General features: G+C 55.3%; 7 protein-coding genes and 1 long non-coding RNA gene across 23 annotated transcripts; 5 read left to right on the forward strand and 3 right to left on the reverse strand.

Moving 5' to 3' along the window:
• The first annotated feature begins 1,980 nt into the window (after positions 1-1,980).
• Positions 1,981-9,492, forward strand: ICAM3 (intercellular adhesion molecule 3). Of its 2 annotated transcripts, XM_006068336.3 has the most exons (7): positions 1,981-2,445; positions 3,047-3,313; positions 7,041-7,349; positions 7,677-7,958; positions 8,512-8,766; positions 8,884-9,132; positions 9,222-9,492. In XM_006068336.3, exons 1-7 carry the CDS (start codon positions 2,364-2,366, stop codon positions 9,410-9,412), a joined length of 1,635 nt encoding a protein of 544 aa, XP_006068398.2. In that variant the 5' UTR covers positions 1,981-2,363; the 3' UTR covers positions 9,413-9,492. The 2 variants fall into 2 exon arrangements, with proteins under 2 accessions (XP_006068398.2, XP_025149325.2); XM_025293540.2 differs by lacking the exon at positions 3,047-3,313.
• A 241-nt stretch (positions 9,493-9,733) lies between these two features.
• Positions 9,734-23,394, forward strand: RAVER1 (ribonucleoprotein, PTB binding 1). Of its 7 annotated transcripts, none has more exons than XM_044948629.1 (14): positions 9,734-9,961; positions 11,480-11,546; positions 13,143-13,612; positions 17,232-17,423; positions 17,524-17,653; positions 17,980-18,074; positions 19,018-19,105; positions 19,412-19,623; positions 19,721-19,814; positions 19,890-20,026; positions 20,764-20,838; positions 21,310-21,450; positions 21,795-21,920; positions 22,010-23,394. In XM_044948629.1, the coding sequence occupies exons 1-14, from the start codon at positions 9,743-9,745 to the stop codon at positions 22,154-22,156; spliced, it is 2,193 nt and encodes a 730-aa protein (XP_044804564.1). In that variant the 5' UTR covers positions 9,734-9,742; the 3' UTR covers positions 22,157-23,394. The 7 variants fall into 7 exon arrangements, with proteins under 7 accessions (XP_044804564.1, XP_006068400.2, XP_044804563.1 ...); XM_006068338.3 differs by having other exon boundaries at positions 21,837-21,920; XM_044948628.1 differs by having other exon boundaries at positions 19,721-20,026.
• An 85-nt stretch (positions 23,395-23,479) lies between these two features.
• FDX2 (ferredoxin 2) lies at positions 23,480-27,903 on the forward strand. 5 transcript variants are annotated; one of them, XM_025293543.2, is made up of 7 exons: positions 23,480-23,786; positions 23,874-23,928; positions 24,140-24,182; positions 24,986-25,031; positions 26,499-26,652; positions 27,192-27,279; positions 27,471-27,523. In XM_025293543.2, exons 1-6 carry the CDS (start codon positions 23,633-23,635, stop codon positions 27,241-27,243), a joined length of 504 nt encoding a protein of 167 aa, XP_025149328.1. In that variant the 5' UTR covers positions 23,480-23,632; the 3' UTR covers positions 27,244-27,279; positions 27,471-27,523. The 5 variants fall into 5 exon arrangements, 4 of the variants coding, with proteins under 4 accessions (XP_025149328.1, XP_006068397.1, XP_025149327.1 ...); XR_003111526.2 differs by having other exon boundaries at positions 24,140-24,246; XM_006068335.3 differs by lacking the exon at positions 26,499-26,652 and having other exon boundaries at positions 27,471-27,903.
• A 434-nt stretch (positions 27,904-28,337) lies between these two features.
• Positions 28,338-32,911, forward strand: ZGLP1 (zinc finger GATA like protein 1). 3 transcript variants are annotated; one of them, XM_044948634.1, is made up of 6 exons: positions 28,338-28,539; positions 28,787-29,158; positions 30,331-30,419; positions 30,794-30,887; positions 31,053-31,178; positions 31,255-31,492. In XM_044948634.1, the coding sequence occupies exons 1-6, from the start codon at positions 28,403-28,405 to the stop codon at positions 31,412-31,414; spliced, it is 978 nt and encodes a 325-aa protein (XP_044804569.1). In that variant the 5' UTR covers positions 28,338-28,402; the 3' UTR covers positions 31,415-31,492. The 3 variants fall into 3 exon arrangements, with proteins under 3 accessions (XP_044804569.1, XP_044804570.1, XP_025149326.1); XM_044948635.2 differs by lacking the exon at positions 31,255-31,492 and adding an exon at positions 32,857-32,911 and having other exon boundaries at positions 28,341-28,539; XM_025293541.2 differs by having other exon boundaries at positions 28,353-28,539; positions 31,053-31,492.
• A 2,283-nt stretch (positions 32,912-35,194) lies between these two features.
• On the reverse strand, positions 35,195-42,548 carry ICAM5 (intercellular adhesion molecule 5). Its single transcript, XM_025293544.2, has 11 exons — positions 41,862-42,548; positions 40,649-40,918; positions 40,133-40,453; positions 39,623-39,910; positions 38,917-39,171; positions 38,539-38,787; positions 37,877-38,119; positions 37,517-37,795; positions 37,173-37,412; positions 36,523-36,789; positions 35,195-35,616 (listed from the first exon to the last, which is right to left on the reverse strand). The coding sequence occupies exons 1-11, from the start codon at positions 41,941-41,943 to the stop codon at positions 35,342-35,344; spliced, it is 2,769 nt and encodes a 922-aa protein (XP_025149329.1). The 5' UTR covers positions 41,944-42,548; the 3' UTR covers positions 35,195-35,341.
• A 949-nt stretch (positions 42,549-43,497) lies between these two features.
• ICAM4 (intercellular adhesion molecule 4 (Landsteiner-Wiener blood group)) lies at positions 43,498-44,778 on the reverse strand. Its single transcript, XM_006044445.3, has 3 exons — positions 44,271-44,778; positions 43,848-44,153; positions 43,498-43,708 (listed from the first exon to the last, which is right to left on the reverse strand). The coding sequence occupies exons 1-3, from the start codon at positions 44,644-44,646 to the stop codon at positions 43,590-43,592; spliced, it is 801 nt and encodes a 266-aa protein (XP_006044507.2). The 5' UTR covers positions 44,647-44,778; the 3' UTR covers positions 43,498-43,589.
• Positions 44,779-44,857: 79 nt separating this feature from the next.
• Positions 44,858-55,634, reverse strand: ICAM1 (intercellular adhesion molecule 1). 3 transcript variants are annotated; one of them, XM_044948636.1, is made up of 8 exons: positions 55,477-55,604; positions 54,952-55,063; positions 53,220-53,480; positions 47,877-48,185; positions 47,227-47,508; positions 46,889-47,146; positions 46,513-46,761; positions 44,858-46,430 (listed from the first exon to the last, which is right to left on the reverse strand). In XM_044948636.1, the coding sequence occupies exons 3-8, from the start codon at positions 53,236-53,238 to the stop codon at positions 46,246-46,248; spliced, it is 1,302 nt and encodes a 433-aa protein (XP_044804571.1). In that variant the 5' UTR covers positions 53,239-53,480; positions 54,952-55,063; positions 55,477-55,604; the 3' UTR covers positions 44,858-46,245. The 3 variants fall into 3 exon arrangements, with proteins under 3 accessions (XP_044804571.1, XP_006044506.3, XP_044804572.1); XM_006044444.3 differs by lacking the exon at positions 54,952-55,063 and having other exon boundaries at positions 55,477-55,634; XM_044948637.1 differs by lacking the exon at positions 54,952-55,063 and having other exon boundaries at positions 55,364-55,604.
• A 94-nt stretch (positions 55,635-55,728) lies between these two features.
• On the forward strand, positions 55,729-58,304 carry LOC112586985. Its single transcript, XR_003111527.2, has 2 exons — positions 55,729-55,944; positions 57,559-58,304. It is a non-coding gene; the product is annotated as an uncharacterized LOC112586985 (long non-coding RNA).
• Positions 58,305-60,084: the final 1,780 nt, after the last annotated feature.

The following is a 60,084-nucleotide window of genomic DNA, read 5'->3' on the forward strand; positions in this document are numbered from 1 at the left end:
TAGTCAAGGCTATGGTTTTTCCTGTGGTCATGTATGGATGTGAGAGTTGGACTGTGAAGAAGGCTGAGCGCCGAAGAATTGATGCTTTTGAATTGTGGTGTTGGAGAAGACTCTTGAGAGTCCCTTGGACTGCAAGGAGATCCAACCAGTCCTTTCTGAAGGAGATCAGCCCTGGGATTTCTTTGGAAGGAATGATGCTAAAGCTGAAACTCCAGTACTTTGGCCACCTCATGCAAAGAGTTGACTCATTGGAAAAGACTCTGATGCTGGGAGGGATTGGGGGCAGGAGGAGAAGGGGACGACAGAGGATGAGATGACTGGATGGCATCACTGACTCGATGGATGTGAGTCTGAGTGAACTCCGGGAGTTGGTGATGGACAGGGAGGCCTGGCGTGCTGCGATTCATGGGGTCACAAAGAGTCGGACATGACTGAGCGACTGATCTGATCTGATCTGATTGGTCATTTATATAGCTTCTTTGGAGATCTACTTGAGTCCTTTGCCCATTTTTTATTTTTTAAAGAATATTTATTTATTTGGCTGCACCGGATTTTAGCTGTGACATGCAGGGTCTTTTCATTGGAGCATGTGGGATGTAGTTCCCTGACCAGCGATAGAACCTGGACTCCTGCATTGGGAGCATGGAGTCTCAACTACTGGACCAACAGGGAAGTCCCCTTTGCCCATTTTTGAATTGAGTTTGTCATGGTTGAGTTGTAGGAATTCCTTACAATCTAGATGTTAATCCCTTATCAGATATATGATTTGCAAATACTTTTGATTTGGGTTTTAGTTTCTCTCTTGGCACCATGTGGGAAGTGGACTTTTGCAGAGGCAGGGCAAGCGAGGAAAGATTTAACTGGGGCAGGAACTCCAGGTGAGAAGTGGGCGTGGCCTCAAGGATGGGGCAAGTGGATGAACCCTGAGTGCTATCAAGGTCCTCAAGAAGGTCCCTCTCTGGAGCTCAGATCAGGCAGATCAGAGGCCTGAGAGATGGAGCTGATGGAGTAGGAGTGCCCACCTCTCTCTCTCTCTCACACACACACACACACACACACACGTGTCCCTTCTCTTGGGATGAGGAGACCAGCTACCTGGAGGAAAAGGGCAAGAGGGATGAAGACAGGGTAAGAACTCAGTTAAAAGTATCACCCTTGGCAGACGATGGCTCAAGATTTAGCTGTCCCTCAAACGCTCCACCTCAGCACTGCACACAGGCAATGGGAGAGCACCCAGAGATCTTCAAAGATTTGTTGTTGTTCAGTCGCTCAGTCGTGCCTGACTCTGTGGCTGCTTGGACTGCAGCATGCCAGGCTCCTCCGTCCTTCCCTGTCTCCCAGAGTTTGCTCAAATTCATGTTCATTGAGTTGGTGATGCTGTCTAACCACCTCATCCTCTGCCGCCCCCTTCTCCTGCCTTCAATCTTGCCCAGCATCGAGGTCTTTTCCAATGACCTTGGAAAAGACCTTAGGTGGCCAAAGTATTGGTGCTTCAGCATCATTCCTTCCAATGAATATTCAGGGTTGATTTCCTTTAGATTGACTGGTTTGATCTCCTTGCAGTCCATGGGACTCTCAAGAGTCTTCTCCAACACCACAATTTGAAAGCATCAATTCTTCTGCACTCAGCCTCCTTTATGGTCCAATCCTCACATCTGTACATGACAATTGGAAAGATAAGGAGCCCTATAGAAGTCACCCTGGCAGCCAGCATACAGCTTGGCACAAGTCCCCGGTAAATGTGGGCTCTGTTCATTGTCACAGTTTTACTCATCATAGGGGAGTCTTCATTGTCACCCCCGAAATCTTTTTTTTTGCCTCCCAGGAACGTTGAGATCTCATGCTAACTCTCTGAAGCCCTGCCCAGAAGTCTGCCCATTGTTCCCTCCTTGAAACGTCACCTCGAAATCCCACCCCTTTTCCTTCAAGGCCAGTGTCCAGATATCCTTATTAACTTCCTCTCTGGGAACAAAACAGCCTTCTTCACCTAAGTTCAACAGGAAGGAGATGTCTTACCACCTTCACCCCTGCCCCCCTCCAGGCTTTCCAGTACTGAGAAAAAAGGAAGCCAATTGCGCTAGCACTTCCTGTGGGTTGATCTGGGCACAAGGAGTGTAACTGAGCTCTCTCTGAGACTCCCCGGAGACTCGCCAGCACTCTCCATTTCCCTGAGACCCTCACTGTGGACTCCCAGGGGGTGGCACAAAATATTCCCCTGCCCCTCCCTCATCCGGGGCAAGATGTAGCCCCTGGGCTTCTGCATTCTTAGCTGCAGTCACAGTTCTTCCTTCCCCTGGAGGTCCTGCCTGTTCGCCGGTGCCCAGCGCTTCATTAAGAGAACGTCCTCCTCCAGGCTGGTCACCATGATGCCCTCAGGGCCACCGCCCAGGGTCTTCTGGACTTCGCTCATCTTTCTGCTTCTTGCCTGCTGTCTGTTGCCCACAGGTAAGGCCCAGTGAGCTGGGGAGGGCTGGAGATGGGGGGTTGCTGGGGAGGGGAAGGAGAACAGTGCACTCACACCCTGCTGCCCAGGGCTGTGGCAACACTTCTTTGACTCAGATCTGTCAGGGGCTTCCCAGTATCCTTGGGGGAAAGTGGTGGCTCCTTAACTCAGCCTTCAGGGCTCCCTGAGGCCAGGTCCCTGCTTTTCACTTGTTCCCTGCCCCCTTCACAGCACAGACACTTACCCACCCAAACACTCATGCCTGCACATATTCGCTCCCTGCTTCATCCGGACCCTTGATCTCTGCCTGTGTTCTTCAGTCTGCCAGGATCACTCTTGCCTTTCACTTGGTGAAATCCTCCTTGACCCTTTAAAACTGACTGTAGCGGTTCCCTCCAGGAAGGCTTTCCTGACTCACTTCCTCCTGGCCTCCTTCTCAACTCTCCTTGGTTCGTGATCCATCATCTGTCTTTCCCACTAAACTGAAACACCGCCGAAGGCAGAGACCTTCATATCTTGGCTAGGGGGTTGTTGAAGGATGGAACCTGCAGTTGGGTGGGCTGGGGGACACTGGAGCCCCCAGCAGAGACTCTGTTCATGCAGGTGCCCAGGGACAGACCTACCAGGTACGAGTGGAGCCGAAGGACCCAGTGGTGCCTTTTGGAGAGCCCCTCGTGGTAAACTGCAGCTTAGATTGCCCCAGGCCTGGATTAATCTCCCTGGAGACAGCCCTCTCCAAGGAGCTCCACAGCAGGGGCCTGGGCTGGGCAGCCTTCCGTCTCACCAACGTGACTGGTGACATGGAAATTCTCTGCTCTGGCCTCTGCAATAAGTCCCAGGTGGTGGGTTTCTCTAACATCACAGTGTATGGTGAGTAGCCGTGGCTGGAGGTGGGATGGCCTTGGGCAGTGGTGGAGGTAGATGACCAGTGGTGCAGGGGAGCAAGGTGGGGCTGGGGCCCTGAATTTGCACAAATGGACCTGGACACTCAGTCAGAGCTCAGACCTGGGGGTGTGTGTGTGTGTGAGAGAGAGAGAGAGAGACAGAGTCAGAGATAGAGGGGTACATCTCAACCGCATGCCAAAGCAGCAGCTGTGAAATCAACTTATTTGGTTCTCAATAAGCATTTTGTGTGTGTGCATGCGTGCTGTTGCCTCAGTCATGTCCGACTCTTTGTGACCCCATGGACTGTAGCCCGCCAGGCTCCTCTGTCCGTGGGACTCTCCAGACAAGAGTACTGGAGTGGGTTGCCGTGCTCTCCTCCAGGGGAATCTTCCTGACCCAGGGATCCAACCTGCATTTCTGGAGTCTCTTGCATTGGCAGGCGGGTTCTTTACCACTAGTGCCACCTGGGAAGCCCAATAAGCATTTTAAAAATGATATTTCAGGAATTCCTTGGTGGTCCAGTGGTTAGGACTCCAGGCTTTCACTGCCAATGGGCTGGGTTCAATCTCTAGTCAAGGGACTAAAACCGTGGAACGCTCTCAGTATGGCCAAAAAAAAGGACATGTCTTTTACTCAATTTTTAACATTTCTTTTAATATAGTTATTTATTTAGTTAGTTTGGCTGCGTTAGGTCTTAGTTGCAGCCCACAGGATCTTTCTTCGTGGTGCATAGACTCTAGTTGTGCCACATGGGCTTCAGTAGTTGTGACATGCGGGCTGTCAAGTGCATGTGGCTCTGGGGCTTCATTGCTCTGTGGCATAGGAAATTTTAGTTCCCCAACCAGGGATTGACCTCGTGTCCCCTGAATTGCAAGGCAGATTCTTAACCACTGGACTCCCAAGGAAGTCCCTACTTTTTCTTTTTTTGTATTTACTTATTTATTTGGCTTCCCTGAGTCTTAGTTGTGGCAGGCAGGAGGTAGGATCTAGTTCCCTGACCAGGGATTGAACCCCTGTGCATTGGGAGCGTGGAGTCTTAGCCACTGGACCACCAGGGAAGTCTCCTGTTGCTGTTATTTTTATGACAGGTAATAAATTCATGTGGTTCCCAAATTTAAAAGTATTAAAAAAAAAGGGGGAGTCAGTGTCAAGTCTCCATTTACCTAGTGTAGGCTGTGAGTGGCTGTTGTTTTTAGTGCAGATGCATAGGTGCTCACCCAAAAGCACTTATGAAAGCCTGGGCTGGGGAGGTACACTTATGAGCCTCATTTCACAGATGAGGAAACTGAGGCTCAGCGGGGGTAAAGTCACTTGCCAGGGTCCATGAGCAGAGATGCCTGGAGTCCAGGTCTCAAATCCCTGCTCTTCACAGCTGAAGTCTTCCTCTCCGGACCTGATATCTCCGTTACCAGTTTCTTATGAATCCTTCCAGTTTCTCTGAATTTAAAAGAAGACAGGGAATTCCCCAGCTGTCCAGTGGTTAGAACTCAGCGCTTTCACTGCTAAAGGTCCAAGGTTCAGTCCCTGGTCGGGGAACTAAGATCCCACAAGCCACGTGGTGCAGCCAAAAACAAACAAACAAAACAACCCAATAGACTAGGAAATAGCTGAGTACATCACTCAGGGTGCCGACGGTTTTGTGAGGCCTCAGAAAAGTGTAGTGTACATCTGTAGCTGTGTGTATGCTCTTCCTGTGCGTGCACTAGTGTCTGTATTCATGGTTGTGTACCTATATGTCTGTGAGCATGTGGATCTGAGTGTCCTTATCTTTGTGTGAGTGTACTTGTATGCCTACAAATGTGTTTGCTGTGTGTGCCTGCCTGTGTCTCTGGACTTGTACCTTTTAAAAATAACTTTAAAATTTTTATGTATTTGTTTTTGGCTGGGCTGGGTCTGCATTGCTTCAAAAGCTTTTCTCTCATTGTGGCGAGCGGGCCTACTCTGTTGTTGCAGTGCTCGGGCTTCTCATGGCTTCTCTTGTTGCAGAACCCGGGCTCTAGGATGCACGGGCTTCAGTAGTTGTAGCTCTTGGGCTCTGGAACACAGACTCAGTAGTTGTGGTACACAGGCTCAGCTGCTCCTTGGCATGTGGGATCTTCCCGGATCAGGGATCGAACCCATGTCTCCTGTATTGGCAGGTGGATTCTTTACCACGGAGCCGCCAAGGAAGCCCCTGGATTTGTATCTGTGTGTGCCTGCATATGTGTATGTGTCAGTATCTGTGCCCGCGTGTATATCTATGTGAGTGTGTCTGTTTCTGAGCATGTGTGGATGTCTGGGCCAGTATGTGTCTATATGTGTCTTTGTGTGTATTTCTGCACGTTTGCCTACGTGTGTATCTGGGTATCCCCGTCTGTGTGACTGTGAGATGCCTCTGTCCAGTGCTGTGCAGGAGCCTATTTGTCCTGGCTCACAAGAGCCCAGTGGGCTCATCTCTTCCCAACTCTGTGTCACATTGAGTGGTTTTAAATCAGCCTAAAGTGGGAGTATTTACACCACAGAAATTGGCAAATACTCCACATGGGGGCTCCCTCATCCACCATAGACAGCTCAGGCATAATCAGCATTGGCTACCATACAACTAGCCCTTGAGTGGAGGTTAAGATGGAGGCCACCTTGTTAAATAGTCTAAAATTGTACATTTGTTGTTGTTCAGTTGCTAAGTCATGGCTGACTCTTTGCGACCCTGTGGACTGTAGCCCACCAGGCTCCTCTCTCCATGGGGATTCTCCAGGCAAGAATACGGGAGTGGGTTGCCATTTCCTTCTCCAGGGGATCTTTCTGGACCAGGAATCAAACCTGAATCTCTTGCATTGGCAGGCAGGTTCTTTACCACTGAGCCACCAGAGAAGCCCTGTAAATGTTTAGACATTAAAAGTTTTCCATGGAAGCCAGTCTGCAGGCCTGTGGCAGCTTCAGAGGCAGGCTTGAGAGCTGCCCCCAGGGGAGGGCCAGGCTTTGGAATGCGTGCCTTTGGGAGCCACTGCAGCCGCAGCTGGGATTGCACCCAGCCTGCATCTGTTGAGCACCCCCAGGACTGTACAGAGCACCCTCAAGAGGCTGCCCTAGGCCCTGAGCACTTGGGACAGACTGGAGAGGACTGGACCAAGCTCTGGGAAAGGCCAAGATCAGAGGCTGAAGGAGGGGTCAGGGGACTTCCTAGATCTAATGTCATGGAGGTAGGTGGGCACACAGATCTGGAGTTTGGGAAACCCACTATCTAAGCCTGGCTCTGCCCCTTCCTGGCTGCACATCCTTGGTGAGGACTACCTCACCTCGCCGGGCCTGTTTCTCTGTCCATAAAAGGGAAGAATAATAGAGGAGATTTCACTTGGTTGGTGTGTGAATGAAGGTAGATGACATTTGGAAAGAGGAAGGAAAACTCAAGATAAACAGGAAGTGTTATGATTACTATTAACATCATAAATGGCCATAAACTTTAGTTCTCTTCCTTGCTTCCCCCCCTCCCTTAACTGTGAACAGAAAAACTGATTCATTTCAGTGCCTGCCAAGGAGTCCAACAAAACAGGAAATAATAATCATGCTGTTAATGATAATGGCAAACACATATACTAGCACACTTGTAAGTCCAGCAGGTTTATTAACTTGAAGTTCACAGTCCTGCACTGGCCCACCCTGGGCTCCTCTCCACGGTGGTGTTTGCCGGGCTGGCTGGTAAGTTCTACTCTCCCCTTCACACGCCTCCATTCAGGGTTCCCAAAGCGTGTGGAGCTGGCACCCCTGCCCCTCTGGCAGCCGTTAGGTGAACAACTCAACCTGAGCTGTCTGGTGTTTGGCGGGGCCCCCCGGGACCACCTCACCGTGGTGCTTCTCCGCCGGGAGGAGGAGCTGGGCCGGCAGCCCGTGGGAAAGGAGGAGTCCGCCAAGGTAACGTTCATGGTGCAGCCGAGAAGAGAGGACCATGGCACCAATTTCTCCTGCCGCTCTGAACTGGACCTGCGGTCCCAAGGACTGGAACTCTTCCAGAACACCTCGGCCCCCAGGAAGCTCCAAACCTTCGGTGAGGGAAAGAACTGCAGACGGTGGGTGATGAGTGGAGCCAGAGTAAGCGTTCCCTGGCCACGGGAATTCCTGAGAATGGGGTGGCCTGGCCCTCAGGGCTTTAAGGAACACATGCCCTTGGCCATTGGGCAGGGTAGCCTCAGATGGGAGGCTCACCGCCTTGGAACTTCTGAAGGCGGCTGTGTGTGTTCTGGAAAGGGAGTGATGCAGGCCGCAAGGTATCCTGGGAAAGAAGGACCCTGGTTTAGGGGGATGAATGTCATGGGGAAAAGGGATCTCCACAGCTGTGAGACCTCCACCTGCTCACTTCTATCCTTCTTTCAAGCCATGCCCAAGACCGCCCCGCGCCTCGTTTTCCCTCGGTTCTGGGAGATGGAAACCTCCTGGCCTGTTAAGTGCAGCCTGGATGGGCTGTTCCCAGCGTCGGAGGCCCATATTCAACTGGCGCTGGGGAACCAGAAGCTGAATGCCACAGTAGCGAGCCACGCGGACACGCTCACGGCCACAGCCACAGCGAAAACCGAACAGGAGGGCACCCAAGAGATTGTCTGCAACGTAACCTTGGGGGTCGAGAACCGAGAGACCCGGGAGAGCTTGGTTGCCTATAGTAAGAGGGGGCAGAGCCAAAACTGCTCAGGAGGCGAGGGGTGGGGCTGACCCGGGAACGTGACTACATGTAGTAAGAGGAAAAGTGAAAGTGTCCGACTTTTTGTGACATGGACTGTATAATCCATGGAATCCTCCAGGCCAGAATGCTGGAGTGGGTATCCTACCCCTTCTCCAGCGGATCTTCCCGACCCAGGAATCGAACCGGGGTCTCCTGCATTGCAGGCGGATTCTTTACCAACTGAGCTATCAGGGATGTCCCATAGGGGGCGGAGACAAAATAGCTCCGGAAACGAGGGGCGGGGCTGACCCAAGAGACCGTGAAGGCCTCCAGCCCAAGGGGGCGTGGCACACAGGCAAAGACTAAACCTGAGACAGGAGGGGCCTAAGTAACCCGAGAGGAGCCTGAGTGCCCGAAACTGGGTCGGGTGAGGGCTGCAGAGTAGACGAAGGGGTAGCCTGGATACCCCGAGGGGAAGGACGCAGGTGGGGGCAGGGCTTCACCCAAGGGAGGTATGTGGTCAGCAAACTCCTGGGCAATGCCCCGCCTTTAGGCTTCCAGGGGCCCAACCTGAACCTGAGTGAGTCTAACGCCACCGAGGGGACCCCAGTGACTGTCACTTGCGCGGCCGGACCCCGAGTCCAGGTCATGCTGGACGGATTTCCAGCCGCGGTACCAGGACAGCCTGCCCAGCTTCTGCTAAAGGCCACCGAGATGGACGACAAGCGCACCTTCGTCTGCAATGCCACCCTCAAGGTGCATGGGGTGACGTTGCACCGTAATAGGAGCGTCCAGCTGCGTGTCCTGTGTGAGTAGGTCACGCTGACCTTTAATCCCTTGCTTCCTTGATTTGAGACTTGTCTCTCCCTTGCCCCATTGTGCCTCGGGTGTGTTGGGTGTGTCTGATCATTTGGCGGTCCCACAGACGGCCCCACGATTGACAGAGCTAAATGTCCCCAACGCTTGATGTGGAAAGAAAAGACTATGCATATCCTGCAGTGCCAGGCCCGAGGCAACCCGAAGCCCCAGCTACAGTGTCTGCAGGAAGGCTCCAAGTTTAAGGTGCCCGTCGGGATTCCATTCCTTGTCTTGTTAAACCACAGTGGTACCTACAGCTGCCAGGCGGCCAGTTCACGGGGCACGGACAAAATGTTAGTGATGATGGACGTTCAAGGTGAGCCTCGGCAAGGCGTTATTTATCCTAGACGGGCAAGTTTAGGAGGGGCTGAGACGAGCGTATTTATTCTCCGCTTTTCCGCACAGGTCGGAACCCGGTCACTATCAACATCGTCCTGGGAGTGTTAGCGATCTTGGGCTTGGTGACTCTCGCTGCAGCCTCAGTGTACGTCTTTTGGGTGCAGAGGCAACGTGACATTTACCACCTGACGCCAAGGAGCACCCGGTGGCGCCTCACGTCTACACAGCAAGTGACTGTGGCAGAGGAGTTATCCTGAGCTCAGTGATACTGAGCAAAGACGACGGGGGCTTGGCTGTATCTATCTTCGAATTCTGAATAAAGGCTTTAAAATCCTTACACTGTAGCTTGATTCCATCTCGCAGTTTCGCGAGTCTATTGAGTGACATCGCGATAGCGGAAAAGGGCGGAACCTGTAGTGCCCAGACAGGGCTTGAACACCGAGAGGCGGGCCGAGCCTTACCCAATGGACTGAAGGAGTCAAGGGGAGGCGGGGCTCCTCTTGGCCAATCGGCGGTCGCGTCCTCGTTGCCGCTCTATGCCGCTCCGCCCCGGCTCGCTGGTCCCAGAAGGCGCCGGGTTTCCCAAGATGGCGGCCGACGTGTCCGTTACTCACCGGCCGCCGCTGAGCCCAGAGGCTGGGGCCGAGGTTGAGGCTGGTGATGCCGCGGAGCGCCGGGCGCCTGAAGAAGAACTGCCGCCACTAGATCCAGAGGAGATCCGGAAACGTCTGGAACACACCGAGCGCCAGTTCCGTAACCGCCGCAAGATACTGATCCGGGGCCTCCCGGGGGACGTGACCAACCAGGTATGGGGAGGGGGGGGGGGCCGTGTGGGAGCGTGGCGGGAAATACCACCGTGCGCGTGCGCGGGGGGAACCGGGCGACACCAACGGTGGCGTGCCCGGGGGGGGGTCGTCGGTGGTGAGTCCACGCGGGATCGGGAGAGACCAAGAGCGGGACGCAGGGGGTCGGAGATGGAGGGAGAAACCAACTTTGGACTGAGGGAGGACGTTGCTAGGGGCGACCAGAGGCTTGGAAGGAGCCAAGTGGTTGAAGGGGGCGGGGAATGGAAGGGGGCGGGCAGCTTTGGCCATGTTGGGGGGATAGTGAATGGACAGCCAGATTGGGACAGTGGAATCAGGGACGCCAGTTGCTTTCTGCTCTAGCATGGAGTGGTGGGATCTCATATCCATAAGCTTCATGGTTGACTAGAATGTGCCTTTCCATAGCAAGCGGTTTTGAATTCCTTTTAGGGGTAGATCGGAAGTTAAGGCAGCCCCAGGGTCTTTTTTCCTCAAAAGCCTCAGGATTAATTTGGAAAAATGGAGTCATCTCCTGTCCCCATGCTACAGGCCTGCAGAGAAGGAGGGGGCATTGTTCCATGTAGCCCTCCTTGGCTGATCCTTAGTAATCCATGGGTGCCCTTCTCTTGGCGCCAAATGGGGCAGGACTTCCCAGTGCTCTTTGGACCCGGGAAGATTGAACCTAGTCTGCCCTACCCTTCAGCAATGGAATGGGTTCTTTGTCCCTGCTGTGGAGAATCCCTGCTCCCTGGCCCCTCCAGCACACCTGCCACTGGCTCTCTCTGCCCATGGGTGGTGGGACCCTAGGAGTGTTGGGAGGGGTGTGATTTTGGGGCAGATCTGAGACAGGTGTTTCTAGAGTCAGTCAACCTCCTACTGCCCACCATCTCCCAGCCGGAAGCGTTTCTTATCTCCTGCAGGGTGCACAGTGTGTCTGGCACTAAAAGGCCCCAGGGCCTCGCCTCCGCAGCTGGCTTGCAAGAAGCTGTCAGTAGGAGGGAATGGGGAGGCACGTGAAGTCACACAATGTGGGCTTATTAAGTACACAGGGTCCCAGTCAGGTACCCAGGGGTGGCATTCCCACTGCTGTGCCCTGACCAGCTGCTTGACCTTTGACAATTTCCTTCACCTCTCTGAGCCTCAGTTTCCTCATCTACAAAATGGACTTGTTAATACTCGATTTGCAGGGTTGTTGAGTCAGTTATGCAAACTGAGGTTCAGATGGGTTAAACAACTTCCCTGTGGGCAGAACTGGGTCTTGAACTCAGACCGACCTGACTCTCTAATAAGAGCGTGTTGTGTTGGTTAAAAGCATGGGTTCTATAGCTGAGCTCTGCCTCCCAGCCCTGCCAGGTATGGCTGCAATGGCCTTGGGCAAGCAACTGCTCTGAAACTCCGTTTTCTCACTTGTAAAATGGGGCTGGTGATTAACCTGCCTTCATAGCTGGTCCTCGTGAACGTGCCACTGGGTTGCTCTCTTTGTTTCTCCATGATTCTCTGTCCTTTGGCTTGTCTCCACAGGAGGTGCACGACCTGCTCAGCGACTATGAGCTCAAGTACTGCTTTGTGGACAAGTACAAAGGGACAGGTTTGTGGGACCCTGGGGTGGGGTGGGGTGGGCTAGTGGCAGGTGATGACAGTCCCTGAAGCTGGAGAGTCCTGGCCCAGTGTCTCCTGAACTTCAGGCCCAACATTCAGCAGAGAGAGGGGGGCCGTGAACCAGATGGGAGCCAAGGGATTGGAAGGGCACCAGTTATTCTGGAGGACTTGAAGAAGATCAGACAGGCCTGGTGGACTGGCCAGCAGAGGGAATGTTTGGGATGGGGTCCCCAGTATCCAGGTGTCTTCTGGGTAGCCTGGAAGAGAAACAGCAAGGATGCCCCACGATGGGCACCCAAGATGAGGGACAGATTGGAGCAATAGTCTGTCCTGCCCTGGGTCTAGGAGACATGCCTCCCGAAATGACGGCCTCCCTCTGGCCTCTCCGATTTCACTCACCTGCCTGCCTTCCCCTAGGCAGCCAGCTCTGATCTGATTGCAAATCTGATCAAACCTGGTCCTAACCCTGATCATGCTTCTGTCTCCTCACAACCTGTCTGAGCTCCTCCTGATATTACCTTGCAAAGAGGTACCTCAGCCTTACCATCTCTTCAGGTGCGTAAGGTTCCAGGCTGTTCCCTCTGTTTTTAACGTCTCTTCCATTCAGGGCGGCTCCTCCGAGTGCCCAAGCACACCCTGTACCCCATCATAGCACTGACCACCCTAGGCTGGCGCTGCTGACCCACGCGCCTGCCTCCACGCGGTCGTCATTTCTATGGGAACAGGGACTGGTCTTGGCCCCCTGCATGGAGGATGTCTGTATCCACCAGGCATCGTGCCAGGTGTTAAACCTGCCAGGGCCGTTGCCTGAAGTCTGTAACATGGGCGAGAAGGAGCTGAGCATAGGTGACCCCTCGAGGCCTATCTGGTGGATTAGGGTTGTGGGTAAGATCTTGGACCTCGGAGGCTAAGAGTCCTGGGTTCTTATCCCGGTCTGTCCTCACTGTTTGGCCACAGGCAAGTGACTTACCCTCCCGAGCTTTGGTTTTCTTACCCGCAAATTGGACATGGCCTGTCGGAGTTGGCTGTGAAGCCAAAGGCATTAAAACATCTGAAAAATTGTGGGTGCCTGGGAGGCAGCCTGCTGGGGTTCAAGTCCAGGCTTCTCCACTTGAGCAGGGCACTGCCCTGTGCCCATTTCCTTGCTGGAAAGATAGTGGTTGTGAGGAGGAAGTTATTCCCATTTGACAAAGGAAGAAACAGACTTTAGAGCCACTCAGGGGCTTCGTTGAAACCCAGGCTCCAGGGACCACGTGGGTAACCACCACTACCCCACATGGCATATCTTATGGAAAAACCCAAACAAACTTTTTGGCCAACATAGTAGTTCTTAGGATGGGGCCAGGCCCCCGGTGGGTGAGCATCACCATGGGTTGTAAGGAGCAAGCCTGGAGGAGCCAGGCGACACTGGCTATTGTTGCCTACGGCTGGCGACTGTTCCAATCTGCTGGTGCCCATGATGTCCTGGTGGTTCAGTATTCCTGAGGTCACGTGTGGTTTAGAGGGAGGTGGGTATGGGCGGACATGGGGTAGAGGCGCAGGCCCTCGGGGGGCCCCACTGACCCCATGCTCCCACCTGCCGCAGCCTTTGTGACGCTGCTGAATGGGGAGCAGGCGGAGGCCGCCATCAGCGCCTTCCACCAGAGCCGCCTGCGGGAGCGGGAGCTCTCGGTGCAGCTGCAGCCCACGGACGCCCTGCTCTGCGTGGCCAACCTGCCCCCCAGCCTCACACAGCAGCAGTTCGAGGAGCTGGTGCGGCCCTTCGGTAGCCTGGAGCGCTGCTTCCTAGTCTACAGTGAGCGCACTGGTCACTCCAAGGGCTACGGCTTCGCCGAGTACATGAAGAAAGACTCAGCCGCCCGCGCCAAGTCAGACCTGCTGGGCAAGCCCCTGGGCCCACGCACCCTCTACGTGCACTGGACAGATGCCGGGCAGCTGACACCTGCCCTGCTCCACTCCCGCTGCCTCTGTGTTGACCGCCTGCCGCCTGGCTTCAGTGATGTGGATGCCCTGCGCCGAGCGCTGTCAGCCGTCCACACCCCCACCTTCTGCCAGGTAAGCCCGGTGCAGGGACCTGGGGGAGCAGATGCGAAGCCCAGAGCACCTCGGAGGGGCCGTGTGAGTCACCTGCTCTCTCCAGTCTTCTGGGTTCCCTTTCAGTAAGGCAGCGGTGAGGCCACTTTGAATGGTGTTCTTGTTAGAAAGGCCATGTGGTACAGTGGGTGACAGCCCAGCTAGGAGCCAGATGGCTGGGGTTCAGATCCCTGCGCACCCTCTGGCGACTTGCTTAACCTCCCCCTGAAAAATGCAAACAAGGCTACTTTTGTAAAAAAAAAAAAAATGCTTTGAGACCCGCTCCTGCTGCGTTCACATCCACCCCTGTGCTCATGCCTCCAGACCCCAGGGCCAGCATCAAGGAGGCCACTGGAAGAGCCCACCGCAAGTCACACATGGCCAGATCCCAGCCCTGCCCTGTGGCCCCAGACAGGTCACTCACTCTCTGAGTCTTGGTTTCCTTCCTACCCTTGTAAGTAGAGATTCAGCCCTCATGCGGTGGTCTAGGAAAACAGTCCCTGGTTCATTCCGGTCTCACTTGTCAGGCCCTTCTGTAAGGGTGCCTAGCCCTGTGACAGGTGCAGTGGGGCGAGAATAGGCCAGGCCCAGCTCTCAGAGAGCCCCCAGGTCCCCAGAGTGGACATTCCTTCAGCACACACTGGACACATCCCAGGACAGACAGCCAGGGTGGGCAGAGGCAGCCCAGGAAGCCCAGGCCACCCTGGAGGAGGCTGGGATATGGGCTCAGAGCCCAGGTCTGCTGCCGTGGGTGTTGGTGCCGGGGAACTGGTGTTAGTAGGAACCTCACTTCTTGCTTGCTGCTCCTTTTGCAGCATGCCTACTGTGTGCCAGGCCCTGGATGGGACTCAGGACACAGGTGACATATACTTACAGTCAGCAGCCACTGACTGGAGATTGAAGGCGGCAAGGCCATGACCAATTACAGGTTCTCTCTCTGGGTGTGGCTGTCCCCATCTCAGAACGGATCTGGTCCTGCTTTATGACTGGGTTATTGTGAATGGTTGCTCACTCATTCCCCCGCTTATATATCTGCTGAATCCCTAGGCGGGAGGTGACCGCCTCTAAGGAGCCCAGTCACACCGGGCATCCTTGTTGAACAGAGCCTGGGCTTGGGAGTTAACCAGGTCAAAGTCTGAGCCTCCATCCCCCTATTTAGGAGCCACACGGCTTCGATTGCCCTTTGACCCCTTTCTGTATTCATCGGATGAAATGGATGTGATTGTGAGAAGCAGCCCATCCAGGCCTTGGTGCAGGGCCTGGCCAGCAGCAAAGGTGAAGTGTTCACTAGAAGTGGGGTGAAGACCAGACTTGCCCTGCCTGGGCCAGTGGGCACCAGGCCCCCACCCACAGCCACCCTACCCAGTGGATCCAGCTGATGGTCTCATCTTACAGATGAGGAAACCAGGGGGCATGGATGGGCACTTGCAGTGACCTCCCCAAACTGGCCAGAAAGAGATGGACTGGGAGTCAAGATCAGGCAGCTGACCAGGGGCCCACGCTCTTAACTGGGCACCCCCCTCCCATAAGAGAGTTTGCTGCCCATGTCAGGGGGCATTTTATTTCCTACATGATCAAGAGGAGAGCATGAAGGAAAGCCCATAGCAGCCTAGTCTGGTTCACTCTGCCATTTATCAACAGGTCAATTTATGTATGTGTGTGTGTGTATATATATATATGGATATATATATGGCTTCCCAGGTGGCTCAGTGGTAAAAAACCTGCCTGCCAAGCAAGAGATGCAAGTTCCATCCCTGCGTGGAGAAGATCCCCTGGAGAAGGAAGTGGCAACTCACTCCAGTATTCTTGTCTGGGAAATCCCATGGGCAGAGGAGCCTGACGGGCTATAATCCAGAGGGTCGCAAAAGAGTCAGACACAATTTAGCAACTAAACAACAAACAAATATACATGTCATTTGTATTTATTCTTTAAAAAAAAATTTTTGCTGCACAGAACTATTGAGATCCTAGTTCACTGCTGACCAGGGATCAAACCCTTGCCCCCTATAGTGGAAGTTCAGAGCCCTGACTGCCAGGGAAGTCCCTACATATTTTTTTTTAATATAAATTTATTTATTTTAATGGGAGGCTAATTACTTTACAATGTTGTATTCATTTTGCCATACATCAACATGAATCTGCCACGGGTGTACATGTGTTCCCCATCCTGAACCTCCCTCCCACCTCCCTCCCCATGTCCCTACAGATCTTAATTGGTTCATTTTGTTGCAAAGTTGCTTAAAAAACTATGAGTGCTATGTAGTAGTGTTAGTTGCTCAGTCATGTCTGACTCTTTGCGACCCCATGGACTGTAGCCCGCTAGGCTCCTCTGTCCATGGAATTCTCCACGCAAGGATACTGGGGGGTAATCATCTCCAGGGGATCTTCCCAACTCAGGGATTGAACTGGAGTCTCCCGAATTGCAGGGAGTTACTTCACCTGCAAAGTGGGTGTGCCGAGACCACCTGTATCCGGGATGCAGTGAAACAGCACCTGTGGCCCCTGGCCCATGGGCGTGTGGGGCCCAGCCAGACGCTGTCCCAGGATCTGCCCACCCTGGAACAGCCCTGGACAAGGGTCTAGCAGCCACAACACCCTGAAAACCCAAGAGTCTTGTTGTCTGAGTCAAACTGACATGGGGTCATTTGTGGCCTTCCTCTTTGCATCTTGCTGCCGAGCTATTCTCAAGCTTGATTTCCAGGGTGCCCCAGAACCCCCTGGGGGTGACTGATACATAACATAGGGTATGTTTGGCTCCCTCTTCTTATCTCCAAAACAGCCTCAATCCTGGAACACAGGGACTTCTTTGGTGGTCCAATGGTTAAGATGCTGTGCCTCCAATGCAAGGGGTGTGGGTTTGATCCCTGCTTAGGACTAAGATCCCATATGCTGTGCAATGTAGCTAATAAAATTAAAAAAAAAAAAAAAAAGGCCTGGAACACATCCTCTCCCAGGATTGAGGGCTGAGGGCCTGAAGTACCAAATGACTGCTGTTAAGGCAGGTGAAGGGGCCTCTGGCTCACTCGTGATCACATCTCTATTTCTGCCACACACTGGCTGTGTGACCCCACCCTCCTGCCCAGCACTACCAGCCTTAAGCCCGAGCTCAGTGACCACCTGCCTCACCATCAGACTGTGTGCCCTTCCCAGCTGCACCTGTAGCACCCTCAGCCTGAGGTGTGCAGTCGGGCTGAACCCCAGAGCTGCCTGCTTCTCCCACCAGCCTGTCTTCTCCAGGCCCTGCAGTGTGTACTCTGGAAACCCAGGCAACGGCCCCAAGAGGCACTGGCACAAGGCCTGGTGACTCTGACCAGTGGGAAGCCTGGCTCTGCCCTCCCACCAGCAGTGTGACCTTGAGCATGCTGACCTCTGTGAGCCTCAGTTGTCCCCTCTGAATAATGGGCAGGATACAGCCTCCCAGGGCTGTTGAGAAGGTTCGATGAGTTAACACAGGAACTGGGCACCGGGCAGCACAGGGCCCAGAGTCCATTCTCTCTCTGGGGGTTACTGTCATCAGAATCCTCATCTGGTCATGGCTGTCACTTCAGTTGATGGTGGTCACTGCCACCCTGGTGCTCACGACTGTCTCTCCCCTCCACAGCTGGCATATGGCCAGGACGGGCAGCTGAAGGGCTTCGCTGTGCTGGAGTACGAGACGGCAGAGATGGCAGAGGAGGCCCAGCAGCGGGCAGACGGCCTGGCCCTGGGAGGCAGCCATCTGCGCGTCTCCTTCTGCGCCCCCGGGCCCCCTGGCCGCAGCATGCTGGCTGCTCTCATTGCTGCCCAGGCCACGGTGATTGCGTGCTGCGGGGGGCGGGTGCCCCAGAGGAGGGGCATGGGGAAGCCAAGGAGTCAGGCAGGGCTCTGAACTGCCCCTCTGATCCTCTCTGCAGGCCCTCAATCGGGGCAAAGGGCTCCTGCCAGAGCCCAACATCCTGCAGCTGCTCAACAACCTGGGGCCCTCTGCTTCCCTCCAGCTGCTGCTCAACCCCCTGCTCCACAGTGGCGCGGGTGGCAAGCAGGGTAAGGCGAGGGAGGCCCAGCAATCAGAACTGGGCACTTCCCTGGACTCTTGCTGTCTGAGCTCCGAGTGACATGAGCCCACAAAGAGGGTCTGGGATGACGCTCCCCAAGGGAGCTGGTGCCCTGAGTCCCTTGGAAGGGGGCAGGGTCATGGAGGAGGGACTGTCCATCCCTGGGGGGTGAGGAGGGAACTCATCACCCAGGCTGTTTCTTGGGGTATGTCAGTTGTCCTCATGTTCTCAATGGGCCTGGTGCTGTGTTTCCTCGGGGGGTGGGGGTGGGGGGTTCCACCCTTGGACCACTTCATTTTCTGGGTCTCCCGCTAGGCCTCCTGGGCGCGCCCCCGGCCATGCCGCTGCTCAACGGGCCTGCCCTGTCCACGGCGCTGCTGCAGCTTGCCCTCCAGACCCAGAGTCAGAAGGTAACCTCAGGCCTGTGGGCCACAGGCTCCCTCACACACATCCCGCAGCCCCTCATGATTCCATTTCCAGCACTGCTGCTTCTGCCAATGGGTAGCTTACCATCCACCAGCTGTGGGCCCTCGGACTGTGTCCCTGGGGGCCTGGTTCGCAGGTGCTCAGGAAGTGACTTAGTGAAAGCCAAGGCCCCACAGGGGAATAGAAGGGCCTCTCGTCCCCACCCCCTCAACACGCACACGGAAAAACTGACATACCACACACAGGCGGTGCTAGTGGTAAAGAACCCGCCTGCCAATGCAAGAGACTTAAGGTAGGGAAGAGCCCCTGGAGGAGGGCACAGCAACCCACTCCAGTATTCTTGCCTGGAGAATCACATGGACAGAGGAGCCTGGCGGGCTACAGTCCTTAATGTCGCAGAGTCGGACAGGACTGAAGCGACAGCGCACACATACACAGAAACACGCACCACCCTGTCCAGTTTGATTCACTGGGGCCGAGTCAGTGGCTCGGGTGTGTCTGAGGGTAACTGACAGGTGAGGCTGTGGGCGTGGGCTGTTGTGTGAATAAGAATGACTGAATCTATGTGTGGCTGTCACACACTGCATCTCCAATCAGGGTGGTTGTGTGTGTTAGACGCTGTGCGTCTGTGATAACCAGCAAGGGAACTAGGTGCGAACCGGTGGACATCACTGTGAATTGCTGACAGTAACTGACTGTGGGTGACAGGCTTTGACCCGCTGAGCATGGCCCATCCCATGTTCCCGGGGTCTCCCCAGCACCTGGGCAGGCCCTGGCATGCAGGAGGCCCCTGGTCACTGTTGGCGGGTGGGTAATGGCCAGGGTGTCACAGACACTGGGAGATGCCTTGTGTCTGCCTGTGATTGGCTGTGGGCTGGGCCTGTGGCCCCCCCGTCTCATCTCCAGCTCATTATCCTCTGTCCCTAGAAACCTGGGATCTTGGGAGACTCTCCTCTGGGCACTCTCCAGCCTGGGGCCCAGCCAGCCAACCCCCTCCTCGGGGAGCTGTCTGCAGGTAATGCCAACTGCCTCTTCCCCATCTCTGGGCTTCATCCCACTTCCCCTTCCCTCTCCTCCCTGGGTGTGGTACCTTCCCAGCTGTGCAGCTCTGCGCAAGTGACCTAACCTGAGTCCCGACCTGTCAGTTGAGCACATGGTGCCCGCCTCCTTGGGGAGTCATGGATGTCCTGGGAGTTGATGGACTTCGAGAATGCTGCTCAGTGTCTGAAACTTAGTGGCCCTGGTTCAAGCAGAGGCTCCCAGGCCCCAGAAGAAGGGGTCCTGTGTGGTTGGGCTGCTGACCCCCTTCTTCTTCCTGTAGGAGGGGGCCTGCCCCCTGAGCTGCCACCCCGGCGAGGGAAGCCGCCACCCCTGCTGCCGCCACTGCTCGGCCCCTCTGGAGGTGACCGGGAACCCATGGGCCTGGGTCCTCCAGCACCCCAGCTTACTCCACCCCCCGCCCCCGTGGGGCTCCGAGGCACGGGCCTCAGAGGCCTCCAGAAAGACAGTGGGCCTCTGCCAACGCCCCCTGGGGTAAGGCCCCACTTGGTGCCCAGCCATCACCCCAGCCTCCCGCCCTGCAAGCTCCCCCCTGCCAGGGGCCCTCATGAATCTAGCCCTCCCACCACAGGTCTCTCTGCTTGGGGAGCCCCCCAAGGACTTCCGGATCCCCCTGAATCCCTACCTGAACCTACACAGCCTACTCCCAGCCAGCAACCTGGCGGGTAAGGAGGCCCGGGGCTGGGGAGGCGCTGGGAGAAGCCGCCGCCCAGCTGAGGGCCCCCTGCCTCACCCCCCAGCCCCCGGAGGCGGTGGTGGAGGTGGCGGCAGCAGCAAAGCCTTCCAGCTCAAGTCCCGCCTGCTCAGCCCCCTCTCCAGCGCCCGCCTACCCCCCGAACCAGGGCTGCCTGACAGCTATGGCTTCGAATACCCCTCAGTAAGTATACGTGGCCACCCTGGGGGCAGCCCTTCCAAAGGCCCTGGGTCCCGAGAGCACGTCCTTCTCCAGTCTGACATCTTTCTAATACTGACTCTGCTGGGCTGGGCTGAGTGCACGGGAGACAGGAGGGAGCATGCCAGACGTGGTCCCTGTGCTCAAGTCTCTTGTCTGTCTGTCTTTGCGCATCATCAAACCCTGCTTCCTGTCAGTCTTTCTCTCCCAAGAGGCCTGTGGCCACATGTCTGCTTCTCCTTAACAGACGAGGGCTCAGCCTCCTCTCTGTCTGTCCTTCTCACTGCCCCTCTCTGCAGGCCCCATCTCTGTCCCTGGAGAACTGCTCCTTCTATGGTTCTGACTTCTAGGCCAGACGTTGCAGACTGGCCACATGTGTTGTGTTTGGCCCACACTGGATTTTTTAAAAAATAACCGAGATAAATGCCAGTGACAGAATACTGAAACCACAAGAGTTTGCACCTGGGTGCCCTGCTTGCCTTAAAGACTCCAAGCTCCTGCCTCATACCTTCACAGCCCTCCGGGGTCCAGGTGCAGCCACCCTCTGGGACCAGGCACCGCTTCTGTGTCACTGGCCCACCCTGCTTGCTGGGTTTGCCCCAGGCACTGGAGTCAAGAGGCAGACTCCCAGTGACAGCTGTGCCGTGGAGCTGAATTTGGGTGAGCCTGGCTATAGACACCCCCACCCCCACACCCCACGTGCTTCTCCCACTCTCACTCAGGATGTGGGACCTCGGCGGCTCTTCTCCCACCCACGGGAGCCAACCCTTGGGCCTCACGGACCCAGCCGACACAGAGTAAGAGCCTCCCTGTCCATCCCACCTCCTGGGTGTATCAGTTAGCTCATGCTGCATAAGAAGCAGTCCCAGTACTTTGTGACTTAGAACAGGAAATATTTTATTATTCTCACTATCCTGTGGGGTGGGGGGCTGGGGGGGCAGTTCTTTGTAGTCACCAGGCAGTTCAGCTGGATCTTGGGAGTTCACAGTGGCTTCCTTCATGTATCTGGCAGTCAGTAGGCTGGGGATGCAGCCCCGGCTGCAGTGACTTCCCTGCTCCACTTGGACCTTATCCTGCAGCTGGCCAGCCCGTGCTCGTGCATGTGCTAGTGGTCCCGGGGTTCCCTGGCAGAGGAAGGGTGGGCTGGCCCCTCTGCTGGCATTGTCACACACTCTTCTAGGGGCCAGAGCGCAGGCTTGTTTGGGGGACCTCCCAAAGAGGGTGGCACAGCAGTGACCTGTCTGACTCAGGCGGCCCCCTTTCTGCAGATGTCCCCCCCACCCGGTGGCTTTGGCGAACGGGGTGTCGGAGGTGGCGGTGGGCCCCTCTCCCACCTCTATGCGGGCTCACCCACGTCCTGCTTCACCAGCGGCCTGCAGGCTGGCCTCAGGCAGAGCCACCTTAACAAGGTGAGGTGCTGCCCCCGGCCGAGGACGTGGCCCTGAGGGCAACCAGGACACATGCAGTCCCAGGGACCTTCAGTGTCACAGCCAGGGGGGTGGCAGGGGTCAGTTTTGCTCAGGGCTGAGCTAAAACAGGCTGTCCTCCTCAAGCCTTATGTCTTGCATGTAGTACTGCCCTGGCTTCTGGGCCTCTTACTTCCTCCCCCAGCAGCCCAGGGTGTGGGTGATGTAGCCCCAACCCACGGATGAAGAAACTGAGGCCCAGAAGGATGACATAATCAGCCCCGAGTCTCAGAGCTCGTAACTGGCAGCGGCAGGATTTGAACATGAAACCCTCGCCTCTGCTCCAGGGGCTGCTTCCTCTCCCATCCCACATCTCCCATTTCTCCCAGGTGGTTGGCTCCTCCCCACTGGGCTCCGGAGAAGGGCTCCTGGGCCTCGGCCCTGGGCCCAATGGCCACAGCCACTTGCTGAAGGTACGGGCAGGGGGTGGGGACCATCAGGGCTGGGGAGTGGTGGCCCCTGGGTGGCCCCTGACCCACCAGCCCTTCCCCTCTGTCTCCAGACCCCACTGGGTGGACAGAAACGCAGCTTCGCCCACCTGCTGCCCTCACCTGAGCCCAGCCCAGAAGGCAGCTATGTGGGCCAGCACTCCCAGGGCCTTGGTGGCCACTACGCAGATTCCTACCTGAAGCGCAAGAGGATTTTCTAAAGGGCCAGTGCTGGAGATGCTCAAAGGCCTGCACCAAATCGCTTTGGGGTTTTCTGGTGTTTTGTTGTTAGTTTTCTTTTCCTTTGGGTAATAGAAAAATCTCTGAAAGACTTTGCTGACCAACCAGCAGGAGCCCAAGGAGTGCGGGGGGTATCTGGGAGCACTCTGCACCTCTGGCCTGCTCCCATCGTGGAAACCCTGCAGCCTTAAGAGGGAGGGGCACCAGCCTGCTCTCTCTCCCCTCCTCCCGCCACCGTGTCCCTCTGTGTCCGTCTCTCTGGGAGTCCCCTCCTGCCTCATCGCTCCTGTGTCTTGGCCTTTCGAGTGCCTTGGAGGTTTCCCTGACCTCCCGTGAGGATCAGAGACTGTCCCCCCTTTTCTAACTTTGACAATTGACTTCGGTTTCCTTTTCTAATTTTTATTATTTTTAAACAATCCAGGACGTTCCCTCCCTGCCCCCCCAGCTCTGATTCCTTCAAGGTCCAGCATGTCTGGGCCTCCATTCCACACTTTCCGGTTTGAAATGGCTCAGCCCTTTTTTCTTTCTCCCACACTTGTTGCAGGCATGGCTGTCTCCTGCCCTGGCCTGCCCTCTCTGGCCTGTACCCCAGCTCCGGGTCCCCTGCTCCCTACCATAGTCCCCTTGCCTTCTGATGCCTTAAAAGCCAGGCCCCAGACCCCTCCGGCCAGAGCCTCTCAGATGCTGAGCTCCGGAAGCTTGACTCAGGACCAAATGGCTCTGGCCTGGGGATCGGGCCCCTCTACCCAAGGTCCCCGATCGTGGGGACAGTAGAAGGCCAAAGTTTTGGTCTTGGCAAACCAGTCCCACCAGCCCTCTCTGCCCAGGCCTAGGTGCGGGGTGGGCTTTCTCTGCCAGCTTAACCCAGTTCCCCTGCTGTCCTACTGTCTGTTGGGCATTGTGCATCTCACTGAGCCTCTGTCCTCTCCCCCATGTTGAAGATGAGCCTTGCATTGTCATCCCCAAGCCAGATCACCCAGAGCTGGCCTCCCTGTGGCCCAGTGCTGGAAAATAAGACAAGGTGCAGATAAACTCTGCCCCTTCCCACCATCAGGACCTGTTAGCCTGAGGTGACCCTGGGCTGTGACCCTGGCCAGCTGGGCCACCAGCTCCCCTCCCCTGACTCGGCGTCCACATCCACTCCGGGGGGCTGTCTCCTCCCCAATCTCACACAAACCTTTGCTGAATTAAAGTTTGTAAGTAAATGGTTTTAAAGAAAGCAGACCCGGCTGGTTCTTGGGACAATGTGCCTGGGTGGGATGTCTGGGATAGCCCTGCAGGTCTTGACTCATCCGAGCCTGCGCACTGCGCCCCCAGTTTGGCAGCCTCCCCTGGACTTGCCTCCTTACCGTGCAGCGACGCCAAAAAAAAAAAAAAAAAAGGCGCTTGTATTCGAGTAATTACAGGGCCGTCGCTTCTAAACGCACCAAGGCGCATGCTTAGTCCCTGGTCACGTGATGCCTGTCATGGCCTCCTCCGTGGCCTGGGGAGGTGTGAATGCTGGGTTCCTGCTGCGGGCTGCCAGGGGTGCCTGGTGGAGCCGACCTGGAGGCTTTTGGGGGTCCGGGGAGGCGGCGGCGCCAGCGATAGCCAGGAAATTCCGGGCGACAGGTACCTGGGGAGTCTGGGGCGGGCGTCGTTAACCCATCGTACGCCAGCTGTGCCCGGCACGGCAGCTCACCCAACCGTGTTTTCCAGGCTCGCGCCCGGCGGGGGAAGAAGAAGCCAGCGGCCCCGAGCGGCCCGGGGACGTGTGAGTGTGGGAGCCAAGTCCCCCGTTAATAATAAAACGGGGTTCCTCCGGTCCCCACGTTGCCGTACAGCCTTATCCCTGTGTCCCCCCTTCTGCATCACCCTATATTCATGTCCCGTCAAACCCCAAACATGAGTTCCTAACCCTATATTCCACCTGGCCCCTGCTCCCATCATCCAGTTGAGGCATCTGCACTCTCATCTGTCCCCAGGGTGAACGTGGTGTTCGTGGACCGGTCAGGCCAACGGATTCCGGTGAGCGGCAGAGTCGGGGATAATGTTCTCCACCTGGCCCAGCGCCATGGTTTGGATCTGGAAGGTGGGAGACGGGGATAGGGAATTGGAGATATCTTTATTCATTCGTTTAAAAAAAACAAGTCAGATAGGATTCTCCACTACCTAATCTTGCACGGCTTCCCACCCAACATGGTTAACTTCAGACTCCTCAACAGGATCTCATCCCCTGCTCTCTTAATCTTTATTCATTCAGCAGTTATTTATTGAGCATTTAGTAGAGGTTCCTAAAACTCCTGCCCACCAGGAGCTTGTATTTTCTTCCTTTTTCCTCCCTCTCTTCTAGCCACACTGACTTGCTTGCTGTTCCTCAAATAGCCAAGTTCATGCCTGCCTCAGGGCCTTCGCATTTGGTGTTCCATCGAAAGTGCTTTCCCACCAGACCTTCTGGCTCCTCACCCTTCAGGTCTTGATGTAAATGTCATCTTCCTGACAGTCTTATCCCTCTCAGCCCAACCGCAGTCCCCATGACCCAATAGCTCTATTCATATCAGTGTGCAGTATTGTCTGCATCGCACTTCTCATTGTTTTGTTTCCTTCTTTGTCATTTCTCCCCAAAATGAGATCAGAAACCGTGTTTGCCTTGTTCACACTTATCTGTTGCCTGTCATGGTATTTAGATGAAACAGGTATTAAATCAGTATCTGTTAAAGGAAAGATAATAATAGCAGATGTTACTTTAAGCCCCTTACCACATTTTGACTGATTGAATCTATTTTATGACAACATTATGCAATAGGAGAGAATGTTATCCTGTTTTATAGGTGAGGAAACTGAGCCCCAGGTTGAGCAGACCTGGTCCAAGGTCAAGTAAGTGGCAAAACTAGATTCAAACCCAGCCTATCTTAGCCACTAATCTGTGCTACTCTTCTGTGAATATTGAACACATACTGTGTGCCAGGTAGCAGTGTAAAAAAGCAGATAAGGCCCTTGTCATTTCACACCAGTTTAACCTAATAGGGACAATAATCCCATGCATAAACATGTAATTATATCATGAGCAACTGGGAGAGTGGTCTTTTAAAAAGTGTATAGTGTTGGGTGTATGTATGTATACATGGCATGAGTACATGCTCAGTTGTGTTGGACTCTTTGCAACCCCATGGACTCCTCTATCCATGGAATTTTGCAGGCAAGAATACTGGAGTGGGTTGCCATTTCCTACTCCAGAGGATTTTCCTGACCCAGGGATCAAACCCACGTCTCTTGCGTCTCCTGCATTGGCAGGCGGATTCTTTACCACTGCACCACCTGAGAAGCCCCGGTGTATATAATAAGGAGCTGATTTAATCATTAGACAGCAGTTGGGGGAGAAGGGAGAATTGGGGGCAGTCCTGGCAGACCTACCTTAAGTTCTGTTCTGGAATCCATTGGCTGGCAGTTCATGACAAAGATTAGAACATGGGTTTTCAAGGCACGTGGCCTGTGTTCAGATTTTTCTGTTGCCAACTGTGTGATCCTGAGCAAGTTACTTATCATCTTTCAGCCTCCTCGTCTATAAAGTAGGATAATTTAGTTCCTATCTCACCGGGTTGCTGTGAGGATTAAGCAGATTTCATGTGTACGGTGTGTAATACCTGGCACGTGGTTGGTGTGCAGTGAGTAGTTGGAATGATTGTACTAGGTTATCTCTGTCTCATGTGGTGAGGATGTTAACAAGCTGGGAGAGAGGGCTGAGAAAGACACCTGGGGATGACTTGAGTTTCAAGGCCCAGACTGTTTCTTCTCCAGACAGGGAAGGTGGGCGACTTAGTCACTGCAGCCCACGGGGGAGGTCTGCTGGGTCAGAAAGCTGTCTTGTAGCTCCACCCTCATGGTCCGACCTGTCTGGAAGAGAAAGAATTCTGTCCTATTTACTTAGAACAAGTATCTCTCGAGGCATCTACAACCTCCCAGGCTCAGTGCTGAATGCAGAGAGAAGAGGCAGGTTGACAGAGCACAGGGAAACCCAGAAATGATGGTGGTAACTTCAGATTATGATAAATGCTGTCCAGAAATTTTTAAAGGGATAACAAGAACTGGGGGAAGGACAAGAAATAGGAGATGGGAACTTGGAGGACAACTGAGTAGTGCCCCAAGACAAAAAGGCCTAGCTATGGAAAGACTGGAGAGAAGAGCATTCCAGATCAAGAGTATGCCAAGGGCAGAGGTCCTGTGGTAGGGGCTGAGCTTGGCATGGAGGAATTGAGCGAAGGGGCTGGGGTGGCTGAAGGGGCTGAGTGCAGTGAGGTGGGAGAATCTCAAGGGCTGAGGTGACGAGTTTGGATTTTATTCTAGCTATGAAAACCGTTTGGAAGAGGACATTATCCGGAAGCCCAGTGCTCAGTCAGAAGCTTGGGAATGTGTCCGGGGCAAGCAGGAAACCCTCGACTCTGTACCACTCACCCCTTTATTTCCTGATCCCTTCTCCTGCTGCAGCACTAGATGCTGAGTGAGTCGGTCCCTCCTTCAGGAGCATCAGGGCAGCCCAGCAAAGTGGCAGGGTCACAGCAAGCGTTCACAGGCTACAGTGAACCTGTCTGGCCTGTCTCCTCTCAGCTACACTGAAGTCCAGTCCATGCTCATTAATGGTGCCAGGTGCCCAGCCTGGTCATCAGCCTTCTGGAGAGTTTGGGGGAAACCCTGAAGTCCGTTTGTAAAACCTGTGTGCAGATCAGCAACAGTCAGCCAAGTCAGTGACAGGGTGGAGGATGCACAGAGTGGGCCTGCAGGCCTGGGAGGGAGAAATGAGAGTCACATGGTGAAAGAGAGATTCACCGGATTCCTTCGTGGTCCAGTTGTTTTCATTGCCATAGACCTGGGTTTGATCGCTGATCAGGAACTAAGATCCCACAAGCCTCAGGGTGTGGCTCCCCACCCCACCCCCCAAAAAATAAGAAACAAAGGGATTTTTTTTTTTTAAGCCCTTCTCTGAATGGTGCTTGCCCAAGCACGGTCCCTCACCAACGGTCCCTCACTTGCCACCCCCAGGGGCCTGCGAAGCTTCCTTGGCATGCTCCACCTGCCACGTGTATGTGAGTGAAGACCACCTGGACCTTCTGCCGCCTCCTGATGAGAGGTGAGCAGGGTGGCCCCTCCCAGCCCTGAGCTGCAAGGCTTGGTTGCTGAGCCTTGGCATTCCAGGATCCGCCCAGGCCATAGCAGAGGGCAGCCCTGGCTTTTCTCTCCCCTCCAGCTGCTGGCGGGAGAGCTTCCCTTCTGGCCCCTACCCCTGGATCCATTAACAACTGCTGCTGCCCTTTACTCCAGGGAGGACGACATGCTGGATATGGCCCCTCTCCTCCAAGAGAACTCCCGGCTGGGCTGCCAGATCGTGCTGACGCCTGAGCTGGAAGGGGCCGAATTCACCCTGCCCAAGATCACCAGGAACTTCTATGTGGATGGCCACGTCCCCAAGCCCCACTGACACGGGCAGCTGGACGGTCCCAGACGCTGATGGCCCCAGGGCCAGGACTGGAAGAACATAGCCAAGATGCCAGCCCAGCCCAGCCCAGAGCGCGGACAGATCGGAGAGAGATGGCGGAAGCACCCAGAAAGTCAAAACCCTGGCTTCAGAGAGATCCCATGTCCCAGCTCTGGTGGGGCCCGGCCCCTAATGGGGCTGCCTCAACTAAGCTCATGAGAATGGGGGTGTGGATAGGGGTGGAATCTAATTGGAGCGATAATAAAACTGTCTCACAGATATCTGGCATCTTGAGCGTCCTTGGGGTTGGTGGGGGTGGGGTGCAGGCTCTGGGGTCTACAGCTGCATCTGCCAGACCTCCCCAGCTTTCCCCTACCACGGCGGTGATGGGCCAGCGGGAAACTGAGGCAGAGAGGTCCGAAGGCGAGGTTCCGCGAGCCAGAGGATCAGCATGGCAAGGCCCCGCCCCGCCGTCGCGGAGGGATTTGGAGGGCTCCAGGCCGCCCTTGGCCACAAGGGGTAATCACATAGTCTGAGCAGAGTCGGAAAGGAGAGAGGGACCCAGGCGGGCCTGAGGGTGGAGTCTTGGAAGCCCGTGCCCAACATCACCCGCTAGAGGCGCCCAATCCTACTGGCTCCGCTCCCCTTCCCCCCCCAGGTGGAGCCCCTTGCACCCTCGGCCAGAAGCGAGCCCCCCCACGCAGGTGGGGCTCATCAAGTGGGCCCGGCGTGGGCGGGGCCAGGCGAGATTTGGGAAGGGGGGCTGGGCTAGGAAGCAATGGAGGCCGAGCCAGCCCCGGACTTCGCCATGCTGCGAGAGCTGCTAGCGCCGCCCTGCCTGAACCCCGAGCCGCCCCCGGAACCCCCGATCCGGCAGGCACCAAGGACCCCAGCATGCCTCAGACCCAGTGGCAGGTGCGTACACGAGCAGCCCTTCCCCCCACCTGGCCCAGTGGTCAATGGGTCATGATCTCTGGTTCCTAGGGTTACTCAGGGGTCAAAATGTTAGTTACTGGTACTTGCAAGGACGAGATCCTGATCCCCAGGGATATTGGGGGGTCATATGGGGGTCAGAGACTGTGCAGTTCTTGCTCCGTGTCTTTGGGACCCTCGTAGTTGCTGCCCACGGAAGGGGGTTGACCACACCGGCCATTGTCCCCAGGTCCTTCTGGCCTGCACACCAAGACTCGGTCACCGCCCTGCGCTTCCTCCAAGAGACAGCAGAGGAGCTGGCCCAGACCCCCTGGGACACCCAGGCCCTGGGGCCCTACTGGGAGCCGAAGGCCCTGGAGACCCTGGGACCCCTACCTCAGGCCAAGGATGACAAGAACATGCTGACCCCAGTCAGCCAGCAGAGCCCCAACCTGGGGCCCCCACGGGCTCCCCTGACTTCTCCAGCCCAGCCACAGAGGAGGCCCCGGAAGCAGTCAAACCCCCAGCGGGGTGCCGAAAAAGTGGACCCTCTCTTTGAGGGGGTGACCCTGAAGTTTCAGATAAAGCCGGATTCCAGCCTACAGATTATACCCAGTTACAGGTAGGAGCTGGCCTGGGCACGGGCACCCTTTCTGCAAGTAATAACAATATCAGTGGGCCTTCCCTAGCGGCTCAGTGGTAAAGAATCCACCTGCCAATGTAGGAGATGCGGGTTTGATCCCTGGGTGGAGAAGATCCTCTGGAGAAGGAAATAGCAACCTGCTCCAGTATTATTTTGCCTGGGAAATTCCTTGGATAGAGGAGTCTGGCAGGCTACAGTCCATGGGGTCAAGAAGAGTCGGAGAGACGACTCAGCAACTAAACAATAATAATAGTGCTGGGGGGTAGGGAGGTGCTCCCAGGCATTTGCTTATGGACTACCACCCCAGCCCTGCATTACAAATGGCCTCATCTCTGTAACTGCCTTTCTCCTTTATTTATTTATATTTTTAAAAAACTTTTTTTGGCCTGTGGGATCTTAGTTCCCTGAGCAGGGGTGGAACACTCACCCCCCTGCATTGGGTGTGCAGAGTTTTAACCACTGGCCTGCCAGGGAAGTCCAAACAGCCTCATCTCTGAATGAGACCTCAGGCTGATGCCTATTCCTGTCCTTTCTGCTATGAGCCAGTCAAATCCAGGACTGAGCCAGAGTCTCCTAGTGAAATGGCCTCACCATACCTGGGGGCTGCTGCTTCTGTTAGTTTTTCCTGCAATGATAATAGCTACTATTTGTCAGACATGACACCAGCCATAGAGGTAACAGCACTTGGTGTGTATGGGCTCACTGAGGCCTTGTGAAGCCCACTTTAGAGATGCAGAAACTGAGGCACAGAGGATGGAACCCTTTGTCACACAGCAAGGACATGGGAGAATTGAGTTTTCAACCTGGCAAAGCTGGCCATAGGCTTACTGTCTCCTCTAATGATTATGATTACTCATGAAGGGCAAGGGCAGGCCTTTCAGGCATCAGATGCCCCCTTGGTCAGGGGAGAGGGGAGCAGTGCTAGATGCCTTGATAGTAAATCTTCATTTGGGGGAATTCCCTGGCAGTCTTGTGGCTAAAACTCCGAGCTTTCATTGCTGAAGGCGTGGGTTCTATCCTGGTTGGGGAATTAAGATCCCACAAGCCGCGGTGTAAAACTAAATAAATAAATATTATTTTAAAATCTTAATTTGGGGGCTGTCTGGGGCAGGATCCAGACCCTCTGTGCTAATGCCCTGTCTACTCCCCAGCCTGGCCTGCAGCAGCCGCTCTCCAGGGCCTCCCACTCCAGGCCCTGCCAGAGGCCCAGAGGCCAACCCGGGAGGCAGCGAGGCCCTGGGTGAGTCCTGGAGACTTAAGAGCTATAAATACTGGGGAAAGGTGCAGGGGGCAGCATTTTCTTTTCTTCCTTATCTTTCTCCCCATCCTGCTTCCCTATTTAGACCCATCCAGGAGGAGTCCCAGCATCCCCCATCCACTCAAGCTGAGTCACCCCCACCCCCAGCTTCCTCCTCTGCTGAGCTTTGCCATCTGTCTCCCTTCCTGGCTTTCCCTCTGTCTTAGATCTGGGGCTGGCTGGGAGTGGGGGGGGGGGGGGGGCCTTCATAGAGAGCCCCCTCCCACCCATATATATACAAAAGGCCCATCCTACACAGGTCTCCTGAGCTCAGGCTCCTGGCCTCTGACCCCGCCCTTTGACCTCTGCCCTTTCAGCACCCCGCCGCTGTGCTTCCTGTAGGACCGAGAGGACCCCTTTATGGAGAGATGCTGAGGATGGTACCCCTCTCTGCAACGCTTGTGGCATCAGGTCCTCAAAATGGAGAGGGGTTGGGGGTGGGGGCCTCACTTGAGTCCGTGCTTAGCCAGCATGGGGTATTGGGAAAACACCCACCTCTGGGAACGTGCCTCCCTCGTGGCGGTTTCTGGGCTCCCCCTGCCTGCTGAATGTCGATTTCTTGCACCCCCATCCCAGGTACAAGAAATATGGCACCCGGTGTTCTAGCTGCTGGCTGGTGCCCAGGAAAAATGTGCAGCCCAAGAAGCTATGTGGCAGATGTGGGGTGTCCCTGGGCCCCCACCCAGCCTCAGCTCAGGAAGGGTAAGCCCTTCCTCACCCAGCCAAGCCTGGCCTGCCTCAGTTTCTCCAGGGGGAAAATGGGCTGAATTCCTCCTAGGGGGAAGAGCCTGAGTCTTGAGGGGTCCAGCCTACCTCCTCTCCACGCCCTCCCCATCCAGAGACCTCAGATGGAAGACCCAGGCCTCAAGGCCCCAGAGCTCCTGGTTGGGGGGTCACTAGTCCCCTCTTTGGCTCCTGCTTCAATCAGGCTTGGCTGAGCACCCCGCTCAGGAAGCGCTGTCAGCAATGACACTCATATTGTTAATAGAAGTGACAATAAAGAATAGATCTGTTCAGAAGGGGCACTGTAACTTTGGGATCCCACCTTGCGCGCCCTCACCTGCCTCTCCCCTGGCCCAGGAATGTGGGGAGGGGTTTTTTCGCCGGGTTTTCCGAGGCACACACACAGTCCTCTAAACAGCTACCAGCCTTCTGCCCCACAAGACAATGAGTCACCTTCGTTACAACATCCCGTAGAGGGCAACTGCCAGCACATGCAGAGGCAGCACATTCAGAAAGACAGACACAAGGACTTCCCTGGCAGTCCAGTGGTTAAAACGCCATGCTCCCCATGCAGGAGACAAGGGTTCAGTCCCTGGCCAGGGAACTAAGATCCTGCATGCTATGCAGTGCAACCAAAACTTTAAAAAAAACAATTTTTTTTTAAAGACCCAAGACAGACACACAGGCTGGCAGGTACATGAAAACACAGAGGAGATACATCAGCAGACACACGCGTGCTGTCGCTCATCAGACACAGACCACACACAGGACAGAACGACACACATGAGGCACATATGTTGATAGACACAGGACACACGCGCAGTACAGACACACACAAAAGACACATCGACGGCACACGGACACACTGGGCCCTTCATCTTGCAGCCCCACCACGGCCTGCAGAGTGTCCCCTTCCCCCTCCTTCCGCACACCTGTGTTCCCCTTCCCCCTTTCATGTTCTCTCTGACCCCACCAAAGGGTGTCCCCAGCCTGAAGCCAAAAGCCACATGGGAGAGACATGGAGCTCTGCCCCTGTCGCTAGGATATACAGGCCACCACTACTCGGAAGGAGGGGCGGAGGGCGGGGAGTGTCAAGGATGGGCGGGATGGTCCCTGCTGTGGGGGTGTGAGTGAGGCCCGCTTGGCCTCAGAGGGAAGATAAGCCCCTCTGAGACCCCCTTTGTCTCTCCTGACTGAGCCTGTGGAGAAGGCCTAGGGCCAGATGGCTCAGCCCTCAGATCCCTGACTCACCCCATCCTGCCTTCCCTGGGCTCAGCATGCCCTCCCGCACCTCTCCTGTAGCTGCTACCTTATCCTTTGCGGGGTGAGGGGGGAGGGTGCTCTGCTCGGACACCACATCTTCAGAGAAGCCTTCCTTGAGCATCCAGCCTAAAATGGACACCCCTCCCACCCCACATTAGGCTCTAGTTCAGCTTCTTAGAACGCATCTCCCTCTTAGAACCTGTGGAGATTCTAAGAGGTTCAGAAGCTTCACCTCAGGACTTCCCTGGCAGTCCAGTGGTTAGGACTCTGTGCTTCCACTTCAGGGGGTGCAGGTTCAATCCCTGGCTGGGGAACAAAGATCCCACAAGCCACGTGGTGTGGCCAAAAATAATTAAAAATTTTGATTAAATGTTTCACTTCTGTACTGGTCCAGGGTTGTTTCATTCACATTCATCTCCCCTACTGGACCATGACTTCAGAGATCCAAGCTCACCACCTCTGTGTTCTTGACCATGAGTTCCCCACCCCACCACCAGTGCCCAGCATGGAGAAGCTCTTGAGGGATAGATACAGCGCACAAGGATCTCAGATTGTGTGTCTCCAAATCCCTGGCTGTTTGTATCCACCAAGTCGTATCCACTAAGTCAGTGTTTATGGAGAAAGTATTGTGTGCCAGGCCGCCATGGGGCACTCAGTTGGGAATAGAACAAGGATCCCTGCTCTAGCAAAGCCAATATTCTAGAATAATAGTAAGCAGATATTCAGTGAGGACTAATAGAATGTCAAGTAGTGATCATGCTACAGAGAAAAATAAAGTGGAACTTCCTGGTGGTCCAGTGAATAAGACTCTGCACTTCCAATGCAGGGGGCCTGAGTTTGATCCTTAATCAGGAAACTAGATCCCACATGCTGCAACTAAGATCTGGCACAGCCAAATTAAAAAACAGAAAAAGAGGGCTTCCCTGGTGGCTCAGGAGTAAAGGATTCACCTGCCAATGAAGGAGAAACAGGTTCAATCCCTGATCTGGGAAGATCCCACACGTTGCAGAGTAATTAAGCCCACGGGCCACAACTACTGAGCCTGTGCTCTGGAGTCCAGGAGCCCGCAGCGACGGAAGCCGGCCCTGTGCTCGGCAACAAGAAGGTGTGTGCGTGCTAAGTCACTTGAATCGTGTCCGACTCTTTGTGACCCCATGGACTGTATAGCCCGACAGGCTCCTCTGTGCATGGTATTCTCCAGGTAAAGAATATTGAAGTAGGTTGCCACGCCCTCCTTGAGGGGATCTACTGGACCCAGGGATCGAACCCGTGTCTCCTGTGGCTCCTGCATTGCAGGCAGATTTTTTACCACTGAGTCACAAGGGACGACCCCCCCGCAATAAGGTCACACACGACAATGAAGAGTAGCCATGCTCACCGCAACTAGAGAAAGCCAGTGCAGAGCAACAAAGACCCAGCCCAGCCAGAAAGAAAGAAAGAAAGAATAAGAAAGTAAAGTACATAAGGAGGTGAGAAGTTGGGGATGATACCATGTTCGCAGGGAAGGCCTCTCTGAGGAGGTGACCTCTGTGTAGAGACCTGATGGTAAGGAACCAGCTACAGGGGGTGAGGACACCTGAGGCTGAGGCGATGGCACGAGCAAAAGCCCTGTGGCAGGGAGGACTCTGTGGGACTCCGGAAACTTTGAGGACTCGGGTGAGGGCAGAGAGAGGTAAATAAAAGGGCGGGGGTACAGCAGGGATTGCACCTCACTTGGGCCTTGTCGCCTTCTGTACCTGGCACCCAGCACTGGCTTGGCCTCTGGTGCCCCTGTTTGCTGCTCTCACCTTTTCTCCTGAAATGTTGGGGTGGAGGGGTCAGCCTGTGGAGCTGGAGCTGTCCAGGCCTGCTTCCTTCTGGCAGCTCTGTGTTCCTGCTTTTGAGGGAGGAGGAAACAGGGCAGCGGAGGCACAGCTGCTCTCTCCTTCTGCTGCAGAGGGTGAGGGGGATGGCTGGTGGTGTGCTGTGGGGGATGGGGCACGCGGCTGGTACCCTCTGTGTCTCTTCTGAATCACGATGGCCAAGTCGATGAAAGGCACATTGGGGGACATCCCAGTGGTCCAGTGCCTAAGACTCCGCCTTCCAATGCAGAGGACGTGGGTTTGATCCCTGGTTGGGGAACTAAAATCCCACCTGCTGTGGGTGCAGCCAATAAGTAAAAAATAAAATACTGAAAGACAGGTTAGGGGTAAACTCCATTGTGGATGGCACAGGATGAAGGAGGCCTTGAGGGTGGGGCAGGGGTGGACTCTGTAATAGGAGGGACATCCCAGAGGCTGACACTCACAGACCCAGCTTTGTTTACCCATCCCTGCAGGGCCTGGGGGCCTGGCGGTGCCTAGACCCCTGGGAAGGGCCTCCACCCATCCAAGGAAGGCAGGCTCAGCTCTGCTCGGAACCGGGCCTGGGGGAAGAGGCCTGGGGGAGCTCATGTAGCTCCCACCCCCAAACATCAGCCGGATTAGAAGGCAGCGCTGGGCGGAAGAGATAAGCGGCTGAAAGGGAGGAAGGAGCAAGGTCCCCACCCTGGCCCAAGGGTCTAGGGAGGGCAGGAAACGGCGCCTGGAGAGCAAACTTAAGGTCTAGTCATGAAAAGGTGGCTTGGACCGTGCCTGACATGTAGTAGGTCCTCAAAAGCCAAAAGGTTTTTTTCAATCAGTAACCGGCAGGGCTGGGATTCAAACCCTCGATTGCTGAATCCCCATCGCAGAATGAAGCAGATGGAGCCGGAGTCCTTTAAAAAAATTTTATTGGGGGAGGGGGTAGAAAATGCGGGGTGACGCCCCTAGAATTGAATACATAAATAAATAGAACAATAAATCAGCCCCCTTGTGAGTCTGGGCGGGGCGTCCCCGGCCCGCGGGGAGAGGGGTGCGGGCTCACGCTGACGGCAGCTGTATGGCGAAGACCTCGCCCCCTGCCGGCACCTCCGAGGTGCCCGCGGCCTCTGATTCACCTTCAGCTCCTGCGTCCCTGCCGGCGCCTGCACCCGCGCCGTTGAGACAAACGGCCTCGCCTGAGCTCTCGGCCTCCTGCACGTTATACTCGCCCTTCTTGCAGGCGGTGGACTGCACGTAGAAGGCCAGGCCGGCCCCCGCGGCCAGGAGTGCTGCGCCCCCCGCCGCGCCGCCCACAGCGACCCAGAGCCACGGACCTGCGGGGTGGAGACGCTCAAAGAGGATGACGAGCTCCGGGCTCGATCCACACGCCAAGCCCGGGCCACTTCTGTCCCCTCCCCACAGAAATGAAGTCAGTCCTCATGCGCCTGGCAGAGAGCATCAGGGAACTCAGCCTTGGAGGAAAAGAGTGACCCCAGTAAAGGGCACCCCCAACTCGGGTGAAGCCCTTGACCCATTTTACACACCACCCCATCACAGGGAGGATAAAAGCCCCTAACCCCAGGGATACCAAGTCAACCAACTCTGCTGCTGCTGCTAAGTCACCTCAGTCGTGTCCGACTCTCACCCTCAAAACGATGGGGAGGGTGATCTGGTCATTCCTACTCCCCAGAAAGACCCCAGCCCCTAGGGATTTCCCCAGCGGTTGAGACTCCGCGTTCCAACTGCAGGGGGCGCAGTTTCCATCCCTGGTCAGAGAACTAAGATGTCACATGGCAAAAAAAGTTGAAAAAAAAAAAAAAAGAAAGAAAGAAACCAACCCCACCTAGAGATACACGAAATGAGAGTGGGAATCTTGGGGCCTCACCCCAATCCTCTTCTTTTGGTCCCTTTTTAACCGCCTTCTCCACAGAGACACAGTGGAGGCTGAATTGTATCAAGTCTTCACTGCTCAAAAGTTAATATAAATTCCCTCCTCATAACAGTCACATCCTCCAAGGTTCCCTTACTTTGACTCCAGTCAGCTCCCTGTCCCTCCTCTTGCCATGTAGAACCCGCCATCAAAGCCCCACCCATCAGGGCGCCCCTAATTTCTACCCTGGTTCACATCAGTCTCATCTGTGGAGATTGAGAGGGAGGCAGGGGTGGGATCAATAATACCAAGGCGCAGGTCACAGCCGCCTTCAGATCCCTCACCCCGCCTCCTCCCCATTGCCACTTACCAGCCACTCGCACTGTGATGCGCCGCGTGTGGCGCCCATGCGCGTTGGTGGCTGCGCACTCGTACTCGCCGCCGTGGCTGCCCATGGCGCCAGCCACGCTCAGCGTGCTATTATTGCTCGACAGGCCAATGTTGAGCGCCCCCGGGGGCGCGCGCCAGCTGATCTGGGCTGGGGGCCAAGCCTCGGCTCGACAGGTCAACGTGAAGTTCCCGCCTGGCCGCACGCCTCCTGGAGGTGAAGCAGCCAGCTCGGCCACCACTGGGCGGTCTACAGGGGACAGGATGTGGAAGGGGGCCAGCTGCTGACCAAGCGCCCCCCTTTGAGACCGCCCTCCTGAAATGAACAGGCAAGGATTCTGCCTTCCATCAGGGTCCCCTCCCCCTACCACTGGCCTGTTGGGATTAAACTGAGCCCTGCCTCACTGAGTGGAAGGAGGTGGGGACCCAGGCCAGTGCCTTTCAGACCCAGAAACTAAGGGGAGCCGGCTTTTGTTCCCTAGAGTTTTCCTTGACCCTCATGTTAAGGCCGGGATTCCTTGTCCCTGGGAACGGGACTAGGAGAAGTGCCCTTGAACAACCCTGGGAAATCCCACCTCTTCTATTCACTGTCCTGGAGACCGAGTGCCCTCTATCTGGTGCTGCCCTACTCACATTCCACGCCCACGGTGATGATCCGGGCGTCCGTGCCGTGTGCATTGGTGGCCAAGCAACGGTAAGTGCCCGCATCCTCTCGGGACACCCGCAGCCGCTGCGGCCGGGGCGCGCCTTCCCGGGAGCAGCTCACTTGCGGGGAGGGGCGACCCCGGGCGGAGCAGGCCAGCGCAGCAGCCTCCGCGCCTTCCAGCCAAGACTGGTGACTTGGGCAGGTAGATTCATCCATTTGCGGTGGCGCTGCAAAACAGCCACGGGGTTGTGGGGGGATGGGGGGGAGTGGGTCAGGGAGCGGCCGAGACCCGGAGCGCCCCCTACCCTCCGCCCGCCTGGGCCTCGCTCACACTCCGCGCTCACGGTGACCATCTTGACCATGGAACCGTGCCGATTGGTGGCATTGCAGATGTAGGTACCCGGTGCCAGATCACTAGGGATGCGGGGGGCTCTGGAACCTGGGTCTGGGGGTGCCAGCGGCAGCAGCACCCCCTCACTGGTGCCTCCGGAGCCAACACACTCCACACTTGGCTGTGGCTTCCCAGCCACCTCACAGGAAAAAAGTCGCCCAGATCCTTCTACCCATGTCCAGTTGCTGGGGCAGCTCACCTCCTCAAACCTGGGGCCATCTGGGGAGCAGAGCAACTGGAAGTCAGTTATTCAAGGTTATTCTGACATGCCCCATCTTGAACCGTGTTGTCCCCACTCACATTCCACTGTCACAGCCACATTTTTAGCTGCCGACCCTCGAGCATTAGTGGCTTCGCAGCGGTAGGTGCCCGCGTGCTCGCGGGCCACACGCATTAGGCCCTCAATGACCTCGGCTCCCCCAAAGCGCACACAGCTCACGTTGGGTGGTGGGACCCCATGAGCCACACAGCTCAGGGAGACCTCTGTTCCTTCCAGCCAGGTTATGCGTTCAGGGCAGCCCACGCTGTCCAGCGCTGGTGCATCTAGAGAGGGGAGTATTGTTGAGTCTGGGGTTTAGTGGACAGTCTAGAGTCCCTGGACCCTTTTCTCCCATCCTAGGCAGGCAGGCTACACTCTGCACAGGGACTGGCCACCGAAGCAAAGGAGTTTGGCACTGATCACTGTTTGACCCTCCCCAGTCTTTGACCTAAAAATTGTTAGCTGGTTTGGAGCACCCACCTTTCCAAGACTCAGCTCAAACGCCACACCCCAGGCCCCTGTGCACACTCCCAACTCCTCCTCTCCGTCCTTCTCTTAAGATCTTCCCAAAATCCCGCTCACCACCTTCTCAAAATCCTGCTCAAAAGCACACCTTAGACCCTGTTTCCACACTCCTGTGTAGTCAGGCCACCCCTAGGACCTGAGAACCAGACAGAGGTGTGCCCCATGTACCCCCACTCACACTCCACCGTCAAGGTCACATCCTTGACCGCCTGGCCTTGGTCGTTGGTCGCAGTGCAGCGGTAAGTGCCAGCGAGCGCACGAGTGACCGGACCCAGCAAGCCCAGGGCCAGCACCGCCCCGCCGTCTGGCCGCACGCAGTGCACCGAGGGCTGTGGGTTTCCGCGGGCGTCGCAGCGCAGTGTCTGCTCTGGTCCCTCCGGCCACGTCCAGCTCCTGGGACAGTCCGAATCGTCCAGCCGGGGAGCGTCTGAGGGCAGGGGCATATATATACAGGAGCCTAGACGTGAGAAAAGCCTCCACTTCCACGATACGGCCAGAGATCGGGTAGGCCCTTGAGATGACGAGGAGGGAGGAGAGAGGTTAAAGGCCAACTCACATAAGACGCGCAGCTCTATGCTCTCGTTCTTACTCAGGGTCTCCCCGTCAACTTCGAGGGTGGCGTCGCAGAAGAAGCCACGCCTGTCGTCATTCTCCGTGGCGTTTAGCTGGAGCTTGGCGGGCTGTCCCGGGGCCGCGGCTGGAATTCCGTCTAGTGTGACTAGGGCTTGGGTCTCCGCTGCGCAGGTTACTGTCACGATCGTCCCCTCGGGGGCGTTGGGCTCGCTCAGAGTAAGGTGGGGCTCCGGGAAACCTGGGGCGGGGGGCATTGGCCGGGAGACCACAGACCGCGCCCCTCCCACCTCTCAAGGCTGCAGCTCAGTAAGCCGAAACTTACCCCCTGCAGCCGAACAGTGTGTACAGTGCAGGTTCAGAAACGCCCATCTTTCCAAGACTCAGCTCAAATTCCACGCCCCAGACCCCTGTGGGGACGCCCACCCCACAGGTGGGCTGTTCAGGCTTCTCTTCTTTCTTGCCCCGCCCACTTGAGGAGGTCAGGCCACAGATCTAGGTATTCTCGTCGGGTCTGCGATCTTGCCGTTGGGGCAGCTCAGACTCCACCTCTCTAGCTACTATCCAGTAGGTAGTAGCTGCCCCGCCCCTTCGGGACTCTCGGGCCACGCCTATTCGGATACCACGGCCCCACCCACTATTGGCCCCGCCTTCGCCCTCCTCTGGCTCCACCCCCGAGGTCCCACTCTTACTGTAGACAGTCACGTTCTCCCGGGTCTCTCGGCTCTCGCCCCCCAGGGTCACGTTGCAGACCAGTTGCCTGGCTCCCTCCTGTTCTGCGCTAGCTGTGGCTGTGGTAGTGGCCATGAGAGCGTCCCCTTCGAGGATGACATCGGGACTCAGCCTCTGGTCCCCCAGCGCCAGGTAGACACCAGCCTCCGAGACTGGAAACAGCCCATCAATGACGCAGCTCACAGGTCCTTCTGAACCCACTTCCAAGAGCCGGGGGGCAGTGAGGCGAGGGGGTTCCGGAGGCAGGGCTGGTGGTAGAAAAACAGAGTTTGAACTTTTGTACCGAACGCTCAATATGCTCTCAGCGTTTCACATGTACTATAATATGGAATTATCCTCAAGGCAGAGAGGAAAATAACTTTCAGCTGGTGAGTGTTGGAGCAAGAATCAGAATTCTGATTTCTCTGCCTTCAAAATTCTTAAACACCAGCCCGACCCCTCTTGGGCCCCTTCTCTTTCTAGCTACTCACTGAAGGTTCGGAGCTCTCTGGGGGCTGAGCTGTTTTCAAACAGCCCCAGGCCATGAGGCCGAAGGTCCAGCTCAGCACGGCACGAGAAATTGGCCCCATGGTCCTCCCTGCGCGCCAGGACCGTGGCTGTGAGCACGGCGCCCCGAGCTCGGGGTGGCTCCCCGGCGAAGCTGCGGCGGATCAGCTCCTGGGTTCCCCGCAACAGGGTCAGTGTGAGACTCCCACGAGGTCCAGCACCGGGGACCCTACAGCTCAGGGTGAAGTTCTCACCCACTGGCTGCCAAGCTGGCAGCGGCACCAGCTCCACACGATCTGGCCGTTCTGCAAGGAGGAGGAACTACGGCTGTTGGAAATGCCAGCTCAGAAGGACTTGGCTTCGAACTCCGGGGACCAAGAAGGGGAGGGGGTGCGGATTCAGAGAGTGGGGTCTGGAGAAGAGGACCCCTTGACCCAGGGAGCGGGACCTGGAAGGGAGGGAAAGTAGTGGAGTTAAGAGCGTGGCCGCTGAGAACTCACGAAAAGTGCGAATGAGCCCACGCGCCTGCAGTGTGCGCCGCGCGCAGCGGAAGAAGCAGACGGGCTGAGTCTCCGGCTCGCGAATGTCCACCAGCTGCCGCGCCAGCCAGCGCAGACCCTTCTGGGTCCCATTCCGGCGCAGCGAGGTCTCCAGGCCACCGCGCTCGGGCCGTGGGCAGTTGGTGCTGCAGTTCAACCACAGTGATCCCCCGCGTTCCACGAGCGCCACTCGGGGCTGCAGGTCCGCCCAGAAAGGTTCCTGCGTGACGGCTGCTCGGAGAAACGCAAGCTTAGCCTGGGAGCCACCTCCCTGGGATCTACGTGCCCCTCTGCCCGAGTCAGGGATTCCCAGGGAAGGAGCAGAGGCCACAGCCGGGAGCCAAATCCTGCCGAGGTCTCGGGTTTACAAGCGCGCTCCCGCGACCCAAACCTCGAGGGTGTCTCTGGTACATGGTAGTGAAGAGTCCTGCTCTCCAAGGTGCCAGGAGAGTGATGGGGAAGCATACGGGGAGGGGAGAGATGAGAGGAAAGATGGGGTCTCCAATGCACACAGCAATGCTGGGAGGAGGGGACCCCGGGCGGAGGAAGGGAAACCACCTGGTTCTCACTGTTCTCGCCAAGAGAAGGGGAGACTGGTTGAAGTGGAGGAGGTGTCGAAAGAGAGATGAGACTGAGTCAAGCAAGGGTAAGGGAGGATTCCAAACCCCGGTGAAGAGGTGAAGAGTACGGAAAGAGGTCGGGCTGGGCTCAAGAAAAGAACCGCGGGAACAGCCGACAGCCGATGGACTCGGTTGCCAGGGCTCCGAGCGGAGCGGAAACAGCGCCTTTGAGTCGCGGCAGTAGGTGAGATCGGGTCTTCGTTGATTTCGAGTAAGGAAGACGCCGTAGGGACTATGGTGCATAGTAGAACATAAGGAGGTACCCCGGGAGGGGTCAAGGGAGACGTGGGGTCTCCAGAGCTCGAGGATGGATGCAAAAGAGCAACCAGGATCTCGAAGAAGGTAAGGTAGAGACCTGGGCGAGCGAGAAGTCAGGAAGCTGGGTCTTCAGTGTGTGTTGTGGGGAAGAGGGTTAAAGAAGAAGGCCCCTGGGCTCAAGGTGGGAGCAGAAGCGTGGGAGCGAGGCGAGGGCGGAGAGGGGAGGAGCTTGTGGCCGCTTCTTGGGTCCAGGAACTCCGCCCCCACCCTGTCCACCCTCAGCCAGACCGGCTTACCTGAGAGGCTGAGGAGCCCCAGGCCCAGGGCAGCCCAGAGGCCGAGCAGCGCCCGGTGCAGCCCTGGCGAGGGCCCTGGCATCGCCGCCGCGGGGGAAGCGCAGGAGGCGAGGGGACCGCGAGCGCTGAGCTGGGCTAGAGGACGGCGCTGCGCGGCGGGTGGGGTGTGGAGGAGGCTGAGTTGCGCTCGGGGATTGGTTTAACGTTGGTAACTTGGTTTCCAAGGAGGGGGCGGCAGCAGAGGCGGCGGTAGGGGGCGGGAAGGCGAGCTAGCACCAGGCTACCGGCCTTGGTGAAGGCGTGCTGGCAGGAGCTAGCGACCCCCGGGGTCTACATGGAGGCCGGCCCCATCGCCCGGAGCCTTCTGGGGGCGGCTGCACGCTCCCGCGTCATCCCCGGCGGCGACGCGAAGGTTGTGGGGGATGCAGGGTTGTCCTTCGCAAACCCCCACCCACCACTTGCTTAGATTCCATAATGAGCTGGACTCCGAACTCCATCTCCATATTTAATCCCTCCCACCAGAGCCCCTGAAAGCGGGGATTGAGTTGGGGGCTAGGAGAGATCTGAGAAGCGGAAGCTGGGGGTGGAAAGGTTCTAGGAGATTTCGAGATGGCTCGCTCACTGATCCTTTCCCTTTTAACCCCTGGGAGCTGAGAGTTACAGCCACGCCTCTAGTCTTTCTCTGGCTCCGCCCCCGCACGCGACAGAGGGGGCGGGGACGAAAGTGACAGCTAGTTCGGAACACGTGTGCGTGCTCGCTGCGTTCTCGGGCGTCTAAATTAGGGTCGGCTCGGCTCTGGGTCTTGTATTTACCCAGCGTGCAGCAGGCACGTGTCTGCGCGGCGTGTGTGAGCTGGGGCCGCCGAAGAGCGTCCCCATCCGCTTTCTGCGCGGCGGGCGGGGCCCTGGACCACACGGGCCTTGCCAGGCATCCGCTGCAGGTCTGGATTCTGTGTCCACCCGAGGCCAAGAGGCCAACTGTGATACTTTTGACCCTGCCTCTGGGCCCCAGATTTGGACGCTCTCCATGTGCCCACTTGGCCGGGTGACTATCAGGATGTTTCCAGGCTGTGAGTCTATGACACACACCCGCCCCCTCACACACACACACCATATGGTTGCACCTTCTCAGTCACCACCCGGGTATCTTTTCTGCAGATCCACGTCCCTCAAAATATACATATGACCCCGCCCACCTGTGCCCTCCCTCTTAGAGCTAATGGTGAACTCTGGGGATTACTTCTCGCCCCGCCCCTGCCCTCCAGTAAAGTGCAAGGTCTAAAGGGGGCGGGGTAGGAAACTTAACATCCAATCAGAGCCGCTGTGTGGCAGCGCTGGAGCCAATCAGAAGAAGCCACACCAGGAAGCAGCCTTCTCAGATCTTGAAGCCCTCTAGGGCCCATGTTTTGCCCTTCTGCTCCTCACTGATAATGACCAGGAGAGAGGTTCTTACTACACAAGCTGGCAATGCAGGGGGATTGGGGCTCCCGTATGGGAGACCAGAGTGAGGAAACCTCAAGGGCCCTCAGGGAGACAAGGCACTTGGAGAAAAATGAAAGAGGCTAGGCCAAAAAAGAAGACCACTTCAGTCATAGGAGATGCCCTAATGGGGGAACTTTATGCCCAGGGGCAGAGCTGGCTGAGAAAGTCTTTATTGATCCAGGCAAGGTTCCACCAGTTGTCCCAGATTGCTTTTTCCTCCAGTTCAGCCTGCATGGACCAATGCCTCTATGCCGGAGGCTGCATCGATAGGTACTTTCGCAGACAGAGGGCCCCCACGACAAGAAAGATCCCCACAAAGGCTGCGATGGAGGTAGAGGCCAAGGCTACGGACGCAGGACTCCAAGCTGGGAATAGGAGGGGAGAATTCGAAACAGAGCGCTTGGAGGTGTGACGACCCCCATGGACATGCTCTAGCTTGGCCCGCGCCCCCTTTTGGGGTCATAACACCTCCCCACTCCTCCCAGGATTATAAGGGTGCCTCACCGGGGACTGGCAGCGTCACGGGTGCCGAGCTACTGAGGACCACCAGGCCGTCCAGATTGAGGCGGGCGTGGCAGGTAACGGGCTGCCCAAAGTCACCGGGCCGGGAGGGTAACAGGTAAGTCAGCGTCACGTTGGCCAGATCCAGGCCGGTGAAGCGCTCCAGGCTCTCGGAGTAGATGACTCGGCCACCGCGCCTCAGAGTCACCACGAAGAAGCCCACGGGGAAGACGTGCGTCACGTGGCAGCGCAGAGTGTAGCCACTGCCCATTAAGACCGGAGGCTCCAGGATCACGCTGCTTGGCTGTTCTAAAGCAAGAGGGGGCCGCTGGGCAAGGTCCGAGGGCTCCTCTTGGCGCGACTGTCAACTACCCCAACTCCGTCCTCCTCCCCTCACCCCAGACCGGCTTGAGCCCTGTCCCTCACTGTAGGCTGTAATCCTGGCGGTGGCCCCCCGCGTTTCTCCCGCGCAGGTGACGAAGCAGTGCACATCGGAATTCCAGGCCCTCACATCCAGCAGCTGGTAGGATACCCAGCGGGGCCCACTGAGCGTTTCACCCCGCCGCAGCTCGGTGCGGAGGCTGGAACCCTCCGGGAGGGGGCAGCTGCTGCTGCAGTTGAGCCACACTGAGCCCCCCAGCGGCACTGCCTTGAAGTCGGGGCTTAGGCGCACCCAGAACTGTGGGTGAGAGCTGCCCCCCGGGCTTTGCGTCCGCGCACCCCGACGCCTCCGCGCGCTCCCGCCTCGTGGGTAGGAGGGCGACAGTAAAAGCAGAAGCAAGACGAGGAGCAGAGACCCCATGGCAAAAAGCCCGGACTGAAGGGCTGGGCGCCAGGGAGTCACAGCTGGCTCTGGAGATAAGGAGGCTCGTAGCACCGCCTCCTCGGCCCCACCCGGTGGGGAAAGTGGGGTTAGAGACAGAGACTGAGGGGCCCAGGAGCCTTGCAGGATACACCCCACTCCCACAGCTTAACAAATGGACTCTCGACGCCATTCCAAACCAAACGTCATGTTTTTTTCTGGAGAGGGATTTTTTATTTTCACTAAAGTCTTCAAAGGCCCTAATAAGCCTCACATTTGGATTAGAGCCTGAGGGCTGGGCCTTAAACTTCCAGCCTTTTCTTGGAGCAGAAAGTGGGAAAACTGGTAGAAAGAGTTCCAGCTGGACATGACACCTCCCCTCAACTCACACAAGGCTGGGAGGATGAAACAGCTTTATTAGCACAGGGGAGAGTCTTCCCACGCTGGGAGGGGCTACTCCCAGGCCTCTCCTCCCGACTGCCTGCAGGACCCTCATCCCTGCAGGAATTCGGAACTGTGTGGTCCCACTGAGATGGAAACAGGAAGGGCAAGGCAGGGGCACAAAGGGGTTGGGCATTGTTTCATGTGACCCTGTGGTGTAGCTATGAAGGAGTGAGCACCGATATTTAGGCCTGCCACCAAGTGTCAGAATCCCATGGACAGAGAAGCCTGGGAGGCTACAGTCCATGGGTCACAAGAGTCGGACACATCTTAGTGACTAAACAACCAAGTGTCATTGTGAGCATTAGCAGAGATGCATATGGGTGGAGAGGTGTCTTAACAGAGGTCAGCGCTAATTCTGGGGTATAAAGGCTCAGTGGGTCATCTCTGGGCACGTCACCAGCAATACCCTATCATCATTACTCATCCCTTTCTGGGAGAAAGCAGCTTGGCCAATGGAGTGGGAAATCCTAGCCCCACTTAATCTTTTTGCCAGGCACTCTTGTGCAGTGCATAGCCCCAATAGTTGTACCTGACGACCCTGAATGAGATTCGACTGAGAGCTCCCTGAGGGCTGGAATCAATGTTCTTGTTTACAAAATTCTAGCCCCCATAGAAGGCACTCAATAAATAGCTAGTAGAAAAACCAGTGAATAAATATGTCATCATCAAGATCTGGGAACAGTCTGTGGACAGTAATGCCAGAGCTGGTTTCTGTTCAGGAAGTGTGGGGATTTGTGTTTCAATGCTGCATGTGTCTGAGCAGGGCTACATCTCTCTTTGGACTGTAGGACCTCAGCACACGCAGCAGGGGGTGAGTTTCAATGTTTCCCATTTGAGTGTCCCCATGCTGGAGGTAAGGGTCTCCATCACACAGCCTCCGGCCAAGTCAGACTTTGACATCCTTCAGTCTTGCCCTGAGTCTTGGCCCCTTCTTTTGTCTTAGTCCTGTGGCTCCAGGTCAGGTGTGAGGCCTGGGGGTCATAACTGTGCAGAGGCCATGACCCCACATGCTATTTGTCCTGACTGAGTCCTCTATTTGGTCCTCTGGCATCCAGGGAAGGTGGGTGTAGCTTAACGGCATGTGTCCACCATTGGTTGATGCAGCCCCATTTATCATGGCTTGGGGAGCTGAAGAAGTCCTATCCTGGGGTAGGCTCAGGGCGGCGTGGATTGTGCATTCAGTTTCAAGGCAGCCTCTTCTTGGGCCTTCCGGGCCTTCTGCAGCTCGTATTTCTGGATCTTCCGCTGGTAGTTATAGACATAACCGGCGGTGCCCAGAGCACCCAAGATGAGGGTCACAGCTACCACCGGAATGACAATGTCCAGGATATTCTGGCCATCTGTGGGGAGGACACAAGGCAGCAGTGAGCGTTGAGCTGGCCAAATTGCCCCTGCCCTGCCCATCCCAGAACTCGAACTCACGGAGCACGTTCAGGACCACTTCACGGGTGACTCTGCCACGAGCGCTGATGGCCCGACACAGGTAGGTGCCCGCCACCTCCCGCCTGACGGGCCTCAGGTCCCCGATGGGCAGTGAAGCCCCGTCCCCTTTCCGGCTACAGTTCAGCTTGGGGATTGGGTTCCCCCAGGCCTCGCACTTCAGGGTCTGTTCCGAGCCTTCCTGCCACGTCCAGTTTCCCAGGCAATCCTGCTGGTCTAGTCGGGGGCCGTCTGAAGAAACACAAGATTGGGGAGGGGGTCGGTAGGGGTGATGGTAGGCCTTGGAGGGCAGGAGCTCTTAGGGTCTTGGTGGTTGGGGCTTGGAACTTAGGGGTCATTGTCCAGCGGCCTCACTCACATAGGACATGGAGCTCCCGGGTCTGGTGTTTGTGGACCACCTGCCCAGCTATCTCCAGGGCAGCAGAGCAGGAGAAGTTTCTCCTGTGGTCGCTGGCACTGACGTTCAGCTTTATTTGGGCCCTCGGACCCAGAGGCTCAGCTGAGACTCCTCTCTTCAGGGTCACCACAGCTCCATCACGGGTCACACATTCCACAGTCACAGTAGTCCATTCTGAGGCCTCAGGCGGGCTCAGGGTCAGGGTGGGAGGCGGGAAGCCTGGAAGTGAGACACACAGTGAGCCCCACCCCTGGCATTAGCCCCAGCCTCTTGGAAGGCTCACTTGGGTTTCTACTTACTGTAGACAATCACGCTCTCTCGCGTCCTCCGGCCCTCCTCTCCCAGACTCACTGAACACTTCAAGGAATGGTTGCCCTCCTCATTTTCCTCTATCCAGGCCTTGGCCAAGACAGAGTCACCATCGTACGTGATATTGGATTCCAGTTTCTGGTCCCCCAGCACCAGGTAGATGTTAGCGTCCGAGGCTGGGAACAGTCCATCCAGCGTGCAATTCACTGGCCACCGTGAGCCTACTTCCACAATCGGGGGGACCTCAAGGTGCGGGTTAGTCGATGGCAGGACTGGCGAGACAGAGCCGGTGTAAACAGGGGGGCAGACAGACATCCTGAAGCCCTCTCCCGGGCCATTTCCATCCCCCCGCCTGGAACGCCCTCTTCCAGGGAAACTGGCTGGGTCACTCTTGTTTCAGGACACATGTACCACTTGCCCTGGGTCACAGCCTTTCCAGATCATCCTTCAGTGCAGGCACCCAGCCCAGAACATTCCACCCCAGTGGCCAAGAAGATGCTCTTCCCAGAAGCCTTTGCAATCAAGGTTGCCACTTTCTCAACAGCCCCATGGCCAGGGGCCTCCCCTTCCCAGGGACCCCGCATCCCAAGCAAGAAATCCCCCTCAGTCCATCTTCTCTGCTGGCTCCCCAGTGCCTCACCATAGGTCTGGAGCTTCCTGGGGGCCGAGGTGTTCTGAAAGAGTTCCAGCCCTTGTGACCGCAGGTCCAGTTCCCAGCGGCAAGAGAAATTGGTGCCATGGTCCTCTCTTCTCGGCCGCACCGTGAACATGACCTTGGCGGGCTCCCCCTTTCCCACGGGCTGCCGGCCCAGCTCCTCCTCCCCTCGGAGCAACACCACGGAGAGGTGGTCCCGGGGGGCCCCGCCAGACACCTGGCAGCTCAGGTTGAGTTCTTCACCCACAGGCTGCCAGATGGGCAGGGGAGCCAGCTCCACGCGCTCCGGGAACCCTGCAGGGGAAAGGGGTGTTATGTGAACAGGACAGGCTGGCTGCCTGCTCACAGCGGGTGTGCTGGGGCCCTGGACACACCTGCTCCAGGAACCTCACCACTTTTTCCCCACAACACTCCCCAAACCACCTAAGCCAGATCGGAATGTTAAGAGCTTCAGGATAACCTGGTGAGACATCCCCAAGTGGTTGTGAAGGAGGCAAAACAACTCTTTATTCACTGCAGCATCTGAGAGTCACAAGTGGGAAAGAAACTTAAAGGCTATTGCCAGGAGTCCCAGCAAATAAATACAGTACATTTAAGCTGCCCAGTCTCTAGACTTTGCTATAAAAAGAAAAAACAAACAAAAAACTTCTGTTCTTCCTTCTCTCTTTGGCCATATTTTTCTGCATAGCATCTCTCACCTCTGAGGTACAAAATCATCGACTGAGTTCATTTGTTTCTCTATTATTCCTGCCATGGAATGTTGGTCCAGGAGGGCAGGAATCTTTTTTTTGTTCCCTGTTTTACTGTTGGCACATGGGAGGTGCTCTGTGTTTGTAGAAAGAATGAGGTTGGAGTACCCACACCTATTCGAGGCCTTTCGGAAGCCTGCTTTTGAAGGTTCCTAAATAAACTGTCTGATCCCCTGAAATGTCAAAAATGTGAGAACAACCCACAGATGCTCAAAAAAAAATACCCCCAAGTATCCCCTGAAACCACCATCTGTGGGCAAGGTATTCACAGGCCAGGGTCTCCATTCTGCATGAGGTTAAGAATTCCAAGCCTGGATCTTCCTGCCAGTGGAAATTGCCAGCATTAGCTGTGGCTTAGCATTGAGAGCCCCCTGCTCCACCCTAGACTCCCCAAGGAGAGGTCTTGAGGCTTCCCACTCCTAGTCCCTTCTCAAGTGGCCCTGAAATGTTACTTAAACAGCAGTGATGTTGGGAGTTGGTTTTGGGACATGAGTTTACCTTCTCCCCAGATTGCCAACCCCCTGAACAAAGCAAACTTTCCTTTTCCAACCAAAAAAAGAAAAAGCAGAGATCTTAACATGTTAGGAGCCTAGAGTTGATTCCTAGCTTTTCTGCTTCTTTGCTATGGGTTATGGGGGAGTGACTTTGCCACTGAACAGTCCAAGCCCTTGTGGCTATAGAAACCAAGCCTCAGTTTTCTAAGCTGTAAGCTGGGACTAATGAAGGTAGGAGTAATATTATTATTTTTTAGGACTATTATTAATCCACTTCAGAAATTGAGAGAGTGACTGTAAATGGGCATGAGGTTAATTTTAAGGTGAGGGATATGACAGATATATTCTTAAAGTAGATTGTGGTTGTGCACTTCTATAAATACACCAAAGTTCATTGCATTGTACATTAAAAGCTGTTAAAAAAGAGGGGGTGAGAAAACCCCCAGACATTCAACTCTTACTTCTGACCATCTGTTGCAAACCCTTGCTTGCAGAGCTGAAGGCCTCCTCAGACCACAGTCCCCAAATGGGACTCACATCTGCAAGCCTAGCTCGTTGCCCGGAAAGCCAGACTGGGCCAAGAGGTCTGTTCCACCGGTAGCTCTCCTTGACTCCCCATCTTTAGTCCCAAACTGAGTCCTGATTACTCCACCCTTCAGATGTTTGTCGGCCCTCCCTTCTTGTACGTGTCACTGCCCATGAGATGTGTGACCTGGATTGGGTCCACCGCCAGCTGCTCTCTGGCTTCCTCTAAGTTCAGCCCTCTGCTCTAGATCCCTGGCCTGCTTACACATCCTCCATGGCTCCCTATTTCCCAAAGGAGAAATCTCAGCTTCACAGCCTGGCAGTCGAGGTCCTGCCAGACTCAGCTCCAGTGACACTGATCTTTTGAGAGTCAATCCCTCTGGTTTCCCCAATCCCAGGCTGTTTGTTTCTCCACTCCAAACCTTTGCCCAGTCTGCTCCTTCTGACTAGAATGCCTGTCTTTACCAACTCCTACACATCCTACAAAGCCCAGCTAGGGCTTCCCTCCTGCAGGAATTACAACTCCTTCTAGAGAAAGCTCAGCCACCCAGAGATGCTCTCTTGTCTTTCCACTGGTGGTGGGGCAAGACCAAGCTACAGTGTCTCCTAGGTGATGCCTTGCTACTGGGCACGCCCATCTGTTCCATTTCACAGAGGTGAAAACTAAGGTGAAGTCTGGAACCCAAAGAAGGAGAAGCGTAGTACTGCAAGGACTCAAACCTGGCGGGAGGGGCTTTCAACTCTCAGGCCGAGAGGCAGACAGTTCTGTGAGGACATTTCTGGGTGGGGGTGTGGTTTCAGAGGCCACTGGGAATGTTTGGGGACTTCCCTCACTTGGCTAGCTGCTGCTCAAACATCCTTCAAACCAGAAACAAACCTGATATTTACCCCAAAGCTTCTTTGACACAGGTACTGTGAAGGCAGAATGTCCTTCAGGCCTCACTGCATCATTAAATCCTTCCAAGGAGGTTTCAAGTGAAAATCAATCAGGAGCCATGGGTTTCCCCCTCGCTCCCCCACACCGGGGTCACCCAGTTAGTGAGGACCCTACTGGGACTAGGGGTTTCCCAGGTGGCTCAGTGGTAAAGAATCCACCTGCCAATGTAGGAGACAGTGGATGCTTGTTCAAACCCTGGTCAGGAAGATCCCCTAGAGTAGGAAGCAGTAATCATTCCAGTATTCTTGCCTATAGAATCCCATGAACAGAGGAGCCTGGCAGGCTACAGTCCACGGGGCCGCAAAGAGTTGGACACGACTGAACACACACACACACACATATGCTAGACTAGAACCCAAGGCTGTCTAATCCCAAGGCAAGTAGGCCAGTCTTCTTTCTTTCCTCCTTTTTTATTTTCTTCTGTTTTAATTTGAAATTCATGTCTCTATTTCTTTACCAACTCAGCTATCAGGGAAGCCCAAATGAATAATATAGTATCCATGGAATTCTCCAAGCCAGAATACTGGGGTGGGTAGCCTTTCCCTTCTCCAGGGGATCTTCCCAACCCAGGGATAGAACCCAGGTCTCCTGCATTGCAGGCGGATTCGTTTTTCCAGTAGTCATGTATGGATGTGAGAACTGTACCATAAAGAAAGCTGAGCACTGAAGAATTGATGCTTTTGAACTGTGGTGTTGGAGAAGACTCTTGACAGTCCCTTGGACTGCAAGGAGATCAAACCAGTCAATCCTAAAGGAAATCAGTCCTGAATTTTCACTGGAAGGACTGATGCTGAAGCTGAAACTCCAACACTTTGGCCACCTGATTCGAAGAACTGACTCACTGGAAAAGACCCTGATGCTGGGAAAGATTGAAGGCAGAAGGAGAAGGGGAAGACAGAGGATGAGATGGTTGGATGGCACCACCGACTCAATGGCCATGAGTTTGAGCAAGCTCCGGGAGTTGATGATGCACAGGGAAGCCTGGAGTGCTGTAGTCTACGGGGTTGCAAAGAGTTGGACATGACTGAGAGACTGAACTGAACTGAACTGATTTATTGCTTATATTCATGTTAATTCACCATCACATGTCAAAATGCCCAAAGGAAACAAAAGGTACACAGAGAAAACTAGACCCCCTGCCCTCTCCCAGAGGCCCCCAGCTTCTCTGCTCACAGCCAGCTATTATTCTCATTTACTGTGTTTCCTCTCAGGGCTCTTTAATGCAGAAACACAGTCTTCCTCACCTAGCCCCTGTGGCTCTCTAACACTGGGACAGGTGTACTACTGATTCTGGACAGGACCTTACTTCTTTTGAACTTGACAGTACACCTGGGAGTTTCCATCTCATTCTTATTTTAAAAACATTTTTAATTGTTATACTAAGAAGCAGAAAACCATAAAAAAGTAAATGTGCAGGTTAATATAACTGCTTTAAGGTTAGGACTCTTGTAAATACTACTCAAGATAGAATTTTTTTAGTCACCCCAGAAGTCCCCTAAATGCCCCCATCAACCACTAGCACTCTCTCTCTGCTAGAGTGACCACTACCCCACCTAAAAAGATGGAAACAAGCCAAATGGCCATCAACTAATGGGTAGATAAAATGTTCTACATCCATACGATAAAATATTATTTAGCCATAAAAGGAATTAAGTACTAATACATGCTGCAACATGGATAAACCTTGAACAGTTTGATAAGTGAAAGAAGCCAGATACACTGGTCCACACACTCCATGATCCATGTAAAGGAAATGTCCAGAATAGGAAAACACAGAAACAGAAAGCAGACTAGTGATTGCCAGGGGTTGGGGAGAGCGGTCTCCTTCTTTTATACAGTTGCATACTATTCCAGATCAAACTGCTTTCTTTCCCCAGTTCCCTATATTCGAGTGGCTTGCAAACTTTTGTGCGTCCTGATCAAGCCACAGTGAATAACCCTGCCCCCTCTCAGTTCCCTCATGGGTAGGACCATCTATAGGCCCAATTCCCAGGAATGGGCTTCTCTATCAAAGGACCCCCTTATGTGACATTTTTGAAGACTGTTGCCCCCTCACCCACTGGAAGTTGTGCTTTTTGTGCCCCTACACTGTCAGCAATGTCCTAGGATTACCTGCTTCCCCACACTCTTGCCAACACAGCTGTTATCAATTCTCTGGATTGTTGCCAATAAGTGAAAAGTGTCATCTCAGGGCTAATTTTAATTCTCATCTTTTTTTTTTCCCCCTTTGGCCAAGCTGTGAGGCTTGCAGGATCATAGATCTCAGGGATTGAACCCAGTCCAAGGTAGTGAAATCCCGGAATCCTAACCACTGCCGGGAAACCCCCGGCATCTTTTTCTAAAGAGTCAGATCTACGACTTTGTCATCTGTTTAAAGAGGCCTAGAGAGCCAGCATTCTTGAATGTTCTGATTCTCTGACCATACTCCAAAGGCACGCCCAAGGAAGTTCAAGGAAGAGTTCCAGACCAACAATGAGACTTTCCGAAGATAGACCCCCTGCTCTTCAGTGAGACCCTGCCTTCACCCACCAAGTCATAAAGGTTGTTCCAATCTGCTGGGGACTCCCCTGTCCGCCTCCCCAACACAGTCTGCCTAGTCCAGGCCCTGGACCCAGCCACTCACAGTATACGGTGAGGTTCATCGAAGCTATTTTCTGTTCCTTGTGACAGTTTGAGTAGCAAAACAGCTCGATGTCTTCTTGCACATCACGCAGTTGAAAAGCCTTCCAGGTGTCCCCACGGCCCACTTCCTCCTTGGTTAATACAGTCTCTAGGCCAAATGTTGTCTTTTGGTCACAGGAGATACTGCAGTTGACCGTCAGGGAGTCTCCACGGGGTATGATGGCTTTTGAAGGATGTATTGATATTCCGGCACCTCCAGGCTCTGGAATCAAAAGGCGGGGTGGTCAGGCATGACAGCTGGGGCTCATCAATATTACTGCATTCAGTCCGTGCTGGGGACACAGCATTGAACAAGACAAAACTCTGCCTTCAGTGTGGGAGCCAGAAAAATTCATGAGCAAACAACATAATTAACAACTGATGCTGACAAGGGTTTTGGCAAAAACAAAATGGGATGAGAGAACAGGCAGTGCCTTGGTGACTGGGGAATATGTGAGCAGAGATTGGGATGAAGAGCGGAAGCAAGCCATTCCAGAGAAAAGGAAAATGACCTCCAGGAACAGCAAGTACAGAGGTCCTGAGGCAGGGTGGCTGGAACAGAGTAAGGGATAAGTTGCGGGGAAACAGGGTCAAGAGGATCATGCAGGCAGTGTTAAGCCATGCCAGGGTTGTGGTCTTCATTCTGAGGAACTTCTGAGCAGACGTGGAGGATTTTAGCAAAAGAGGGGCATGAAGTCAGTGTATGTTTCAATCCCAAGAGGTCAAGGGGAGGGAGCCAGCCCTTCAGGGGTAAAGGGGCTCCAATCAGGCTGGTCCCCACTCCCTTGGACAAGTGGTTTCCCCTCCCTGGGCCTCACTTTCCTCTATCTATAAAGTGGGCAAATACAGTCACCACAACTTCCGCTGACACAAGCAACTCCTAGCACAGGGCAGGTAGGCAGTGGGTGCAGATAAAAAGAGGCAGTCTGTTCTGATGAGCTCCCTCAGACCATGGCACTTTCAAAGCTGAAAAAATGTCTCTCTGAGCCCATCTATCCTACTCGCCACCCCCCCCCCCAAAAAAAAAAAAAAGATTTCTGCCTTCAACTTTGGGTCTACTCCATCTGGGATGGAGGGAAACATCAGCTCTTTGAACTCTCCAAGGGTGATTCTGGAATCCTTCCCATTTCAGAAGGAAATTTTGAGATCGGAAGGGATGCTGGGCCTTCCCAGGTGGTAAAGAATCCGCCTGCCAGAGCAAGAGATCCAGGTTCAATCCCTGGGTTGGGAAGATCCCCTGGAGGAGAAAATGGCAACCCGCTCCAGTATTCTTGCCCGGAAATCCCATGGACAGAGGAGCCTGGTGAGCCCTACACACGAAGGGAGGTTACTCAGCTATAAAGGGGTAGACTCCAGATTAGAGTCGGAATTAGAACTCTTCGTTGAGCTGGTAACCACGGTGTGGATTTTTCACACTCCTGCTTTTCGAAGTGGCCAGCATTTGAGACCAGCTGTCCCGCTTCTCCTGGGCTTCCCCGGTAGCTCAGCAGTAAAGAATCTGCCTGCAATGCAGGAGCCGAAGGAGACACGGGTTCCAGTGTCCCAACCCAGGAGACTGGGTTGGGAATTCAATATTCTTGCCTGGAGAATTCCATGGATAGAAGAGCCTGGCAGGCTACAGTCCATGGGGTGGCAAAGAGTTGGACACGACTGAAAGAACTTAGCACAGCACACAGCACAGTTCCCCTTCTCACCTTCCTCCTAGCTGGAGGTGAGGAAGGGCTGCAGGGGCATCCCACTTCTCAACCTCTGCTCTCTGGGCAAGTCAGCTCTGGAATTCCCCTGAGCAGAGTCCTGGACTTCCCCCTAGGGACACGGGGTGAGGAACAGAATGTGCATCGCGGGGTGGGGGAGGGGGGTTCCAGTCTACCTAAAGGTCGGGGCGTGTGTCTACACCGTCAGACCACCTCCTGGGGCCAGGACACAACCACTGCGAGGTGGCCACTGTTAAACGTCTCCATTTTACAGCGGAAAACCTGTAGATCCTAGGGAGGGGCAATCCGCAGTCGGAGAGCACAGGACAGAGCCAAGAAGGGTCTGGATGGGAACCCTCGGCTGCTGACTTTCAATCGGTGCCTCTAGCCCCAACTTCCCAGAAACACTGACCTAAGTACGAATGGCCTTATTCCCAGCCGGTCGGGAGCCGGTCCTCCCACGGCTTCAGGGCGCACCTCGGATCCCGAAAGCTGGCTCGACGGCAGCCCTCACCCCTGACTCACCTGGGAGCAGAGTCCCGAGCAGGGCCACGAGCGCAAGCTGTGCTGCAGGGGCGGCGCCGGGAGCCATCGCAGGCGGAGGCGGGGCGGACCAGCTGGGGCGGAGGCGCGCGGCTAAGACTGTGGCGCCCAGGGCTTCGCGGGTCCATTTATACCTCTGGGCTGGCCGAGGGGGGCCAAGGGGGCGGTGCTTCCCGGAAACCTCATGCTTTCCCCTCCGGAACAAGGGCCCTGGCATTTCCGGATGGAGAGGGTGCCTGGCCGAAGTCACCGGGTATGTCCCCCCTCGGTGGCCGCTCAACACCGGAATTTCCGAATTCAAGTCCTGAGGGCTGCCTGGCGGCAGCAACCAAAAAAGAACCCGGGGAAGGCTCCCGGAGCTAGGGTTCCTGTCCCCGGGCCAGGCTAACCTTGATTTTGCGTTTACACTGCGCTAAGAGCTTTATTGGATCCTGCCAACCACCCTGGACGGTAGGTACTGTTATCGTGTCCCTTCCACGGAGGGGTAGACTGAGGCTTCCAGCTTCGAGGGCATTCGAACTCAAGTCTAATTCCCCAGCACAAGCAGGCCTCTAATCGAGTGGACCGTCCCTCGCTTCGGTGGGGGCCCAGGATCCTCCTGGGGCGCTCTCGATCACGGGTGCCCCTGCCCTAAGGGGCAAGTACCCACCCAGATGACACCGAGATTTCTCGAGAAGCGACTGCAGCAGGCCCAGGCACTTCCAGGCGCCTGTGAACCCTGGAGGGGAAGACTCAAGGCGCATCACATCCGGGGCGCTGCATCCCCCACGGATGGGCGCCCTTACTCCCCTACTCATCGCTTCCCCTTTCGGCCTGGACCTCGGCCACTGGGGCGTCTTTACAGCTTCCAGGAAAAAAAAAAAGGAAGCCTCGTGGTCCTGACGCAGCGAGTTGCTGTTCCCAGGCTCCGCGGGGAAACTGAGGCCAAAGACCTTGACCGGGGCGGGGAGCGGGGGCGCTCGAACCCGTGCCCTCGGCAGGGAAACTGAGGTAGCTCCCAGGCCCGGAATGGGGGAGGAGAGGGGACGCTCAAACTCCCGCCCTCTGCGCGCAGCTTCTGAAACTCCAACCCCAGGTGCCAGCACTAAATCTGTGCGGGTGTTCGCCCGGGCTTGTTCTATTTACATTTGTAGGGAGAGGGCGCGGGATGCTGGGAGGTCCGGCGCTGCGCATTTAAGCTGCTCGCACGCCATCGCCCCCCGCTTCAGGCCTCGCCTGCGCGGGTCATCCACAAACTCTGCAACCGCCCCTTCAAGGCTGGGGATCCTGGAGTCTCCAAGCGCGGAGCCCAGCCGCCTAAGGCTTCCTGTTGTGGAGCACGCGCTTCGTCGCCATGGAGACCAGAGAAAGGCCAAGAAGGTCGCGCGGCAGACGGGGAAGGGAGGATCATTCAGCGACGCTCGAGCCCTTCCCCCGGGGAAGGGGCTGCGAGTCACTGCCCAGCCAGAAAAGCTTTCCTCGCTGCTCCCAGATTGTTCCTAAGGAATTTCCACGGGGATCTTTCTTCTTAAGGGTGGAGAGTGCTGAATTCCCGCCCCAAACGGCCTGGGAAAAGGTGCCGAGTGGGGACCGGGGACGTCCCTCGGAAGGTCTGGGAAAATCCTCCGCTGGGGTCACTTTCCGGCGGGTTTTTAGCAAGTTCAGATCATTGTTTATTTTGGCCCCAGCCCCAAGTGTGCGAGCGGAGAGCTCCCCCGCGCGGCCCAAGTTTTACGGAGGTTTCAGTTCAGTTCAGTTCAGTTCAGTCGCTCAGTCGTGTCCGATTCTTTGCGACCCGATGAATCACAGCACGCCAGGCCTCCGTGTCCGTCACCAACTCCCGGAGTTCACTCAAACTCACGTCCATCGAGTCGGTGATGCCATCCATCCATCTCATCTTAAGTATGAAGTATTATTGATTTACAGTGTTGTGTCATTCTCTGCTGTACAGCAAAGTGACTCAGTTATACACATATGCATATTTTTATGCATTAAGTATGAGGTGGCCAAAGTATTGGAGTTTCAGCTTTAGCATCAGTCCTTCCAATGTTTAAAAACCGTAAACCGTGGTTCTTCCTTCTCTAGCGCCACAGTGGCTTAAACAGTGTTGACAGCCTAGAGTGTGGACTCCCTGGTTGCTCAGTGATAAGAAATCCACCTGCCAATGGAGGGGACACAGATTAGATCTCTGATTTGAGAAGACGCCACATGCCTCGGAGCAACTAACCCCATGCACCACAACTACTGAGCCTGTGCTCTAGAGCCTGGGAGCCACAACTGAGTCCCCGTCCTACAACTACAGAAGCCCAAGCGCCCTAGAGCCTGTGCTCCACACGGAGAAAAGCCACTTCAAGGAGAAGCCAGTGAACTGCAACTAGAGAGTAGCCCTCATTCTCCACAACTAGAGAAAAGCCCACACAGCAGAGAAGACCCAGCACAGTGAAAAACAAAAAGAAAATTTAAAGAACCTACTGTGTGCCAGGCATCATTCCAGGTGCTGGGGGCACAGTAATGAACAGAAGAGACCAAAATTCCTGCCATCATGCAGAGATCGTTATTAAAAGTAGGAGCAACAGAAACAAAAATAAAATACATAAAGGGACTTCCCTGGTGGGCCACTGGCTAAGATTCCACTGTCCAAAAGCCCCAGCCCAGGTTCCATCCCTGGTCAGGGAACTAGATCCCATGTGGCATCACTAAGAGTTCACATGCCTCAACTAAAGATTCCCCAAGTGGAAGTAGAAGATGGAGGATCACCCAAGCAACAACTAAGACTCAACACAGATAAATAAATGCATAAATGTTTAAAAAATAAAACATATGGAGACGTAGCTTGTGCTTGGTGCTAAGAAAAAAATAAAACAGGGAAGGGAATAGGAAATGTGAGGGTTTAGAAAACTCTAAATAGAGCATCCTGGGAAAGACTGAGAAGGTGATACTGAACCAGGATAGAGGGAGGTGAGGAGTGAATCCTGATTATATCAGGGAAGGAATGTACCAGGCAAAGTACACTGGATGTGCAAAGGCCCTGAGGTAGGAATTGACTTAAGGAAAAGCCAGGAGGCTGCTGTTGCTGGAGTGCAGGGAGGGAGGGAATTGGGGGAGAGGCGGGCAGGGAGGGAATGGATAGAACATGGGCTGGGGAAAACTTTGGCTTTTCCTCTAAGTGAAGTGGGAGCTGTGGAGGGTTCTGAGCAGAGGGGAGACACCCCTGACTCAGGCATACATACAGGTACCCTCCTGAGACAGCAGGAGCTACAGTGTGTGTAGGGGAGGTTTGGTGGAGGACAGGGTGGATTCAGGAAACCGGGAGCAATGATGGAGCCTGGAGTGGGCCATGGAGACTGGAGACATGGTCCAATTTGGCATTCAGTTTGGCAGCAAGCACATTGAACTTCTGGGACTTGGAAGCAGGGCAGATTCAAGGTCAGCTCCTTGTCCTGCTCTGATATCCTGTGAGGGTGGAGGGCCATTTCCTGAGATGAGGATGGGATGATAATGAGGGACAGTTTGGCAGAAGAAACTTGCACTCTCTGTCTGCATTCCCTTTGTGCTTTCTTGAAAGAAAGGGAAGCAGATGCTCCCCCATCCCCTTTCCACAGCCACCAGGAAGGGCAGGGCTTCCTCCAGGGTGCCAGGCAGTCTCAGGAAGGGAGGAATGGCTCCAGTGCAGACCAGAGGCTGTGCACCACAGCAGAAGTACCCAAACCCCACTCTAGGTACTGTGCCTGCTCGGAACTCATCCTGAGCTCAGGTGTGACCACCTTGCTGTTCCCTTGAACTGGAATTCACTTCCTCTCATCCCTGATGGAGCCAGCCCTTTCTTGGGGTCTCAGCTTCCACTTACAACATTTTCAGAGGACATCCCTGGTGGTACAGTGGATCAGAATCTGCCTGTCAATGTAGGGGACAATGGTTCCTTCCCTAGTCCAGGAAGATCCCACATGCCTCAGAGCATTTAAGCCCATGCACCACAACTACTGAGCCCAAGTGCTGCAGCTACTGAAGCCTTCACACCTAGAGCCTGAGCTCCACAACAAGAGGAGCCCCTGCAATGAGAAGCCGGTTCTCGCCAACTAGAAAAATATGCAAGCAGTAACGAAGACCCAGCGCAACTATAGATAAATAAATACATTCAGTCACTCAGTCGTGTCCAACTCTTTGCGACCTCATGGACTGCAGCATGCCAGGCTTCCCTGTCCATCACCAACTGCCAGAGTTTGCTCAAACTCATGTCCACTGAGTTGGTGATGCCATCCAACCATCTCATCCTCTGTCCTCCCCTTCTCCTCCTGCTTTCAATCTTTCCCAGAATCAGAGAAGTTTTTTTTGCTTTTTTTTTTTTTTAAAAAAAACCTTTTCCCAATGCTCCTCTGGCCCCTTCCATCCTGGGCTACAGCCTAATCATTTCTTGTCACTTGCTCTAATGGTTTCATTACTGAAACTCATTCACTGGTTGAAATTCTTTTGACTGACTTGATTATATCACTTCCATTTGCATGAGTGCCAGAAGGCCAGGGAATCTCTCAGCCTCAGCACCTGAATCAACGTCCAATCATTAGAGGCAGACGGTCAATAGTATTGGTTGAATGAATGAACTTCACTTATTCT

This window comes from Bubalus bubalis, chromosome 9, assembly GCF_019923935.1.
Source record: "Bubalus bubalis isolate 160015118507 breed Murrah chromosome 9, NDDB_SH_1, whole genome shotgun sequence".
Taxonomy (NCBI): Eukaryota; Metazoa; Chordata; class Mammalia; order Artiodactyla; family Bovidae; genus Bubalus; species Bubalus bubalis.

Coding starts and splice junctions, on each gene's coding strand:
- ICAM3 (XM_006068336.3), top strand. CDS start 2,364: ATGATGCCCTCAGGGCCACCGCCCAGGGTCTTCTGGACTTCGCTCATC. Junction 2,446..3,046: donor CTGCTGTCTGTTGCCCACAG/GTAAGGCCCAGT, acceptor CTGTTCATGCAG/GTGCCCAGGGACAGACCTAC. Junction 7,959..8,511: donor GGAGAGCTTGGTTGCCTATA/GTAAGAGGGGGC, acceptor CCCCGCCTTTAG/GCTTCCAGGGGCCCAACCTG.
- RAVER1 (XM_044948628.1), top strand. CDS start 9,743: ATGGCGGCCGACGTGTCCGTTACTCACCGGCCGCCGCTGAGCCCAGAG. Junction 13,613..17,231: donor ACACCCCCACCTTCTGCCAG/GTAAGCCCGGTG, acceptor TCCCCTCCACAG/CTGGCATATGGCCAGGACGG. Junction 17,424..17,523: donor TCATTGCTGCCCAGGCCACG/GTGATTGCGTGC, acceptor TCCTCTCTGCAG/GCCCTCAATCGGGGCAAAGG.
- FDX2 (XM_006068334.3), top strand. CDS start 23,633: ATGCCTGTCATGGCCTCCTCCGTGGCCTGGGGAGGTGTGAATGCTGGG. Junction 23,929..24,139: donor CCCGAGCGGCCCGGGGACGT/GTGAGTGTGGGA, acceptor ATCTGTCCCCAG/GGTGAACGTGGTGTTCGTGG. Junction 27,280..27,470: donor CTGCCGCCTCCTGATGAGAG/GTGAGCAGGGTG, acceptor CCTTTACTCCAG/GGAGGACGACATGCTGGATA.
- ZGLP1 (XM_044948634.1), top strand. CDS start 28,403: ATGGAGGCCGAGCCAGCCCCGGACTTCGCCATGCTGCGAGAGCTGCTA. Junction 29,159..30,330: donor CAGATTATACCCAGTTACAG/GTAGGAGCTGGC, acceptor TCTACTCCCCAG/CCTGGCCTGCAGCAGCCGCT. Junction 31,179..31,254: donor CCAGCCTCAGCTCAGGAAGG/GTAAGCCCTTCC, acceptor AATTCCTCCTAG/GGGGAAGAGCCTGAGTCTTG.
- ICAM5 (XM_025293544.2), bottom strand. CDS start 41,943: ATGCCAGGGCCCTCGCCAGGGCTGCACCGGGCGCTGCTCGGCCTCTGG. Junction 39,911..40,132: donor CAGAGAGCTCCGAACCTTCA/GTGAGTAGCTAG, acceptor TTCTACCACCAG/CCCTGCCTCCGGAACCCCCT. Junction 37,413..37,516: donor GGTCACCGTGAGCGCGGAGT/GTGAGCGAGGCC, acceptor GCTGTTTTGCAG/CGCCACCGCAAATGGATGAA.
- ICAM4 (XM_006044445.3), bottom strand. CDS start 44,646: ATGGGGTCTCTGCTCCTCGTCTTGCTTCTGCTTTTACTGTCGCCCTCC. Junction 44,154..44,270: donor CGCCAGGATTACAGCCTACA/GTGAGGGACAGG, acceptor CTCTTGCTTTAG/AACAGCCAAGCAGCGTGATC. Junction 43,709..43,847: donor CGTGACGCTGCCAGTCCCCG/GTGAGGCACCCT, acceptor TCCTATTCCCAG/CTTGGAGTCCTGCGTCCGTA.
- ICAM1 (XM_006044444.3), bottom strand. CDS start 55,543: ATGGCTCCCGGCGCCGCCCCTGCAGCACAGCTTGCGCTCGTGGCCCTG. Junction 47,147..47,226: donor AGAGAGCGTGATTGTCTACA/GTAAGTAGAAAC, acceptor TCTCACTTCCAG/GCTTCCCGCCTCCCACCCTG. Junction 46,762..46,888: donor CCGGGAGCTCCATGTCCTAT/GTGAGTGAGGCC, acceptor GTGTTTCTTCAG/ACGGCCCCCGACTAGACCAG.